General features: G+C 51.4%; 1 protein-coding gene and 1 long non-coding RNA gene across 3 annotated transcripts; one reads left to right on the forward strand and one right to left on the reverse strand.

Moving 5' to 3' along the window:
* Nucleotides 1-6,156: 6,156 nt before the first annotated feature.
* Nucleotides 6,157-11,658, reverse strand: LOC146758090 (hydroxysteroid dehydrogenase-like protein 2). The gene is made up of 4 exons (XM_085518667.1): nt 11,529-11,658; nt 7,530-7,676; nt 6,844-6,972; nt 6,157-6,467 (listed from the first exon to the last, which is right to left on the reverse strand). The coding sequence occupies exons 1-4, from the start codon at nt 11,656-11,658 to the stop codon at nt 6,355-6,357; spliced, it is 519 nt and encodes a 172-aa protein (XP_085374793.1). The 3' UTR covers nt 6,157-6,354.
* A 42,357-nt stretch (nt 11,659-54,015) lies between these two features.
* Nucleotides 54,016-55,976, forward strand: LOC146758091 (uncharacterized). 2 transcript variants are annotated; one of them, XR_014935389.1, is made up of 4 exons: nt 54,016-54,420; nt 55,213-55,284; nt 55,644-55,736; nt 55,870-55,976. It is a non-coding gene; the product is annotated as an uncharacterized LOC146758091 (long non-coding RNA). The 2 variants fall into 2 exon arrangements; XR_014935388.1 differs by lacking the exon at nt 54,016-54,420 and having other exon boundaries at nt 54,811-55,284.
* The last annotated feature ends 16,113 nt before the right edge of the window (nt 55,977-72,089 follow it).

The following is a 72,089-nucleotide window of genomic DNA, read 5'->3' on the forward strand; positions in this document are numbered from 1 at the left end:
GGGGCAGGATCTGCTGTGGGTCATATGTGGGTCAGATCTATGAGTTAGGAGTTGCTGTGGGTCAGATCTATGGGGCAAAAGCTGCTAAGGGGCAAAAGTGGGTCAGATCTCTGAGGCAGGGGCTGAGGTGGGTCATATCTATGGGGCAGGAGCTGCTGTGGGGCTGATGTGGGTCAGATCTGCGGAACAGGTGCTGCTGTGCGGCTTATGTGGGTCAGATCTATAGGGAAGGAGCTGCTGTGGGGCAGGTGTGTGTCATATCTATGGGGCAGGAGCTGCTGTGGGGCTGGTGTGGGTCAGATCAATGGGGCAGGTGCTGGTGTGGGGCTGATGTGGGTCAGATCTATGGGGCAGGAGCTGGTGTGGGGCTGATTTGGGTCAGATCTATGGGGCAGGAGCTGCTGTGGGGTAGTTGTGGGTCAGATCTATGGGGCAGGATCTGCTCTGGGGCACATGTGAGTGAGATCTATGGGGCAGGAGCTGCTGTGGGGTAGATGTTGGTCAGATCTATGGGGCAGGAGTAGCTGTGGGGCATATGTGAGTCAGATGTATGGGGCAGGAGCTGCTGTGGGGCAGATGTGGGTCAGATCTATGGGGCAGGAGCTGCTGTGGGGTAGTTGTGGGTCAGATCTATTGGGCAGTATCTGCTCTGAGGCACATGTGAGTGAGATCTATGGGGCAGGAGCTGCTGTAGTGCAGATGTGGGTCAGATCTATGGGGCAGGAGCTGCTGTGCGGCTGATGTGGGTAAGGTCTATGGGGCAGGAGCTGCTCTGGGGCACATGTTGGTCAGATCTATGGAGCAGGAGCTGCTGTGGGTCAGATCTACTGGGCAGGAGCTGCTGTGGGGCAGATGTGGGTCAGATCTATGGGGCAGGAGCTCCTGTGGGGCACATGTATATCAGATCTTTGGGGCAGGAGCAGTTGTGGGGATGATGTGTGTCAGATCTACGGAACAGGTGCTGCTCTGGGTTTATGTGGGTCAGATCTATAGGGAAGGAGCTGCTGTGGAGCTGGTGGATGTCAGATCTGTGGGACAGGAGCTGCTGTGTGGCTCATGTGGTTGAGATCTATGGGCAGGAACTGCTGTGGGGTAGATGTGGGTCAGATCTATGGGACTGGAGCTGCTGTGGGTCTGATGGGGGCTAGATCTATGGGGCAGGAGCTGCTGTGGGGTAGATGTGGGTTTGATCTATGGGGCAGGAGCTGTTGTGGGTCCGATGTGGGTCAGATCTATGGGGCGGGAGCTGTTGTGGGTCCGATGTGGGTCAGATCTATGTGGCAGGAGCAGCTGTCGGTCAGATCTATGGGGTTCGAGCTCCTAAGGGGCAGATGTGGGTCGGATTTATGGGGCAGGAGATGCTGTGGGGCTGATGTGGGTCAGATCTATGGGGCAGGAGCTGTTGTGTGGCTGATGAGGGTCAGATCTATTGGGCAGGAGATGCTGTGGTGCTGATGTGTTTAAGATCTATGAGACAGGAGCTGCTGTGGGGCAGATGTGGGTCAGATCTATGGGGCAGTTGCTGCTGTGGGGCAGTCGTTGGTCAGATCTATGGGAGAGGTGCTGCTGTCGTGCTGATGTGGGTCAGATCAATTTGGCAGGAGCTGCTGTGTGTCAGATGTGGGTCAGATATATGGGGCAGGAACAGCTGTGGTGCTGATATCGGTCAGATCTATGGGGCTGGAGCTGCTGTGGGGCAGATCTGTGGGACAGGAGCTGCTCTGGGGTAGATGTGGGTCGGATCTATGGGGCTGGATCTGCTGTGGTGCTGATATGGGTCAGATCTATGGGGCTGGAGCTGCTGTGTGGCTGATGGGGATTAGATCACAGAATCACAGAATCGCAGAATCACAGAATGACCCAGGTTGGAAGGGACCTCATGGATCATGAAGAACAAACCCCCCTGCCTGGCAGGGCCACCAAACATACGCCTTTACTAGATCAGGTTGCCCAGGGCCCTGTCCAACCTGGCCCTGAACACCCCCAAGGACGGGGCATCCACAACCTCACTGGGCAGCCTGTTCCAGGGCCTAACCACTCTCCTAGTAAACAACTTTCCCCCTAACATCCAACCTAAATCTTCCCTCCTTCAACTTAAATCAGTTTCCCCTAGTCCTGCTATTATCAGCCCTTTCCAAGAGTTTACTCCCCTCCTGGCAGTAAGTTCCCTTCAGGTACTGAAAGGCTGCAATGAGGTCACCCCGCAACCTTCTCTTCTCCAGGCTGAACAAACCCAACTCCCTCAGCCTGTCCTCATAGGGCAGGTGCTCCAGCCCCCTGATCATCTTCGTGACCCTCCTCTGGGCCCCTTCCAACAGCTCCATGTCTTTTTTGTACTGAGGGCTCCACACCTGGACACGGTACAACAGATGGGGCCTCACAAGAGCAGAGTAGAGAGGGACGATCACCTCCCTATCCCTGCTGACCACCCCTCTCCTGATGGAGCCCAGGATCCCATTTGCTTTCCGGGCTGCCAGAGAGCACTGCTGGCTCATGTTAAGTTTCTCATCCATCAGGACCCCCAGGTCCTTCTCTGCCAAGCTGCTCTCAAGGACCACTCCTCCCAGCCTGTACAGGTGCCTGGGGTTCTTCCAACCTAAGTGCAAAACCTTGCACTTTGCCGTGTTGAACCTCATTAGGTTCACTCAGGCCCACCTTTCAAGCCTGTCAAGGTCCCTCTGAATGGCATTCCTTCAACTGCACCACTCAGCTTAGTGTCATCATGCACACACACCCATGTGGACAAATTCTGTATAATCATCTCCTCACTCTGGTGATAAAATCTCCCCGAAGAAGGATCCTGCAGCTCCACCATGGCACCTTCTAACTGAGGAAGAGGACCTTTGGTGAAGAAAAGAGCACTTGGGCAGTATGAGTCTCCAAGCACATGTGCTTCGTGTCTCCAGGCTGCTGCTGAGACCCAAAGGTGCTGTAAATCCATGTAACTACCTTCACTTTTGCAGTATGACTGAATTAGGCACAGAAATATGGATAAAAGAGGCATTAAAATCAGAGCAGTTGGCCTTCAAGGCACACAGCTTTCAAAATGGCTTGGAGAGCAGAGCAAACTCTTTGCAAGTAACTATTACCACACAGTTCCATTTGGCTAAGTCAAAACATGTGCATTCTATTCGAGTATGATGATCTTTACATGCAGTTTATAACTGTAAAAAGGTATGTTTCAACTTGGGGAGAAGGGAGCTGTGGTGAGAGCCATGGTTTGGAATCCTTCAGGGCCAGCATGCTTATCTGTGAGTCTGAGGGAGACACCTCCAGGCCAAAGCAGGTGCTACAGAGAGAAAGGTTTGACACAAATGGTTTTATTTGACTGCTAGAGACAAATGAGTAGGAAGAAGCTATGATTTCTTTGCTGACTGCTGGTAAATCAGAACTGCAGACTGTAGGAGAGCTTAAAGGAGCAGTAGTAGGAGTGTGAATGAATGCTCTCTGTTCTGCACTAGGATGGATGTGTGACCAGCATGACATACCAATCTTCCACTCCCAAATCATGCTTTCCTGGAGGGCCTTCAAAACACTCTCACTGAGCCAAAAAAGACACTTTCTGGGCAGGGAAGGTCCCCAGAATGCCCATAGCCCCACCTGAGCACCTGACACTGGCACTCTGTGCCTGCCTCACTGAGCCTCTTTGTATTTTCACCTCTGCCCAGCATCATGTAGAAGGACTGCCAAGGGCTGTGTGCCTGCGTGCTCCCCTTGTGACAGCATTGTGTTGTAGGTGCCAACAAAGGGAAAGCACGGACAGTGCAAAGTAGCTGATAATTGCATTAAATGGGACTGTTTTGGCAGCACTTTGATTGTGTGCTGAACATACTTACACGGATCTTCATTAATTTAGGGGCTGAAGAGAGGCTGCAGCTCATTGCACAACATTCAGAGGTTCCCTCCCACATGCAAACGCATCTTTTGAAAAGCCAAGCCTTGATCTCGTTTGAGGTACCTTAGAAAATGTAACTGCAGTGGATCTGCTGAAGCTGAATTACTTGTGGAGAGAACATATTACATGTCTTCCCTTAGATCTAGTCACTAGTTATCTCACATGTGCTGTTGTATTAGACAGAAAAAGCACAAAATGGTGTACTTCCCCTTGTTCCAAAGGAAGTGACAGTCGTTATTCTTTCCAGCAAATGTAATTGCATCAATTGTTTCTCACACAATACTCACAATTAAGGTTTCCAAAAGAACAGCTAAACTATAAAGCAGAGGGGAGCTGTTATTCACAGGTGTTGGATTAGATCTAATTTATGAGTGTAGCAGAAGCTACTTAGATGCGGGTGCTTAAAGCACATTCCTTCCTCCTATATTCTGAAAGAATACTTAGACCACTCAAGGATATTTCAATACCCTGAGCTTTTCCTGGAAATGCTTGAATATGGCGTAGGCAAACGAGAGATAAAGGAGAATCTTATAGCACAGGCAGATGACTAATGATGGTGCAAGCCATAAAAAAACACAGGACTACTAACAAGGGAATGGAGATCAGCTGAGTAACCAAAAGAACAGGGTTTCAAATATTCATTTTTACACAAATGCAATTGTGATAGAGTAGGTGCATTATTCCGAGGGAAGGCAGAAAGTGAGATAGAGTAAAAGCTCTGCACTGTGCTGGTCACAGCACATTCAGCATTTTGCAAGCAGCTCCCAGCTGCATAGAATTGAGCAACACACCCATGAGCAGCCCACAGCACTGGAGGTGCTGCTGCCCTGCTGTCACCTACAGGTTGTGCTTAACAGTACTACTATATGTGAATACTTATGCTGCAGCTCTCTCCAGCTCCTCCAGATCTGAGCAAGACTGGATCAAAGAAGGGTAAGGTGCCCTGTTTTTTGAGGCAGCAAGGTTTTTTATTCACAGGGGAAAAGAGGTGTAGTCCAACATGAACATGTGCCTCTAAAATCTTTGTCAGTCTTCAAGGGAGGGAGCTGGAATTTCATCTGATTAATTTTTCCCCACTCTCAGTTCTCAGGAGGGTCACCGGCTGAGGAACTGGCAAAACTCTTTTCCCATTTTGTTTTCAACCTTTACCTTTTGTCAGCTCACTCTGCATCTTCTAGATCCCAGCCACCCCCAGTTTCCAAACACACCACCTTCTCACCCATCCTCTGCTCATACATGAGGTACCGCCAGCTGATGTTTATTCAGCTCAGAGAACAGCAGCGTATCTAACGGTCTTTAGTTATTAACACAAAAATCTTACCATGTGCTCACACCAAGACAATCTGGTACCATCACCCTTTCAGATCATGCAGCAAAGCACTTGTTTGACTGCTTTTGAAAGATTCTTTTTCTTGCACTATCCCCTCAATACTCTTCATCTTATCTAGATGAGAACAAGCCACATCTGCTTACATCTCCTTCCAGATGTAACAGCCCTGGCAATCCTAAGGCATACTTCCTGATTGCACTGCTGCAACCAGCATTACACATACAGTATTGCATAATGTAGCCAAGTGTGGGAACAACCACACAGCCACAGGCAAGCTGTCACCTCAAAAGGAAAGTTCCTTCATGTTTTTCATGGCGCTGGGACTGCAGAGTGCATAAGTGAATTCAACATTCTCTGTATTATTACCAGAATTCAACAGGGATGGAACCTTTACAGCACAAATAATTTTGTTTGAGCACAGGCTTTGAAGACTATAAACTATTTGACCATTGCACGAGTTAGAAAATAAATTCTAAGTCTTGAAATATTCTCTACATACTTAGGAGTAAAATGCCCTACATTTTGAGCAGTTCTGTTGGCAACACTGTGAGGTTGCTACCTCTGGCTTTGCACGTGCTCTTGAACCAGGAGGAGGATCTGTGCTCTTGTCCACTTAGAGAGCATTTGTGCTTTTTCTCATGAGTTTCCATTCTTTCCATGCTAAAGAGGGAAGGTGATGTGCCTGTAAACATGTTGTAGTTTAAACCTTCTGGTGCTGCACGCAGGTGCTGTGGGAGGGATTACCTTGTTTGTGGCAGTCTGGGCTGGGGGTGTGTTTGTGTGAAGATCTGCAAGGTGATATTTGATCCTCCCAGACTTCTTATGGGACATGCACGCATGCAAGCAAATATGTAAAAGAAAACCCACTTCAGGTGTGTTGCATTGCTCCAAAGGAGTGTAAGAAAGGAAAACACCAGTTACATAATAGAAGTATTCTCAAGAAGGAATTGTTTAATCACAAACACCTTTCAGTCTTAATAAAACTAAATTAGATCTTCTCTAACAGATCAGCATTTTATCCACAGTTGTTATACACACAAAAAAAGAGAAAAAAGTAGATTATCGTTTTAAAATGTAGCATTGCTATTATAAAAGAAAGGCTGGATGTTCTGCTGGTACAGCTTCTCCCTCACAGTTTAGCATTAAACTGTGTCAGCATCTTCTCTAGCTTCAATGCTAGTGCCATGTTACCTTTAATCCTTAATTTTCCTGACATGAAGGCCATGGTTGGCTTTAGTTTACCTAAAAAGAAGACACAGAATCATCAGGAAAAGGAAAGGAACTGGAGATTGCGATATCATATAGTAGTTACTTTGCTACCAAGTTCTACTGTAAAAGCATCAGAAAAGAGGTTCAACAGATTGACTGGATGCTTTCTGAAGCTACGCTCTGAAAAGTTCAATAGCTACTGAACAAAGCAGTAGATATTTTTATTATAAAATCATGGACTCACAGAGTGACTTACATTGGAAGGGAATTTAAAGGCCATGCACTTCCAGCTACAGCTCATCCAATTCCAAGACCACAAAGAGAGGTGAGCCTGTCAGCTCATCCATCAGCAAGATGTTTCCTGCCACCAGTAGCTGCCTCAGTTCTGCCAAACCCGTTTGTTACTCACCAGTGAACATCTTCACAAAGTCGCCACTCGACATGCTCATCACAACATCAGCTGCTGCAGGAGGCTTCCCAAACCCAGCACTCCCACTGCTGGTTTTCAGGTCAAGGTACCAAGTGCCTCCTTCATCACCTGAGTGGAACAGGGAGAACCTGTGGCAGCACCACAAGGACTGATGTGCCCTGCCCTTTGCTACCCCCGCCTGCTTTTCTCTCCCATCTTCGTGCTAGACGTGCTGGAGGTGCTGTGCCAGAAGCTGCCCCGCGCTCTCTGTGCAGACAAGGTCAGCCCCAGCAGATGCCCCACAGTGCCACAGTGTCAGGGGACAAGGCAGTGGCTGCTGGTGGAGCTGGAGGCAGCAGGGGTTTGGAACAGAACTACCATGCTGACCCTGTGCAGCACGGCCAGCAGGGTGACACAGCAGAAATGAAACACCAGGAAAACACACCACAGTCCCCAAAAGAGCAGCACATGCTGCTGATGCAGAAAGCATCTCCCTGTGACAACAGCAGCAGGGTAAATCCCACATGTGCTGAAGTTGGCTCTGAAAGGCAGCATCTTATAGAGCACACCCAAAGATGTCCCTGTTCCTAGACCAGTTATAAAAGACAAGTATTTACATGTGAAAATACAGACTGACTCTTGCTAGAAAAGTGAGCATTTGAGAATTTTACAAGTGATGGTCTTACCTGACAATTCAAACTGAAAGACGCCCTGCGTGGATTTCACTATTTCTTTATTGAGTTCTCCCTGAATAACTCTGAATGTTTCTGCAACAGGCCCCGCTGAAGCTGATTCTTTATTAAGCTTGGCTCCACCTGATGCCTGTGAAGCACCTAAAAGAAACAGATGGATTCTCTGTAAAATGCTGGAACGCTCTATCTCACTTATCTTTCTAAGAATATATATGTTTTCAGCAGTTCTTCTGCAAAAGCTTCTAAGGTGTGAATCAATTCACTACTTTAATCAGCAACTTTCTACACTGCAGTGAATGTGCTCATTTAACATTAAGAAAGAGCATTTGCAATTTATAAGGCATGTAATGCTTAGCAGCCCCTAAAAGCCATGCAGAAGGTCAGTGTATCAGGAAATAATTATTCTACTCAGTGAATTGCTACTGTGTTGGAGATCTGGGCAGTTGGCAGTATCAGTTCCTGGCAGAAAAGTCTAAGTGCGCACTCACAAATAGTATTTTCAAGGGAACTGGGCTCTTTTCAAACTTAGCCTCTTTCTTTCCTATATTTGTTTTGGCACTCCTATAAAACATATCCAGAATTCCTATTTGCCCTCCAATAGAAACATCACTATTCTGAAAAAGTGAACCTGATGCTTTTGTAAAAAAACAACTTCTCTATTTCATCTTGTAGACATTCACATCATGTACGACTGTGAGAACTTCATGTAGGAATAGAAGCTTCTCAAGTTCTCACACTGCAAGAAAGATGTAACACTCCCGCAAAATATGCTGATTGCTTGTGATTTTTTTACAGCAATATTTACTCATAATCTTCATACCACTTAACTCTGGTGGTAAAAAGCAAAAAGGTTGTTCAAAACAAGGTGCTGATTATGAACTGGGAAAGTTGCAGACACTAAAGTCACTTCCATAAATCAAACAGCCCAAATACAAGAGATTTTGCCACATAGATTGAATGTAGTCCAAAAGTAACTTGAAATAGAGGAGGCATTCATTATCATCACAAATAATCGACATGTACATGCAGAGGTTGCCCTTCCACGGCCTTCTGATTATGTGGCTGTCATGTCAGTTTCAGCATCCAAGAAGAAGTCAGGCATCAGGGGGTGACCTAAAGGGGAGTTGAACAATAACAGTAAGCCCAAGTAAGGGTGAACAGCACAAACAGGAATCCATTCTGAAGGCAACAGCACCTCAATTTACCAGTAAATGAACTACAGGTTGAAAGAAGACGAGGTGACATGTTTAGGTTCTGGTACATTTAAAATCAGACCCAGAAGCCTCTTACAAATTCAGTCAGAAACATCTGAAGATGAAGAAACACTATCTCACTATTTGGTAAATAGTAAAACATGCACTTGTGGTGCAGGTCTATTTTCTTTTTGCTAATGGGTTTAAAATATATATATATATATATATATATATATATTTATATAGGCATTGATTATTAGAGCCTCAGTGGACTATTATGTGCTTTCCCAGAATCCACATTCTCAAACGTGAGGCAAAGCATCTTTTGACTGAGTCAAAGGAATATATCCATATTCCCCATATGGCCTTCCTTCCTTCGCAAACTTCTCATTTTAAAGATCTCTTTTACCTGGTGCAATTGCATAGACATCAAAATCCTTAACGCCTTCTTCTCTCAGTAGAACTTCATCAATAATGAAGTTTCCAGTGAAAGTTTTCGGCTTTGTTAAAATGCAATATGCAGCATCTGCGATTATGTCAGTTTTTCTGCACTGCTTCTCTATTCCGGATCCTCCCAGCATATCCATAGCAGCTGTATGTATGGCTGGAAAATTCAGAGGACAGGAAATTACAAGTTTAACACTAATGACATCACATACTCATCTCTTTGGCAAATGCATAAACTTTATTCTCCTCTCACATGAAAGTAATCATGAGAAGACTAAACTGTGAAATACCATCAACCAGCGAAGAATGGTCAACCAGCAAACAATCCTCAAAGTGTAAAGATTCCCTTACTTGAAAAGTATTAAAGGAACCAAAAGAGGAATAAAGGGAAGAACTCCTTGTAATATTCATATTATTCAATGCTTCTATCAATACTTTCCACACAAAGACTTCCTCTGGCTTTATTCAGGACATGAAAAACTAACAGGACAACTATCTTTCTCAAAGTGAACGTGCATCAGCAATTAACATTTTCTGCAGCCATTACCATACTGAAAATCTCAATTTTAGCCCCACAATAACTTGTGAGATAACAAAGTGACTCTAAGTTAAAGATGAGAAACCCAATAGCACAAACTCAAACTTTTCCTGGCTTATGCTCCTCTACTTTCACATTACAGCCAATTATTATTGTTCTAAATATAGCAAAACTATGGGCAAAGACTGATATGAAAAACCATCTACTGTCCTGCAATCTGCACATCCTTCCATCTATTTCATACAAAGTGCTGCTGGTTTTCCATTAATTCATACATACGGCATCTTCCACTTTGACCCTGCAGTACCTCTACTACTCATTCACACTCTTACATCCTTTTGGCAAGCTACCTCTTTCACTTTTAGTTAAATTGAGAGCTCGTAACATCTCACTATCAGCATATTTTCTTGTTTCAAGGAGCTGGATGAACCAATAGAACCATACTAGCACAGTGTCAATCTCCAGCATTGAAGCTGATCACATATATATGATGTTCTTTAAATTAAAAACTTTGTAATTGTAATGTAGATACTACAGAAGTCACCTCTCTCACTCTCTAAAGTAGTTAACTTTTGTTTTGGCAGATAAACCTTTCAAAACAACATTTTTCTTCCTAGACTGAACATTACAAACTTTTATACTTCAGAACATGAACAGTTTTCATCAAGGAAACACTGATACATACATATTTTGAAAGCTCACTTACTGCTTCTAATGCTTTCAAGACACTGGTCTCTTTGTTCAGCAGCTACCAAACCTTCAACAGCAGATTTTCAAAAATGACCATGATTTTCCTTAAGGCTTTCACAGTAAAACTCAGTTTGCAAGTAACTGCATTTAACCCAATAAATCCCCACAAGTCTGTCCAACCAACCAGCAGGCTGACACAGCTGTGCAAACGACTTGTGACTGAGCCCCTGTGTACAAAGGTGTCACACAGAGTGGAAGCACCAGTGAGATAAAAAGGAACTGGGAATATTGCATGAGCATATCAGCACAGTGTGAGGAGAACCAAAGTTCACCTGCAGCTGAGACTTGCAAGGGAAGCCAGTGGCAACTTGTTTATCTGCTATAATGTGGGTAGGAAGAGCATGAACAAGGAAAAGGCGTTGCTGAGTGGCATGGGTGATTCAGTGAGAGCAGACACTGGTAGTGCCTTGCTTAGGAACATGGTTTACCAGGACATGAGAAACTAGCCATAGATGAGAGGTAATCTTAGAACTTGGAAGGTTGGAAAAGACAATATAGTCCAACCTTCAACCCATCCCCACTATGGCCACTAAACCATGTCCTTCAGTGCCACATCTAAACCCTTCCTGAACATCACCAGGGATGGTGACTTCACCACTTCCCTGGGCAGCATGTTCCAATGCATCATCAATCTCAGTAGGTAAAATCAAGCCTGGTGAACCTGATTGACTTCTGTGATAGAATGAAAGGATTTGAGGCCAAATTGATAACAGCTGACGCCATTCACATTAGCAAGGCTTTCATTACCATCTCTCAAAATACTTTTGTATCCAAGTAAATACATAATAGTCTGGATGGTTGAACAGCCTAAGGGGTAAGAGAAATGTTAACTGGACAGGTTCAGGGAGTTAGAATCATGCAGGTGGGCTCCTTTTGCAGCAGGCACGGCCGCAACCAGGGCAGCCCACAGGCTGCACCGTGGGCGCTTTCTGCACTCATACAGGATCTCATGACTACTGCTTGCAACACACGGGAACGAATAAGGTCAACGTATGTCCCCGTTCATTAGCAGCGCAGAAATAACGCCACAGCAGTCACTCAATTCAGATTCCACAGCAAACCCACAGCCGCACTTTGCCCTCCGGACGTGCACACAGCTCGGCCCGTGAGCAAACAGCACCGAGCGGGACTCCGGGTCCGACCCAGCCGCTCCGGGGGCACCGTGCCCAGCCGCGGCCTCCACCCCGCGTCCCATCGCCCTCAAGGGGCTGCGGAGCACGCGTCTGTCCCTCCGCCCGGCCCCGGCCCCGGCCCCAGCTCTGCCCCGGCAGCTCCTGTGGCTCAGAGCTCGTGGCCCCGTCGAAGGAAGGAGGAAAGCCCAGGTCGCCTTACCCAGTGTTGGGCAGCATGGCAGCACGGCTATGGGGCGGCTGTCGGCTCGGCACGGGACGCGCTCCCCGCTCACACTGCCCTCCATGCAGCCGCGGCCCGGGGAGCCGGGCGGAGCCAGGGCCGAGCGGGGCGGGATGAGGGGCGGGTGATGGAAGTATCAGGATGAGTTCCCTGCGGGAGTACACCTCGTTCAACCAAGCCAAAGCCTTGCACGTTTTCACTGGCAAAATTAAAATCGCATCTGAGATCTCGCCCTCAAGGAAAGGAGTGAATGACCAAACTGAAGTGACAACTGAAACGATTTATTATTGAAACAACCTGTCCTTATAACTATCGGTCTATCCACTACCACCTCGGGCCACTATGCGGGCGCCGACATGACCCCACTGCAGGGTGCTCACTCGTCATCTTCATCGGTGCGCAGCCAGCAGCCTTCCTCTACCCAGACAGAGCTGGTGAAAGGTGGGCGCTGCGGGTCCTCCCAAGGCTCCCACTCCTCTGGCATCACCGTGACTTCATGCTGTATGTTCACCGTGAGCGATAAGGAGTGGAAAAGTAGGCCGGCCTCAGGAGCATGCTGCTCTTGCTCTCTTGGGCGCCAGGGACATTCCTGCAGCGCTGGGTTGCGTGGCAAGCTGTCTCCCATGTAAGATGAAGCGGTGAACGACAAGGAAGTACAAATGTCTCCAGGGCTCCAGCCGCTGTTTGGTGGCAGCAGGGACGGGTCCAGAGGCTGGTTCATTCCCCAGACTGCTGCAGCACGCATTGGCCGGCTGTGAGAGGCTCGAGCTCGGCGTCGGCTGCGGTTTCTCCTTCGGCGCTTGGGAGGCCGGGGTCCCCTGGCTGCAGCTGCCTGGGTGCCGGCTGCCGGACCCGCTGCCTGCAGGCAGCCCCTGCGGGAGCAGGAGCAGCAGCAGCAGCAGGAGCAGCAGCAGGGGCCTGTCTCAGCTCTCCTTCTCCGGGCAGATCTCGGCCTGCGCTGCTCGAGGAGCCGAGAGCTCTCTCCTCCGAAGTCTGGGTTCCAGTTGACGAGAGGCTGCAAAAGGCAAAGGAGAAGAGTCAGTTGTTACCACCTTGCGCTTGAAAGACAGCAAGGTACAGGAGATTTTCAATTGCTAAAGACGGACATGGGAGTGAGCAGCATCACGAGCCAATCCTTGACCACCTCTTGCAGGGTGGGAGCGTCTTTGCTCAGTCCAATTGAAGTTTGTCCTTGCAGACATTTCTGCGACAAAGCGGTTTTCGCTGTGCCACTCGGCAAGTGAAATCCTTCTGAACACCCTGGGGGTTCTGATGGGGTGTCATTGTGATGGCACGTGTTTGTGATGGGGGCTTCGGCCACTCCCAACATGGAGTCACAATGATCACCCCAAGGTGATGCCCAGCCCTTTTCACCAGAGCTGTGCTCTGTCCTTTCATCCCCATCTTGTCTCAATGCAGTGCTGCTTATAAATCAGATTATAAATCAGATATAATTCCATGGGCTTTTCTGAACTCTCATGATCTGCAAACAAGAAGAGAGCAAGAGTTTCTACTGCTTTGTCCAGTATTTAATGAAATGTTCATCTCTGATCTGTGGTTTCATCTCAGTTTAAAGCTGGTTCTTTTTTTGCCTGTTTAAATGTACAAAGTATTTGTTGAGCGAGGGTCAAATCGCAGCTTTTACAATGTTGAGTTCTGGCCATGTTTTGGATCTGTGATATCCACATTTACTGCCATTCAAACCATTCCTCAGTTCCCTTCAGCAAAACTTTGGAACAGAGCAATTAAACATGAGGCAAAGTGACAAAAAGCAAAACACATGGCTTCCTAACATTGCATCTGTGTTAGGAAAGCTGGGATTTAAATGTGATGCAGTATTTAAAATGAGGCTGGAAAAGATGCTGCCTTCAAACCTTGGGAGGAAAGCATTACTAACAGAATATTGGCCTCTCATACCACGCATCTACAAAATGCCCGTCCTCATTTTGACTTGACATGGTGTAAGCATGAATAAGATGTGGATCTCTAAGAGAAGACGTAACTAAATCCTGCTGCAATGCCCAGCAAGGAGAACATTTTTTCTGTAATGACTGTGTATAATGACTCAAAGAGAAGACATATAACAGTATTTCTTTATGTTTTGTGGATAATACTTCTTTTGGTTTTCACCTTTTCTGCAGATAGCAAACTGCCCACTGTTACTGTGAGATGTATGCCACCTAACTGAACGTGATTTTGCTGGAGATGCATCCAGAGCAGAACAAAGCTGTCTCTGGCTGCCCCTGTGTTTTTCCCTCTCCATTAAAGCAGTAGTTCATCCTGTGGGATGAAAGCTTACTGTGCTGCCCTGGGGGATAGTGATTGTGAATGGCAACTGTGTCAGGGCTGTGTCTGGCTGCTTGTGTGGTTGTACACATGTTTAGAGGGGAGAGTGGACAGGACTGTCATATCCATATATAAGCCATTATGGATTCGAGCCCAATGGAACAAGAAATTCAGTAGCAATAGACAAGGAAAAACAGAAAGATGGAATCTTTGTTTTCTGATGATGTGTTTATGCTATACTGCTTATCCAGGGATGAGCATGTGTCCTAGAGGCAGCATCATGGGAACATAGACAGGTATCCCACCACCTTCCACTCAGGTCCTCAGTGCTGTGCTGTGGGATATTGTGGGAGCTGATGGTGCTGACTATGAGGTGTACTTGATCCTTGCATTACAAACTTTCATGTGGTGCCATTCTTGGACTTTATGCTCTAAACAGACAAGGCTGAACAATGTGCCAGTCTGCTCTGCACTGTAAGGACAAACCCCACAGTGGGTGCTAAAATTCTTCTGGACATTTGCATTCCACAGGATTTTTACATGAGTGTAGAAATGCTCTGCTTATAAATCCATTCCTCAGGTCACAGCTTTTGTAAAAAAGAAGTGACTAAACAAACTTGTTGCCCTGTTATCAGAAACTGAAGAAAAACTTCAGATTCTTTTAGTGGCCGTTCCAGTTAATAAGTGAAAGAAAACCAGCTCTAAGGCCTGTGTAAAATACAGGCGCTATCTGCATGGTGCTGAAGGTAATGAACGACGCTGATCGCTAACTGTACTAAGAAGAAAAGGTAAGCTCAGCCTTCAAGTCCCCACGGGCTCTGTTTCGATGACCTCTTTCATTTCATCAGCTCCACTGGCACGTTTTTTTCCCAGCCTGAGTAGGGAAAAATCCAGCTATGTGTGTGTGCCAGCAGAGGGAGCGCTCAGCACACGAGATTGAATCACGGAATATCCCGATTTGGAAGGGGCTCTCAAGGATCATAGAACCACAGAATAGTTGGGTTGGAAGGGACCTCAGGGCCCACCCAACCCCTGCCATGGGAGCGCTGCTACCCAGCAGGTCAGGTTAGAACAGGGCCATCCAACCTGGCTGACCCCTTTACTTTAACCCTTTGAGGCTGATCTGTCAGCCCATGGTTCACCTATATTTTGCCTGGATTTTATTTATTGTGGTGGTGGTCCAAATGTGGTTTGACTCCCCACCCCCAGTTTCTTTTAAGGCTAGGGCCCCTACTTGTTCTTAGGCTTGTGGCTGGATTCTCTGACACACACTGAGAGAGCTTGACATGCATTTACTACATATTTCCTACATTTAAAGTCAATGATTGACGGGATTAACAGACTACAAGCTGTGAAAGCTGAAAGGAATGAGGGTTTATTTAAAGCAATCAGTAGATAAAGCTTATCTTTGTTATAGGTAACATTCCTTTTTCATCAGTAACTCAGTGGTGCAAATGTAAGCTGAAAAGTAGAGAAACAAAATCTGTCCCTCTCAAAGAACTAGCATAGATTTCTCACAACTTATAAGCCAATATGATAAACTGAAAAGGCCAGATTTTTTATTTCTCTACTCATTGGTGTTTCTGCACATCTCATTATTTAAAGGGACTCTTCCTTGCTCAAGTATGATGGTCTTCTGAGTTCCCAACCTGAAGTCATGGCTGTGTGGTACCCTCCTGCACCAGCTCTGCTTTGGGGTCTGGCAGTTCCTTCTGTAACTGCCTCCTGCCATTCCCACCTGGAGATTATGCTAAAGAATGGAGAGGGAACTTTGCAAATGAGTGAGGACAGTAGCACAGCACCTCCTGAGAAAGGCTTACTTCCACAGACTTTTATTGGTGGGCTGCACACATCAGCTTGATGTTCCCTTAAGGAAATGAGAAAGTGAAGAGAAGGGACAACTGCACAGTAGACAGCCAAGAAACAAAGCCATGTAGTCCCCAGAGGATTTTCTTCTCCAGTGTCAGCAAGTAGTAAGGATGAGGAAGGTGACAATAACTCTTCTTGTCAGACTTTTCCCTCTGTTAGCAAGGGAAAATGAGGAAGAAAAGTGTATGCATTTCCTCCATAGCAGAATAAAGCTTAAGCAAGGCAACCTCTGTGCAGGAAAACAAAAAAAATCTTCTCTTGTATTTCCTTAATGTGAACAGTACCTTCTAGCTTTCCCCCTTACTTTCTCCCACTGATAGGAACCACATGGCATGAGCACTAGGTTGTGGAACACACCTTTTTCATCAATGGATGAAGTTTTATCAGGGTGGAGGATAACTGCCACATCATTATTTCCAGTTGTAATCTTTGTCCTAAGGGTGTGTTAGCATGTGTGGGATATGGTACTGGGAGACTACAGAGCACAAAGTTCTGGATCTTTTTTCCCTATAAATATGAACTGTACTCCATAAAAACGCTTTGTCCAGAAGGTTGTTGTCAGCTATGTCTTCATAAGCTGAGAGCTTGCTTTTTTATTATTATTAATTTTTGTTTTTATTTATTTATTTATTTATTGGGAGGGGGGAGGGGGAAAGAAAGCATTAATGTGATATGGGGGAATGCAGAGATTCAGACTTTGGAGTAAAAGGAGAATACTGAAGGCCACATCTATTCACCAAAAACCACATCTCTCAGAACTCCAAGTTTACCAGGCCCAAAATGGAGGGAATAAAAGATTAATGCTGTTGCCTCATTCAAAACTGGGAAGAGACAAGCCCAGATGGCTCGTTTTCTTATTTTCTCTGCCTGAGGAATAAGTGTTACACTGCTGTTGACTGTTAAACACATCCTAACTAAGCAATGTCCTATGTTTGTGTTTATCATTTTGATTGCTGTCATTTTCCTTTCTTTGTAGAAAGGGAGAGACCCAAACAGAGTGAGGTTTTCTCCATAGGAAATGAACCCTGCTCCAAGAATTCTGCAGCCTGAACAGATGTGACGCACAAGACAAGTTTGTCAGCCTATTACAAATGGGCAGTTGCCTGAAGGACTGCAAATGGCCCTGGGATTTCTGTGACAGAACTGAAAATCAGCCCCTCAGCAGCCCAGCTTTGTCACCACAGACTTTCAGCCCTTCCCTCTGCCTTTCTGTGGGTGCAGCAACTGGCTAAGCCTGAGCTCTCTAAAGCATCTTATAGAACAGTACATCTGCGCTCACAGGTCAGCAGTAGGAGGGCAGAAGTGGAAGGACTGTGGGTCTGCCATAGCATCTGTGCATCACTCATTGATAGCTAATCCAATTCTGAACAGAGGATCTCACACTTAGCAACGCAAGAGGGCTAAGAGAATGATCCAGTTCCACATTCTTAGTGTTGTGAAGCACACTAGGGAATAACTTGGGGAGACAGCCTGGAGACCCAAGTGTCAGGGTTTCTTAAACATAGAAAACAGCCTATTGTACTTATCTGACACATAAAAATTACACATTGCACATTCTTACTGACGTCAGCCAAATATCCATTCTATAATTAGCATATATTCACACTGCCAGATCCCCTGCTTTCTTTCAAGTGGTTTTCTTGTTGAGCTGTTATTACACAGTTTTTAATCATATTCATTGTACAGGCTCTCGTTTAATTTACCCTGCATTACCTGTGTATGTCTGCCTTGTGACAGCTGACACATACCTGCTGTGACCACAGATATTTCATGTCCCACCAAAACCCAGGGGTCTCTCCCATCATTATTTACCTTCCCAGCACAAAGAGGGAGCTGCCATCAAACTAAGAAGGGAATGATGAACCATACTCCTGCCCTTGTTATGTTACCCATTCCTGTAGGGTAATAAAGAAGATGGTTACCCTAAGGAAACTCTGCCATACTCTTCATGTGCAGCTCATCAGGAACTTTTCTGACTCCTATTTCATATTTTCCAGATTAGTATTTTTTGCCTGTAAGACATTCATGTTATTCATCTAAAGCAGAAGTCATTTTCAGTCCTGAAAGGGGCTCGTTCTTCACACTTTAGAACATTTTTCTATGAGCTTTGTCTTCCAGACAAATACTGAAGAAATCAGAAATATTTTCTGCATAGCAGCAGTTTATATTCTGACTTATGGTGCACTGTCAATCTTATTTGTCCTTCCACAAGAGAAAGCAACTGGAACAGGTTACTTTGTGTGGTAAAAGCGTAAGGAGAGCTGAAAATGAGACTTCTTGGACTTTAAGGAGCCACAAGAAGAGCCTAGAAAGTGAATGACATTCATGTCTCTGAACATTTAGGTGGACACCAGGGGAGCAAAATCCTTCCTACTGTAAGAGAGGAGCAAGTCCAAGACCTCCTCATAAGACTGGATATGTCCAAGTCCATGGGGCAGGATGACGTGCTTCCCAGAGTCATGAGGGAGCTGGTTGATACGCTCACCCAGCCATTCTCCACCGTATTTGAAAAGTCATGGCTGTCAGAAGAAGGCAGGAGAAGTCCCTGGGGTCTGGAAAAGGGAAACATCACTCCCAGTTTTTAGAAAGGCAGGAAGGAAATCACATGGGAAACTACAGGCCAGTGAGCCTTACCTTTGTGCCTGGGAAGATCATGGAGCTGTTCCTCATGGAAGAAATGTGGAGAACGATTTGGAGGTTCTGGTGGACAAAAAGATGGACATGAACCAGCAGTGTGTGCTTGCAGTCTGGAAGACCAACTGTATCCACAGAGAAGTGGCAGCATGGAGAAGTAGGCTCTTGCTCCCCTCCACTCTGCCTTCATGAGTCCCCATCTGCAGTACTGTGTCCATATCTGAAGCCCACAGCACAAGAAAGGTGCAGAGCTTCTGGATTAGCTCCAGAGGAAGGTCAGAATGATAATTAGAGGTCTAGAGCACATCTCCTGTGAATAAAGAGAGGAGAATTAGGCTACATGTTAGGTTAGATACTAGGGGGAAACTTTTTCAGACAGAGGGTGGTGAGGCAATGGCACAGGCTGCCCAGAGAGGCTGTAGATGTGAGTTACCAACAGTGGAGTCTGGGAAGGACAAGAATCTTCCATTAATCAGTGACTGCTGGAAGGCGACAAAAATAGTGCTCTGCATTACAGTAGTTGAATTCCTGTTCCTCAAATTGTCCCACACTGCCTTCTATTTAGGAAACAAGCTCAGGGCACTCCTTGCCTAATTGCTCCTTTTAATTCAGACCTGCTGCTTCCTACAGGACCAGAAAGACGTCTGCTTAAACACTTGCGTAAGCCTGCCCTGCCCCAGTCAGGCAGAGTAGTATTTGCAACGCCAAACCATAGCAACCTTAATGCAGATGGCTGCACCCTCAAGCTTCTCTGCCTGAATCTGGCTTCTTGTGGTCTTGTGTCCTCCATTGCTGTTCCAGCAGGGAAGATGCCTCAGACCCTTGGGGATCCCTTATACTTTCTGTGCCTTGGTTTCTGGCCTGTGTAGGAGGGATGTAGGACAGAGTGTTGAGCAGGAGACAACCTGATGCTGCGGCGATCGACTGGCAGAGAAGGACCAAAGTACTTCAAAGGTGGGTAGATGTGGATCATATCTATGGGGCAGGAGGTGCTGTGGTGCTGAGGGGGGTCAGATCTATGGGGCAGGAGCTGCTGTGGGGCAGATGTGGGTCAGATCTATGGTGCTGGAGCTGCTGTGGGGCTGATGGGGGATAGATTAATTGGGCAGGATCTGCAGTGGGGCAGATGTCGGTCTGATCTATGGGGCAGGATCTGTTGTGGGTCAGATGTGTGGGGCAGGAGATGCAGTGGGGCACATGTGGATCAGATCTTTGGGGCAGGAGCTGCTCTGGTGCACATGTGAGTCAGATCTATGGGGCAGGAGGTTCTGTGGGGCAGATGTGGGTCTGATCTATGGGGCATGAGCAGCTGTGGGGCAGATGTGGGTCAGATCTATGGGGCATGAGCTGCTGTGGGGCACATGTAGATCAGATCTATGGGGCAGGAGCTGCTGTGGAGCTGCTGTGGGTAAGATATATGGGGTAGGAGCTGCTGTAGGGCTGATTGGGGTCAGATCTATTGTGCAGGACCAGCTCTGGGGTATATGTGTGTCAGATCTATGGGGCAGGAGCTGCTGTGGGGCACATGTGGGTCAGATCTATGGGGCCAGAGTTGCTGTGGGGTAGATGTGGGTCAGATCTATGGGGCAGGAAATGCTGTGGGGCTGATTGCGGTAAGATCTATAGGGCAGGAGCTGCTGTGAGGCAGATGTGGGTCAGATCTATTGGGAAGGATCTGCTGTGGGGTAGAGGTGGGACTGATCTATTGCGCAGGAGCTGCTGTGGGGCTGATGAGGGTCAGATCTATGGAGCAGGAGCAGCTGTGGGGTACATGTGGGCCAGGTCTATGGGACAGGTTCTGCTGTGGGGCTAATTGGGGTATGATCTATTGAGGCAGGAGCTGCTGTGGGTCAGATCTACGGGGCAGGAGCTGCTGTGGGGTTGCTGTGGGTCAGATCTATGGGGCAGGAGCTGCTATGGGGCACATATGTATCAGATCTATGGGGCAGGAGCTGTTGTGGGGCACATGTGGGTCAGATCGATGGGGCAGGAGCTGCTGTGGTGCACGTGTGGGTCAGATCTATGGGGCAGGAGCTGCTGTGGGGCAGATATGGTTCATATCTATGGGGCGGGAGCTGCTGTGGCTCAGATCTATGGGGCAGGAGCTGCTGTGGGGCTGATGTGGATCAGATCTGTGGGGCAGGAGCTGCTGTGGGGCAGATCTATGGGACAGGAGATGCTCTGGGGCACATGTGGGTCAGATTAATGGGGAGACGCTGCTGTGGGGATGATGTTGCTCAGATCTATGGGGCAGGAGCTGCTCTGGGTCAGATGTGGGTCAGATATATGGGGCAGGAGCTGCTGTGGGGCTCATGTATGGGACAGGAGCTGCTCTGGTGCACATGTGGGTCAGATCTATAGGGCAGGAGCTGCAGTTGGGCAGATGTGGTTCAGATCTATGGGGCAGGAGCTGCTGTAGGGCTGATTGGGGTCAGATCTATTGAGCAGAAGGTGCTCTGGGGATGATGTGTTTCAGATCTATGGGGCAGGATCTGCTATGGGGCAGATGTTGGTCATATATATGGGGCAGGAGATGCTGTGTGTCTGATGAGGGTCATATCAATGGGGCAGGAGATGCTGTGGGTTAGATCTTTGGGTCAGGATCAGCTGTAAGGCTGTGGGGGGTCAGATCTATGGGGCAGTAGCTTCTCTGGGGCTGATGTGGGTCAGATCTAAGAGGCAAATCAGCTGTGGGGCAGGCATGAGTCAGATCTATGGGGCAGGAGCTTCTTTGGGGCTCTTGTGGGTCAGATCTATGGGGCAGGAGTTGCTGTGGGGCAGATGTGGGTCTGATCTATGGGGCAGGAGCTGCTGTGGGTCAGATCTATGGGGCAGGAGTTGCTGTGGGGCACATGTGGGTCAGATCTATGGGGCATAACCTGCTGAGGGGTATATGTGGGTCATATCTATTGGGCTGGAGAAGCTGTGGGTCTGATGAGGGTCATATCAATGGGGAAGGAGATGCTGTGGGTTAGATCTATTGGGCAGAAGCTGCTGTCGGGCATATGTGAGTCAGATCTATGGGGCAGGAGCTGCTGTTGGTCAGATGTGGTTCAGATCTATGGGGCAGGAGCTGCTGTGGGGCTGATGTTGGTCAGATCTATGGGGCAGGAGCTGCTGTGAGGCTGATGAGGGTCACATCTATGGGCCAGGTATTGCTATACATCTGACTCACATATGCCCGAAAGCAGCTTCTGCCCCATAGATCTAACCCACAGCAACAGCTACCCCATTGATATGACCCACATCTGCCCCACAGCAGCTCCTTCCCAATAGATATGAACCACATGTGCCCACAGAAGCTCCTGCCCCATAGATCTGACCCACAGCTTCTCCTGCCCCATATATCTGACACACAGCAGCTCCTGCCCCATAGATCAGACCCACATCTGCCCCACAGCAGCTCCTGCCCCATAGATCTGACCCACATCAGCCGGACAGCAGCACCTGCCCCATAGATCTTACACACGTCTACCCCACAGCAGCTCCTGCCCTACAGATCTGACCCGCATCAGCCCCACAGCAGCTCCTGCCACATAGATCTGACCCTCATCTGCAACACAACAGCTTCTGCCCCATAGATCTGACCCACATCAGCTCCTGACACATAGATCTGACCCAGATCAGCTCCAGCCTTAGAGGTCTGACCCTCATCAGTCCCACAAGAGCTCCTGCCCCATAGATCTGACCTACATCTGCCCCACAGCAGCTCCTGCCCCATAGATCTGACCCACATCTACCCCACAGCAGCTCCTGCCCCATAGATCGTAACCAGATGTGCCCCAGAGCAGAGCCTGTACCATAGATCTGCCCCACAGCAGCTCCTACCCCATAGATCTGACCCACATCAGCCCCACACCAGCTCCTGCCCCATTGATCTGAACCATATCAGCCACACAGCAGCTCCTGCCCCATAGATCTGACCCACATGAGCCCCACAGCTACACCTACCCATAAATCTGAACCACATGTGTCCCACAGCAGCTCCTGCCCCATAGATCTGACCCACAGCAGCTCGTGCCCCATAGATCTGACCCACCTCTGCCTCACAGCAGCTCCTGCCCCATAGTTCTGACCGACAGCAGCTCCTGCTCAATTGATCTAAACCCCATCAGTCCCACAGCTGCTCCCTCCCCATAGATCTGACCCACATGTGCCACAGAGAAGCTCCTGACAAATAGATCTGACCCACATCAGTCCCACAGCAGCTCCTGCCCCATAGATCTTACACCAATGAGACCAACAGCACCACCTGCCCCATAGATCTGACCCACATCAGCCCCAAAGCAGCACCTTTCCCAAAAAACTGACCCAAATCAGCCCCAGAGCAGCTTCTGCCCCATAGATCTGACCCACAAGATCTCCTGCCCCATAGATCAGACCCACATCTGCCCCACAGCAGCTCCTGCCCCATATATCTGACCCACATCTACCCCACAGCAGCTCCTGCCCCATATATCTGACCCACATCTACCCCACAGCAGATCCTTCTCAATAGATCTGACCCACTACTGCCCCACTGCATCTCCTGCCCCATATATCTGACCCACAGCAGCTCCTACCGAAATGATCTAACCCCCATAAGCCCCAAAGCAGCTCCTGCCCCATAGATCTGACCCACAGCTTCTCCTGCCCCATATATCTGACACACAGCAGCTCCTGCCCCATAGATCAGACCCACATCTGCCCCACAGCAGCTCCTGCCCCATAGATCTGACCCACATCAGCCGGACAGCAGCACCTGCCCCATAGATCTTACACACGTCTACCCCACAGCAGCTCCTGCCCTACAGATCTGACCCGCATCAGCCCCACAGCAGCTCCTGCCACATAGATCTGACCCTCATCTGCAACACAACAGCTTCTGCCCCATAGATCTGACCCACATCAGCTCCTGACACATAGATCTGACCCAGATCAGCTCCAGCCTTAGAGGTCTGACCCTCATCAGTCCCACAAGAGCTCCTGCCCCATAGATCTGACCTACATCTGCCCCACAGCAGCTCCTGCCCCATAGATCTGACCCACATCTACCCCACAGCAGCTCCTGCCCCATAGATCTTAACCAGATGTGCCCCAGAGCAGAGCCTGTCCCATAGATCTGCCCCACAGCAGCTCCTACCCCATAGATCTGACCCAAATCAGCCCCACACCAGCTCCTGCCCCATAGATCTGACCCACATCAGCCCCACACCAGCTCCTGCCCCATTGATCTGAACCATATCAGCCACACAGCAGCTCCTGCCCCATAGATCTGACCCACATGAGCCCCACAGCAGCACCTACCCATAAATCTGAACCACATGTGTCCCACAGCAGCTCCTGCCCCATAGATCTGACCCACAGCAGCTCGTGCCCCATAGATCTGACCCACCTCTGCCTCACAGCAGCTCCTGCCCCATAGTTCTGACCGACAGCAGCTCCTGCTCAATTGATCTAAACCCCATCAGTCCCACAGCTGCTCCCTCCCCATAGATCTGACCCACATGTGCCACAGAGAAGCTCCTGACAAATAGATCTGACCCACATCAGTCCCACAGCAGCTCCTGCCCCATAGATCTTACACCAATGAGACCAACAGCACCACCTGCCCCATAGATCTGACCCACATCAGCCCCAAAGCAGCACCTTTCCCAAAAAACTGACCCAAATCAGCCCCAGAGCAGCTTCTGCCCCATAGATCTGACCCACAAGATCTCCTGCCCCATAGATCAGACCCACATCTGCCCCACAGCAGCTCCTGCCCCATATATCTGACCCACATCTACCCCACAGCAGCTCCTGCCCCATATATCTGACCCACATCTACCCCACAGCAGATCCTTCTCAATAGATCTGACCCACTACTGCCCCACTGCATCTCCTGCCCCATATATCTGACCCACAGCAGCTCCTACCGAAATGATCTAACCCCCATAAGCCCCAAAGCAGCTCCTGCCCCATAGATCTGACCCACATCTACCCCACAGCAGCTCCTGCCCCATAGATGTGACCCACATCAGCCCCAGAGACTCTCCTGTCCCATAGATCTGTCCCACAGCAGCTCCTTCCCCATAGATCTGACAGACAGCAGCATCTGCCCCATAGATCTTACCCACATAATCACCACAGTAGCTACTGCCCCATTGTTAGGACCCACATCTGCCCCACATCAGCTACTGCCCCATATATCTGACCCACGTCAGCCCCACAGCAGCTCCTGCCCCATAGATCTGACCCACATCAGCCCCACAGCAGCTCCTGCCCCATAGATCTGAACCACAGCATCTCCTGCCCCAAATATCTGACCCACATCTGCCCCACAGCAGCTCCTGCCCCATAGATCTGACCTACATCAGCCCCACAGCAGCTCCTGCCCCATAGATCTGACCCACATCATCTCCACAGCATCTCGTGCCCCATAGTTCTGACCCACATCTGACCCACAGCAGCTCCTGCCCCATAGATCTGACCCTCATCAGTCACACAGCAGCTCCTGCCCCATAGATCTGACCCACCTCATCTCCACAGCATCTCGTGCCCCATAGTTCTGACCCACATCTGACCCACAGCAGGTCCTGCCCCATAGATCTGACCCACATCATCTCCACAGCAGCTCCTGCCCCATAGATCTGAACAACATGAGACCCACTGCAGCTCCTGCCCAATAGATCTGCCCCATGGCAGCTCCTGCCCCATAGATCTGACCCATATCAGACACACAGCAGCGCCTGCCCCATAGATCTGATCCACATCTACCCCACTGCATATCCTGCCCCATAGATCTGACCCACAGCAGCTCCTGCCCTAAAGATACGGCCCACATCAGCCCCACAGCAGCTCCTGCCGCATAGATGAGACCCCCATCAGCCCGAAACTATCTTCTCCCACATAGATGTGACGAAAATCTGCCCCACAGTAAATCCTGCCCCATTGTTCTGACCCACATCTGCCCCACAGTCGCTCCTGCCCCATAGAACTGACCCACATCAGTTCCACAGCAGCTCCTGCCCTATATATCTGACCCACATGTGCCCCAGAGCAGCTCCTGAGCAATAGATCTGACCCACATATGCCCCACAGAATTTCCTGCCCCATAGATCTGTCCCTCATCAGCCCCACAGCAACTCCTGCCCCATAGATCTGACCAACATCAGCCCCACAGCAGCTCCTCCCCCATAGATCTGACCCACATCAGCCCCACAGCAGCTCCTGCCCCATAGATCTGACAAACATCATCTCCACAGTAGCTAATGCCCCGTAGATGTGACCCACATGAGCCCCACAGCAGCTCCTGCCCAATTGATCTAATCCCCATCAGCCCCACTGCAGATTCTACCCAGTAGATCTGACCCACATCTGAACCACAGCATCTCCTGCCCCAAATATCTGACCCACATCTGCCCCACAGCAGCTCCTGCCCCATAGATGTGACCCTTAGCAGCCACACAACAGTTCCTGCCCCATAGATCTTACCCACATTGTCCCACATCATCTCCTAACACATAGTTCTGACCCACATCATCTCCACAGCAGCTCCTGCCCCATAGATCTGACCCACAGCAGCTCCTGCCCCATAGATCTGACCCAAATCAGCCCCACAGCAGCTCCTGCCCCATAGATCTGATCCACATCATCTCCACAGCATCTTGTGCCCCATAGTTCTGACCAACATCTGACCCACAGCAGCTCCTGCCCCATAGATCTGACCCACATCATCTCCACAGCATCTCGTGCCCCATAGTTCTGACCCACATCTGACCCACAGCAGCTCCTGCCCCATAGATCTGACCCTCATCAGTCACACAGCAGCTCCTGCCCCATAGATCTGACCCACCTCATCTCCACAGCATCTCGTGCCCCATAGTTCTGACCCACATCTGACCCACAGCAGCTCCTGCCCCATAGATCTGACCCACATCATCTCCACAGCAGCTCCTGCCCCATAGATCTGAACAACATGAGACCCACTGCAGCTCCTGCCCAATAGATCTGCCCCATGGCAGCTCCTGCCCCATAGATCTGACCCATATCAGACACACAGCAGCGCCTGCCCCATAGATCTGATCCACATCTACCCCACTGCATATCCTGACCCATAGATCTGACCCACAGCAGCTCCTGCCCTAAAGATACGGCCCACATCAGCCCCACAGCAGCTCCTGCCGCACAGATGAGACCCCCATCAGCCCGAAACTATCTTCTCCCACATAGATGTGACGAAAATCTGCCCCACAGCAAATCCTGCCCCATTGTTCTGACCCACATCTGCCCCACAGCAGCTCCTGCCCCATAGAACTGACCCACATCAGTTCCACAGCAGCTCCTGCCCTATATATCTGACTACATGTGCCCCAGAGCAGCTCCTGAGCAATAGATCTGACCCACATATGCCCCACAGAAGTTCCTGCCCCATAGATCTGTCCCTCATCAGCCCCACAGCAACTCCTGCCCCATAGATCTGACCAACATCAGCCCCACAGCAGCTCCTGCCCCATAGATCTGACCCACATCAGCCCCACAGCAGCTCCTGCCCCATAGATCTGACAAACATCATCTCCACAGTAGCTAATGCCCCATAGATGTGACCCACATGAGCCCCACAGCAGCTCCTGCCCAATTGATCTAATCCCCATCAGCCCCACTGCAGATTCTACCCAGTAGATCTGACCCACATCAGAACCACAGCATCTCCTGCCCCAAATATCTGACCCACATCTGCCCCACAGCAGCTCCTGCCCCATAGATGTGACCCTTAGCAGCCACACAACAGTTCCTGCCCCATAGATCTTACCCACATTGTCCCACATCATCTCCTAACACATAGTTCTGACCCACATCATCTCCACAGCAGCTCCTGCCCCATAGATCTGAACCACAGCAGCTCCTGACCCATAGATCTGACCCAAATCAGCCCCACAGCAGCTCCTGCCCCATAGATCTGATCCCCATCATCTCCACAGCATCTTGTGCCCCATAGTTCTGACCCACATCTGACCCACAGCAGCTCCTGCACCATAGATCTGACCCACATCATCTCCACAGCATCTCGTGCCCCATAGTTCTGACCCACATCTGACCCACAGCAGCTCCTGCCCCATAGATCTGACCCACATCATCTCCACAGCATCTCGTCCCCATAGTTCTGACCCACATCTGACCCACAGCAGCTCCTGCCCCATAGATCTGACCCACAGCATCACCTGCCCCATAGATCTGACCCACAGCATCTCCAGCCCCATAGATCTGACCCACATCTGCCCCACAGCAGCTACTGCCCCATAGATCTGACCCACATCTGCACCACAGCAGCTCCTGGCCCATCAAGATGACCCATATCTACCCCACAGCAGCTCCTGCCCCATAGATCTTACCAACATCAGCCCCACAGCAGCTACTACCCCATAGATCTGACCCAAATCATCAGCCACACAGCAGCTCCTGCCCCATAGATCTGACCCTCATCAGCCACACAGCAGCTCCTGCCCCATAGAACTGACCCACAGCAGCCCCACAGCAACTCCTGCCCCATAGATCAGACCCACATCTGCCCACAGCAGCTCCTGTCCCATATATCTGACCCACATCTGACCCACAGCAGCTCCTGCCCCATAGATCTGACCCAAATCATCCCCACAGCAGCTCCTGCCCCATATATCTGACCCACATGTGATCCAGAGCAGCTCCTGCCCCATAGATCAGACCCACATCTGCCCCACAGCAACTACTGCCCATAGATCTGACCCACATCTGCCCCACAGCAGCTCCTGCACCATAGATCTGACCCACATCTACCCCACAGCAGCTCCTGCCCCATAGATCTGACCCACATGTGCCCCACAGCAGCTCCTGCTTCATAGATCTGAACAACATGAGACCCAATGCAGCTCCTGCCCCATAGATCTGAACAACATGAGACCCACTGCAGCTCCTGCCCAATAGATCTGCCCCATGGCAGCTCCTGCCCCATAGATCTGACCCATATCAGACACACAGCAGCGCCTGCCCCATAGATCTGATCAACATCTACCCCACTGCATATCCTGCCCCATAGATCTGACCCACAGCAGCTCCTGCCCTAAAGATACGACCCACATCAGCCCCACAGCAGCTCCTGCCGCATAGATGAGACCCCCATCAGCCCGAAACCATCTTCTCCCACATAGATGTGACGAAAATCTGCCCCACAGCAAATCCTGCCCCATTGTTCTGACCCACATCTGCCCCACAGCAGCTCCTGCCACATAGATCTGACCCACAGCATCACCTGCCCCATAGATCTGTCCCACAGCAGCTCCTTCCCCATAGATCTGACAGACAGCAGCATCTGCCCCATAGATCTTACCCACATAATCACCACAGTAGCTACTGCCCCATTGTTAGGACCCACATCTGCCCCACATCAGCTACTGCCCCATATATCTGACCCACGTCAGCCCCACAACAGCTCCTGCCCCATAGATCTGACCCACATCAGCCCCACAGCAGCTCCTGCCCCATAGATCTGACCCACATCATCTCCACAGCATCTCGTGCCCCATAGTTCTGACCCACAGCAGCTCCTGCCCCATAGATCTGACCCTCATCAGTCACACAGCAGCTCCTGCCCCATAGATCTGACCCACCTCATCTCCACAGCATCTCGTGCCCCATAGTTCTGACCCACATCTGACCCACAGCAGCTCCTGCCCCATAGATCTGACCCACATCATCTCCACAGCAGCTCCTGCCCCATAGATCTGAACAACATGAGACCCACTGCAGCTCCTGCCCAATAGATCTGCCCCATGGCAGCTCCTGCCCCATAGATCTGACCCATATCAGACACACAGCAGCGCCTGCCCCATAGATCTGATCCACATCTACCCCACTGCATATCCTGCCCCATAGATCTGACCCACAGCAGCTCCTGCCCTAAAGATACGGCCCACATCAGCCCCACAGCAGCTCCTGCCGCACAGATGAGACCCCCATCAGCCCGAAACCATCTTCTCCCACATAGATGTGACGAAAATCTGCCCCACAGCAGCTCCTGCCCCATAGAACTGACCCACATCTGCCCCACAGCAGCTCCTGCCCCATAGATCTAACCCACATCTGCCCCACAGCAGCTCCTGCCCCATAGATCTGACCCACATCTGCCCCACAGCAGCTCCTGCCCCATAGAACAGACCCACATCAGTTCCACAGCAGCTCCTGCCCTATATATCTGACCCACATGTGCCCCAGAGCAGCTCCTGAGCAATAGATCTGACCCACATATGCCCCACAGAAGTTCCTGCCCCATTGATCTGTCCCTCATCAGCCCCACAGCAGCTCCTCCCCCATAGATCTGACCCACATCAGCCCCACAGCAGCTCCTGCCCCATAGATCTGACAAACATCATCTCCACAGTAGCTAATGCCCCATAGATGTGACCCACATGAGCCCCACAGCAGCTCCTGCCCAATTGATCTAACCCCCATCAGCCCCACTGCAGATTCTACCCAGTAGATCTGACCCACATCTGAACCACAGCATCTCCTGCCCCAAATATCTGACCCACATCTGCCCCACAGCAGCTCCTGCCCCATAGATGTGACCCTTAGCAGCCACACAACAGTTCCTGCCCCATAGATCTTACCCACATTGTCCCACATCATCTCCTAACACATAGTTCTGACCCACATCATCTCCACAGCAGCTCCTGCCCCATAGATCTGACCCAAATCAGCCCCACAGCAGCTCCTGCCCCATAGATCTGACCCACATCATCTCCACAGCATCTCGTCCCCATAGTTCTGACCCACATCTGACCCACAGCAGCTCCTGCCCCATAGATCTGACCCACAGCATCACCTGCCCCATAGATCTGACCCACAGCATCTCCAGCCCCATAGATCTGACCCACATCTGCCCCACAGCCGCTACTGCCCCATAGATCTGACCCACATCTGACCCACAGCAGCTCCTGCCCCATAGATCTGACCCACAGCATCACCTGCCCCATAGATCTGACCCACAGCATCTCCAGCCCCATAGATCTGACCCACATCTGCCCCACAGCAACTCCTGCCCCATAGATCTGACCAACATCAGCCCCACAGCAGCTCCTGCCCCATAGATCTGACCCACATCAGCCCCACAGCAGCTCCTGCCCAATTGATCTAACCCCCATCAGCCCCACTGCAGATTCTACCCAGTAGATCTGACCCACATCTGCGCACAGCATCTCCTGCCCCATAGATCTGACCCACATATGCCCCACAGCAGCTCCTGCCTCATAGATCTGACACACATCAGCCCCACAGCAGCTCCTGTCCCATAGATCTGACCCACATCAGCCCCACAGCAGCTCCTGCCCTATACATCGTACCCACATGTGCCCCACAGCAGCTCCTGCCCCATAGATCTGACCCACAGCATCACCTGCCCCATAGATCTGATCCACAGCATCTCCAGCCCTATAGATCTGACCCACATCTGCCCCACAGCAGCTCCAGCCCCATAGATCTGACGCACATGTGACCCACAGCATCTCCTGCCCCATAGAAATGTCCCACATCAGCCCCATAGAAGCTCCTGCCCCATAGATCTGACCCACATCTGCCCCACAGCAGCTACTGCCTCATAGATCTGACCCACATCAGCCCCACAGCGGATCCTGCCCAATAGATCAGATCCACATCTCCCCCACAGCAGATCCTGCCCCATAGATCTGGCCCACATCAGCCCCATAGAAGCTCCTGCCCCATAGATCTGACCCACAGCATCACCTGCCCCATAGATCTGACCCACAGCATCTCCAGCCCCATAGATCTGACCCACATGTGCCCCACAGCAGCTCCTGCCTCATAGATCTTACCCACATCAGCCCCACAGCAGCTCCTGCCCAATAGATCAGATCCACATCTCCCCCACAGCAGATCCTGCCCCATAGATCTGACCACCATCTTCACCACAGCAGCCTTCTGCCCCATAGATCTGACCCACATGTGCCCCACAGCAGCTCCTGCCCCATTGACCTGACACACATGTGCCCCATAGCAGCACCTGCACCATAGATCTGACCCACCTCTACCCCACAGCAGCTCCTGCCCCATGGATCTGACCCACAGCAGATCCTGTCCCAGAGATCTGCCCCACAGAATTTCCTGCCCCTAAGATCTGACCCACATCTGACCCACAGAATTTCCTGCCCCTAAGATCTGACCCACATCTGACCCACAGAAATTCCTGCCCCTAAGATTTGACCCACAAGTGCCCCACAGCAGTTCCACCCCCATAGATCTGACACACATACGCCCCACAGCAGCTCCTGCCCAACAGATCAGAACCACATCAGCCCCACAGCACCTCCTGCCCCATAGATCTGACCCCCATCAGCCCCACAGCACCTCGTGCCTCATAGATCTGACCCACATCTGCCCCACAGCAGCTACTCCCCATAGATCTGACCCACATCACCCCAACAGCTACTCCTGCCCGTTAAATCTGACCCACTTCTGCCCCACAGCAGCGCCTGCCCCATAGATCTGACCCACATCTACCCCACAGCAGCTTTTGCCCCATAGATCTGACCCACCTCTACCCCACAGCAGATCCTTCCCAATAGATCTGACCCACATCTGCCTCACAGCAGCTCCTGCCCTATAGAACTTACCGCAATCAGCCCCACAGCAGCTCCTGCCCCATAGATCTGACCCACATATACCCCACAGCAGCGCCTCCCCCTTGGATCTGACCCATATGTGCCCCACAGCAACTCCTGCCCCATAGATCTGACCCACAGCAGCTTCTGCCCCATAGATCAGACCCACATCTGCCCACAGCAGCTCCTGCCTCATTGATGTGACCCACCTCTACCCCACAGCAGATCCTTCCCAATAGATCTGACCCACATCTGCCTCACAGCAGCTCCTGCCCTATAGATCTTACCGCAATCATCCCCACTGCAGCTCCTGCCCCATAGATCTGACCCACATCTGCCCCATAGCAGCTCCTGCCCCATAGATCTGAGCCACATCATCCACACAGCAATTCCTGCCCCATAGATCTGACCCACATATACCCCACAGCAGCGCATGCCACATAGATCTGACCCATATCAGCCACACAGCAGCTCCTGCCCCATAGATCTGACCCACATGTGCACCAAAGAAGCTCCTGTCCATAGATCTGACGCCAAGCAGCACCACAGCAGCTCCTGCCCCATAGATCTGACCCACATCAGCTCCACAGCAGTTCCTGACCCATAGATCTGACCTACATCTGCCCCACAGCAGCTCCTGCCCTATTGATCTTAGCGCAATCATCCCCACTGCAGCTCCTGCCCCATATATATCACCCATATATGCCCCACAGCAACTCCTGCCCCGTATATCTGACCCACATGTGCCCCACAGCAGCTCCTGCCCCATAGATCTGACACACATATGCCCCAGTGCACCTCCTGCCCAATAGATCTGACCCCAATCAGCCCTACAGCAGCTGCTGCCCCATAGATCGGACCCGCATCAGCTCCACAGCAGCTCCTGCCACATAGATCTGACCCACATTGTCTCACATCATCTCCTACCACATAGTTCTGACCCACATCATCTCCACAGTTGCTCCTGCCCCATAGATCTGACCCACAGCAGCTACTGCCCCATAGATCTGACTCTCATCTGCACCAAAGCTGCTCCTGCTCCGTAGATCTGACCCATATCAGCCCCACATGAGCTCCTGCCCCATAGATCTGAACCACATCAGCCACACAGCAGCTCCTGCCCCATAGATCTGATGCACATCTGCCCCACTGCATCTTCTGCCCCATAGATCTGTGCCACAGCAGCTCCTTGCCCATAGATATGAACCATATCTGCCCCACAGGAGCTCCTGCCCCATAGATCTAACACACATATGCCGCAGAGCAGCTCCTGCCCCATAGATCTGACGCCAATCAGCCCCACAGAAGCTCATGCCCCATAGATCTGTCCTACATCTGCCCCAGTGCAGCTCCTGACCCATAGATCTGACCCACATGTGCACCACAACAGCTCCTGCCCCATAAATCTGATACACATGTGCCCCACAGCAGCTCCTGCCCCATAGATCTGACCAACATCAGCCCCAAAGCAGCTCCTCCTGCGTAGATCTGACCCACAAGAGCTCCTGCCCCATAGATCTTACCCCAATTAGCCCCACAGCAGCAACTGCCCCATAGATCTGACCAACATTGTCCCACATCATCTCCTACCACATAGTTCTGACCCTCATCATCTCCACAGCTGCTCCTGCTCCATAGATCTGACCCATATCATCCCCACAGCATCTCCTGCCCCATAGATCTGATGCACATCTGCCCCACAGTAGCTCCTGCCTCATAGATCTGACAGGTCTCCCTGGCCATTACACACATGCAAAACACGTATGGCGTGTAGTATTCAATAAAAGTTCATGTTTGTCACATGATGATCTTAGTGGCGATTTAACACGTCATGGACTTTGAGTGTCCTCTGTTTTCACGCACGTCAAGTTCTTTTGTGATTAGTAATTTCTGTCTTTTCTCGCATCCATTTCATTTGTCAAAAGAGTTATTAATCCCATCGGTTCTTCCAGTGGTTATCTTTGATGTCTATGGCGCTCCTTGTGTCATTAGCCCCGTTCTCTCATGAAATTCTTTCATTCCTACGAGCCAACTTCTAATGTTTTGCATGCCATCTGACACTCCAGTACTTCAGGCATTGTTGCCTGTAGGTAATATGAGAAGTAGTGGTTGATGGTTGTTGAATTGTTTCATTTTTGAATGAATTCTGATGGCAAACAAGCAGCGTTCCCTTTGATGAGACTGTACACCAGGCTGTGACAGCTTGTGTTGTGATGTGAGGTGGAATTAGATGGAAGAACATTAGCAGGGGGAAGATTGAGTGAGGGACTGAGTGAGTGTTGGAGCTCAGTATGCTTCCTAGGGAGCATGGGAATGACGGTGGAGTTCTTTATTCCGTAGTGAGGCTGGAGAACTTTCTGTTCACCAGATGTGCAGTAAACCAAGGGTACGTACTACCGTGTTTAAGAACCAGCTGTGTTGTCTTAGGAACGTGGTGTGGATAGGCATGGAAAGATTTTTGTCTGGTTTTGTCTTCTGTAGAGACATTTCAAATGCCTGCAAAGAAGGAAGTGTATAGGTCCCTACTTAAGAGTGGTTGTACAGGGATGGGCTGCGGATCTGGAGTGGTAGAAGCGAATGGTCCACTCGTAATGGGAAGAAGTGTGTTGTTATCCCCTGTGCTGGGTAGCCCAGCTGCGGTCCCAGCGCTCCAGCTGTGACCTCCTCAGGGCTGAGCAGAGGGCGGGATAACCGCCCTTCACCCATGGGTGGCACCTGGCCTCACGCAGCCCAGGACAGCGTTCGGCAAGGCAGCCCGGGTGGGTTCCTTGCAGGTTCAGCCTGGTGTCCAGCAGGACTGGTGGTTCTGCTCCAGCTGGCTGACCCCAGCTGTAGCACGGCCTGTGGATGTTGGTCCCCAGGAGCAGAGATTTGCCATTGCCCTCTCTGAAGCCCGTGGGGTTCGTGTCTGGAATGCAACAGTGGCAGCAGTTGCACGGCAGTAGGAAAAAGGGGAGAGAGCGTCAAGGATGGGGAAGCGTCAACAGCTGTGCTGTTATCAATACCAACACTCAATACCAACACTTTGTTTTTCAGTTTTTTTCAATGTTAATTTATTGTTTGCAGTCTTTCTGTTTTCTATTTGAGGTTGAATTGGACGGTGATGACAAGGGTCCGTTGGGGCCAGTGTGTGTCCTGGGTGCTGCCTGGCCCCAGCCTCCTCAGCTGCCCAATGGGCTCTTCTATTGCTGCCGGCAGGGTGGCCTCTTCTTTGATGGTGCTGAGGCCTGTGAGTCACCGGCCTTCCTCTTCGGGGCTCGCCGGGTCCCCTCAGGTGGGCTGGTGCCGGAGGGCCCTGCCACAGGCTCTCCTGGCTCCTCCTGAGGCGCTGCCTGCTCTGTGGTGACAGTTGCAGGGTTGCCGTGTGGGCGGCTGGGATGCCCACGAACCTCTTGTGTTGCCCTGCCCAGCATTTTGTCCCTGTTGGAGCTGGCAGGGCTGCTGGAGGGTGCTGAGCCAGGGACAGGTGGCTCCTCTGGTGTGGCAGCTCTGGGCTCTGCTGCTGTGGCCTCCTGTGCCCCAGGAGCAGGGGGGATGTTGAGGCCCAGGAAGCGGCCTGCCACCCGGCTGCACCTCCGCACCGCAAAGGCGATGAAGTGCCTCACAAAGGTCACCGTGTGGCCGTGCAGGTCAGGATCCAGCATTTCTATCAGGATCCCCTCTGCCAAGCCTACGAGGAGCAGGGCCCAGATGACACTGTCAACCAGGATATTTGCCTGTGGCCCCTCGGTGCCCAGGATGCGGTGCAGGTTCTGGCGCAGCCAGGACCGCAGGGGCCGCAGCAGGGCCGGCTGCTCCCTGAAGAGGGAAGCCCAGGTGGCAGGGGAGAGGCCGCCCAGAGGAAACGTGGGCACTGCAGGCCCTGACCTCCACCTCCTTGTAGTTGTCGTCCGCTTGCACGGAGTGAATGATGGTCTTCACATCCCGTTTGCACAGCGGACACTGGGGCCTGGTGCTTGTCCACCGCTGGATGCAGCGGAAGCAGAACTGGTGGCAGCAAGGCATGGCGTATGCTGCACTGTCCCAGTTCTCCAGGCACACGGGGCAGCGGGTCTCAAACTCTGCCTCCATCCTTCCACCAGTTGCGGTGGGCCAGTGGAAGCGGGAGATGGTAACGTGCTCCCCAGCACTAACGCTGCAGCAGCAGCAGCAGGTGACACGCTGGAAGAGGACAAGAGACATTAGTCAGACTCCGGCCAGGGAAGGGTCCCTCAAGTTGTGCCCCCCCGCTGCCAGTCTCTGTGCCGCCTACCTGTGCTGCTGCACACGCTTTTTTCTCTAGGATGTCCCGTCTGCCTGCTCCCGGCAGGCTCGGGGAAAGAACAAATGGCTCTGAGAAGGCCGCTGGGAGCTGTGCTAACAGCACCCAGAGCACTTTCCAGCACCAAAGCTCGCCCTGTCCACACTCCAGTCCTCACACACACGCTCGGTCGGAGGCCAGGCACGAACTGCTGGGCTGAGCTGCTGCGCCCGCGTCAAAGCCGGCGCGGCCTATGGGGTCACAATCCGTTGTTGCCTGGTGATGTCTCCAACCATGGCTTGGCCAAGCTGCTGGGCGTCACCTTCGCTTGACCTTCGCTTGGGTACATCACTGCCCATCTCACAGCGATGCCGCAGTCCACTGCTAGCTCATCACAGTGAGCCGTCCTCACCCACAGCACGTGCTCCAGCCCCAGCTCAAGTTTCTGGGCTTTTCCCAGTGCCGCTGCCCTCTCCCTTCCCCACATCTCATGTGCTTGGCATGGGTGTTTCCTACCAGAGTGGGGCCTCAGCCATGTGATCCCATGATCCCCCTCAGGTCTCCCTGGCCATTACACACATGCAAAACACGTATGGCCTGTAGTATTCAATAAAAGTTCATGTTTGTCTCTGATAGATGGACGTGATGATCTTAGTGGCGATTTAACACGTCATGGACTTTGAGTGTCCTCTGTTTTCACGCACGTAATGTTCTTGTGTGATCAGTACTTTCTGTCTTTTGTCGCATCCATTTCATTTGTCAAAAGAATTATTAATCCCTCTGAGCAATCTAAGTGTTGCATGGATATGCTATTTGAATTTTTTGGGTGCAATCATTATATTCCTTGTAGAAGGACCATGTATTGAAAAATTTAACTTGAAAGCCGTTTTTGCAATTACTGTTAATATACACTGTACCAAGTTCTGATTAGATTTAAATGGAACCAATAGTATATGTGGATATTATTTATGAATACTTTAGACATCACATCAATTGACGCTGTGAAGGAAAGCTCATGTATTTGTTGCCCAAGGCATGCATTTGCTGGGTAGTGTTAATATCCATCTTGTACTCCTGAAGAGCTCACTGTTTACAAATGGCACCTGTTCTACTGCTCTTCTGATGGTCTAGAAATGGAATTCAGCTAACTGTAAAGACTGCAAGTACTGCAGTGTTGCAAGGATCGAGTTGCAATGCTTTAATGTAGTAGGTGCCTTCTCTCTGACAGCCTTAAAGTATTTTCTTGTATGTATGTGTCATCTTCTTTCCTGAGAGTTTAAGCTCTAGGGTACAATGTTTTGGAGGTCTTGATGCTCTTTGATACAGATTTGAGAGGGTTTTTGACATTTATTGTTTCTGAAATGGTTTGATCTTGTCTTAGAGAGTCGAATGCCACAAATAGTTAAATACTATCTCCTGTTGCTGAATCATTGCAACATTTATGGCATCCTGCTGGTTTTTTATTTGTTTTTTAATTTCCTGATTGATCTATACATTATTGCTGCATATGAGCTCACAGATGAGTTAACAGGTGATGAGAACTCTAATGCCGGGCAGGGCATGACTGCTCTTCATCTTGTGTAACAAAACAGGGGCTGCTACTGTGACCTGATTTTTAAAGGATATGTTGAGTGAATAAAAAGATGCCTGAAGTTGAACCCAATAATTGTGAGGAAATAGAATGTATTTTTTTTGTTAATCATCTCTTCCTCTTTTTATGAAGGGTATTGGTTTGCCAGATATTTTCAGATTCATTTCAGATAAATGATTTTGTGCTTCTGTCATTTGGTAGGTTGATCGCACAGTTTGTTTTGGGGCAGTGCCTTTGCTGAGGGATGGTGAGAGAAAGCACCTCTGGTAGTAGGTGTTCGTGCCACCTGGTGGCTTTGCTGGGCAGCCTGGGCTTCAGATACACAGTTAAAAACACAGGTGTAAAGTGTCTGTAAAATCCTCTACATTCCAGTACTGTAGTTTTTTTCTACTAACCCAGTGAGAGTTAAACTTTTAGTATATGCAGATCGACTTAAGCTGGTTCTTATCTTTGTTAGCAGTTTTAGCTTGTGGTTCTTTTGATCTGATATCAATGACATAAGTCAGAGCATTTGTAAATACAGATTCTGAGTGGAATGCACAGATGGTTTGTCTCCAGAACAAAACAAGCCTTCAGTAAAAGGATTTTGTAGGTATTATAGATAACTATTATCCCGTTGCTAATTACATACTGTGAATTTAAAGTGGAAAATATTCTTTCTTGTCTCACTTAGAATACAAAGAGGTGCCTAATGTTGTGCTGTTTCCCAGCTTCATTAATTGACTTTTTTTTTTTTTTTTTTTTTTTCCCCAGGCGTCAGTATAGGGGTAGGTCCTGTTTAATATCTTTATTGATGATCTGGATGGGGGGATTGAGTGTATCCTCAATGAGTTTGCAGATGACTCCACGCTGGAAGGAAGTGTTGATTTGCCTGAGAGTAGGAAGGCCTTACAGAGGGATCTGAATTGGCTGGATCAATGAGCTGAAGGCAATTGTATAAGATTCAACAAAGTCAAGTGCCAGCTACTGCACTTTGATCACAATATCATGCCACTCCATTTTGCAGGCTTGTGGCTAGAATCTAGATTCTGGTGGTGTTCGTTGACAGCCAGATGAATGTGAGCCAGCAGTGTGCCTGGTAGCCTAGAAGGCCTGGCTTGTATCAGAAATAGTGTTGCCAGCAGGACCAGGGAGGTGATAATCTCTCAGTACTTGGCACTGGTGAAGCTGTGACTTGAGTACTGTGTTCATTTTTGGGCCCCCTCACTACAAGAAAGACCCTGGCACATGTTCATAGAATGGTAATGAGGCTGGTGTGGGGTCTGGAGCATAAGTCTTGTGAGGAGCAGCTGAGGAAGCTGGGGGTATTTAGTCCGGCGAAGAGGAGGCTTGGGGGGAGACCTCATTGCTCTCTACAACTTCCTGAAGGGGGGTTGTGGTGAGGTGAGGTTCAACCTCTTTTTGTGTGTAACTAGTGACAGGACAAGAGGGAGTGGCTTAGAGTTGTGCCAGGAGAGGTTCTACTGGATGTTCGGAGAAACAACTTCTCAAAAATAGTCATTAGGTATTGGAAAGGTTTGCCCAGGGTGATGGTGGAATCACCATCCCTGCAGACGTCCAAGAAACGTGTAGATGTGGCTCTGAGGGACATAGTGGGCATGCTGGGAGTGGGTTGATGGTTGAACTAGATGACCTTCAGTGGTCTTTTCCAACCTTAAGTCACAGAATCATAGAAGCATAGAGTCATTCGTTCTTCTAAGAACCAGCTACACTCTGAAATGCTATACAGGTTGGTTGGTCCTTCTGATCCTTCTCGTTTATGGCTCTGTATTATCTTATCCTCAGTGATCCTGCCGTCCTTCAAGAAAGGTGCTTTAGATATACTTCTGTTATACTTCAGCTTGATTGCTTTAAGTGTATCTCTCAATACCACAGTCCAAGGAAATGTGTGTGTACATTCTTCCGGCTAGATAAATAAATAAAAACACAAAGCATCTCTGAAGCTCGGACTCACTGTGTTTATTAAATGTTTTATTAACTTCATAATGACTCACAAAGAAACATTTTAATTTTGATTGTGTGTTTCTGTCTATGCTCTGATTTCTGTTAAAATCAGCTTTTGGATATGTAGAGGGAGAATTTTTTCGGTGAATAAGTGTGTGTTTAGGGCAGGAATGGATGATCCTTGATTTCACATGGTAGATGTTCTTTACCTGCTCTGTACTCATTTTACAAATCATTTCATGCTGTAACAGTAAACAAATGGTGAATTCTTCATCAGATACATCTGCTACTGTAAGGTCTTTGTCTGATTTCAAAGTTAAAGTCAGGAGTCAAACTAAAAGAAGAAAAAACTAGTTTGATAAGGACGTATAGAAATTCTGCCTTTCTGTAACACAGCTTTGTTGGAAGTAACCGCGGGAGACAAGTCTCATGCTATCATGGTCAACAAGTCTCGTTTATTAGGTGTTACAGCATCTCATTTATACAATCAGTAATAAGTTCATGCATATTGCAAAAGTTAAGCTCAGGATTGGTGGGTTACACATTACTTCATCTGACCTTTGTGGTTAGTCTTATGGATACTTTTTCTTTGCAGCTCTGTCTACACCTTGCTACACATCTTGCTTTTCCCTCAGGCCGTCCTTGCCTCTAGATACATATTTCGTCTTTAGCTACATACCCTGTCTTTTCACATCCTGATTTCTCCATAGCTGCTTAGCCCGTGATCGGCCCTAGGATAGACCGTCTTTGTCTTTAATCACGTTCATTCTTTTACAATTTAACTAGTGGAATCTCTTCATGTCCTTTCTCATGAAGCCATTCTGCATAAACATTCTCAACGTAGATCTGACCCACATCAGACGCACAGCAGCTCCCGCCCCATAGATCTGACCCACATCAGCCCCAAAGAAGCTCCTGCCCCATAGATCAGACCCACATCAGCCAAACAGCAGCTCCTGTCCCATAGATCGGACCCACATCACCCCCACAGCAGCTCCAGCCCCATAGATCTAGCCCCTTCAGACCCACAGCAGCTCCAGTCCCATAGATCTGACCCACATCTACAACACAGCAGCTCCTGCCCCATAGATATGACCAAAATGTGCCCTAGAGCAGCTCCTGTCCAAGAGATCTGCCCCACAGCATCTCCTGCCACATAGATCTGACCCACATCTGCCCCAAAGAAGCTCCTGCCCCATAGATCAGACCCACATCAGCCACACAGCAGCTCCTGACCCATAGATCTGATCCCAATCAGCCCCACAGCAGCTCCTGCCCCATAGATCTGACCTTCATCAGCCACACAGCAGCTCCTGCCACATAGATCTGAACCACATCTGCCCCAGAACAGCTCCCGCCCCACAGATCTGACCAACACCAGCCCCACAGCAGCTCCGGCCCCATAGATCTGACCCACATCAGCCCCAAAGAAGCTCCTGCCCCATAGATCAGACCCACATCAGCCACACAGCAGCTCCTGACCCATAGATCTGATCCCAATCAGCCCCACAGCAGCTCCTGCCCCATAGATCTGACCCTCATCAGCCACACAGCAGCTCCTGCCCCATAGATCAGACCCACATCTGCCCCACAGCAGCTCCTTCCCTATAGATCTGACCCACATCAGCCCCAAAGAAGCTCCTGCCCCATAGATCAGACCCACATCAGCCACACAGCAGCTCCCGCCCCATAGATCTGACCCACATCGGACCCACAACAGCTCCTGCCCCATAGATCAGACCCACATCTACCCCACTGCAGCTCCTGCCCCATATATCTTACCAACATCAGCGCCATAGCATCTCCTGCCCCATAGATCTGACACACATCACCCCCACAGCAGCTCCTGCCCAATAAATCTGTCACACATATGCCCCACTGCAGCTCCTGCCCCATAGATCTTACCAACATCAGCTCCACAGCAGTACCTACCCCATAGATCTGACCCAAATCTGCCCCAAAGTAGCTCCTGCCCATAGATCTGACCAACATGTGCCCCAGAGCAGCTCCTGCCCCATAGATCTGACCCACATCAGCCACACAGCAGCTCCTGCCCCATAGATCTGACCCACATGTGCCCCACAGCAGCTCCTGCCCCATAGATCTGACCCACTTGCGCCCCACAGCAGCTCCTGCCTTATAGATCAGACCATCATCAGCCTCACAACAGCTCCTGCCCCATAGATCTACCCCACAGCTACTCCTGCCCCATAGATCTGACCCTCATCATCCCCACAGCAGCTCCTGCCCCATTGATCTGACTCACATCTGCCCCACTGCAGCTCCTGCCCCATAGATCTGACACACATCTGCCCCATAGCAGCTCCTGCCCCATATATCTGACCCATATCAGATCCACAGCAACGCCAGCCCCATAGATCTCAACCACGTGAGCCCCACAGCAGCTCCTGTCCCACAGATCTGACCCACATAGGCCCCACAGCAGCTCCTGCCCCATAGATCTGACCCTCAGCAGCAACACAGCAGCTCCTGCCCCATAGATCTGACCAACATCAGCTCCACAGCAGCACATACCCCATAGATCTGACCCACATCTGCCCGACAGCAGCTCCTGCCACATAGATCTACCGACATGTGCCCCACAACAGCTCCTACACCATAGATCTGATACCCATGTGCCCCACAACAGCTCCTGCCCCATAGATCTGACCCACATGTGCCCCACAGCAGCTCCTGTCTCATAGATCTTAAACACATCAGCACCACAGCAGCTCCTGCCCAATAGATCTGACCCTCATCAGCCACACAACAGCTCCTGCCCCATAGATCTGACCCACATCAGCCCCACAGCATCTCCTGCCCCATAGATCCGACCCACATCTGCCCCTTAGGAGCTCCAACCCCATAGATCTGACCAACAGCTGCTCCTGCCACAAAGATCTGAGCCACGTCTGCCCCAGAACAGCTCCCGCCCCATAGATCTGACCCACATCTGCCCCAAAGAAGATCTTGTCCCATAGATCAGACCCACATCAGCCACACAGCAGCTCCTGACCCATAGATCTGATCCCAATCAGCCCCACAGCAGCTCCTGCCCCATAGATCTCACCCTCATCAGCCCCACAGCAGCTCCTGCCCCATAGATCAGACCCACATCTGCCCCACAGCAGCTCCTGCCCCATAGATCTGACCCACATCTGCCCCATACCAGATCCTGCCCAATTGATCTGACCCACATTATCCCCACAGCAGCTCCTGCCCCATAGATCTGACCCACATCAGCCCCAAAGAATCTCCTGCCCCAAAGATCAGACCCATGTCAGCCACACAGCAGCTCCCGCCCCATAGATCTGAACCACATCGGACCCACAACAGCTCCTGCCCCATAGATCAGACCCACATCTACCCCACAGCAGCTCCTGCCCCATATATCTTACCAACATCAGCGCCATAGCATCTCCTGCCCCATAGATCTGACACACATCATCCCCACAGCAGCTCCTGCCCCATAGATCTGACCCACGTCTTCCCCACAGCAGCTCCTGCCCCATAGATCTCAACCACATGAGCCACACAGCAGCTCCTGCCCCATAGATCTCAACCACATGAGCCACACAGCAGCTCCTGTCCCACAGATCTGGCCCACATAGGCCCCACAGCAGCTCCTGCCCCATAGATCTAACCAACATCAGCTCCACAGCAGCTCCTTCCCTATAGATCTGACCCACATCAGCCCCACAGCAGCTCCAGCCAAGTAGATCTGACCCACAGCAGCTCCTGCCCCATTGATCTGACCCACATCTGCCCCACAGCAGCTTCTGCCCAATAAATCTGACCCACATGCGCCCCACAGCAGCTCCTGCCTTATAGATCAGACCCTCATCAGCCTCACAACAGCTCCTGCCCCATAGATCTACCCCACAGTAGCTCCTGCCCCATAGATCTGACCCTCATCATCCCCACAGCATCTTCTGCACCATAGATCTGACCCTCAGCAGCAACACAGCAGCACCTGCCCAACAGATATGACCCACATATCCCCCACAGCAGCTCCTGCCCCATAGATCTTACCAACATCAGCTCCACAGCAGCACCTACCCCATAGATCTGACGCACATCTGCCCCAAAGCAGCTCCTGCCCCATAGATCTGACCCTCATCATCCCCACAGAAGCTTCTGCCACATTGATCTGACTCACATCTGCCCCACTGCAGCTCCTGCCCCATAGATCTGACCCACATCTGCCCCATAGCAGCTCCTGCCCCATATATCTGACCCATATCAGATCCACAGCAACGCCTGCCCCATAGATCTCAACCACATGAGCCCCACAGCAGCTCCTGTCCCACAGATCTGACCCACATAGGCCCCACAGCAGCTCCTACCCCATAGATCTTAAACACATCAGCACCACAGCAGCTCCTGCCCAATAGATCTGACCCTCATCAGCCACACAACAGCTCCTGCCCCATAGATCTGACCCACATCAGCCCCACAGCATCTCCTGCCCCATAGATCCGACCCACATCTGCCCCTTAGGAGCTCCAACCCCATAGATCTGACCAACAGCTGCTCCTGCCACAAAGATCTGACCCACGTCTGCCCCAGAACAGCTCCCGCCCCATAGATCTGACCCACATCTGCCCCAAAGATGATCTTGCCCCATAGATCAGACCCACATCAGCCACACAGCAGCTCCTGACCCATAGATCTGATCCCAATCAGCCCCACAGCAGCTCCTGCCCCATAGATCTCACCCTCATCAGCCCCACAGCAGCTCCTGCCCCATAGATCAGACCCACATCTGCCCCACAGCAGCTCCTGCCCCATAGATCTGACCCACATCTGCCCCATACCAGATCCTGCCCAATTGATCTGACCCACATTATCCCCACAGCAGCTCCTGCCCCATAGATCTGACCCACATCAGCCCCAAAGAATCTCCTGCCCCAAAGATCAGACCCATGTCAGCCACACAGCAGCTCCCGCCCCATAGATCTGAACCACATCGGACCCACAACAGCTCCTGCCCCATAGATCAGACCCACATCTACCCCACAGCAGCTCCTGCCCCATATATCTTACCAACATCAGCGCCATAGCATCTCCTGCCCCATAGATCTGACACACATCACCCCCACAGCAGCTCCTGCCCCATAGATCTGACCCACGTCTTCCCCACAGCAGCTCCTGCCCCATAGATCTCAACCACATGAGCCACACAGCAGCTCCTGCCCCATAGATCTCAACCACATGAGCCACACAGCAGCTCCTGTCCCACAGATCTGGCCCACATAGGCCCCACAGCAGCTCCTGCCCCATAGATCTAACCAACATCAGCTCCACAGCAGCTCCTTCCCTATAGATCTGACCCACATCAGCCCCACAGCAGCTCCAGCCAAGTAGATCTGACCCACAGCAGCTCCTGCCCCATTGATCTGACCCACATCTGCCCCACAGCAGCTTCTGCCCAATAAATCTGACCCACATGCGCCCCACAGCAGCTCCTGCCTTATAGATCAGACCCTCATCAGCCTCACAACAGCTCCTGCCCCATAGATCTACCCCACAGTAGCTCCTGCCCCATAGATCTGACCCTCATCATCCCCACAGCATCTGCTGCACCATAGATCTGACCCTCAGCAGCAACACAGCAGCACCTGCCCAACAGATATGACCCACATATCCCCCACAGCAGCTCCTGCCCCATAGATCTTACCAACATCAGCTCCACAGCAGCACCTACCCCATAGATCTGACGCACATCTGCCCCAAAGCAGCTCCTGCCCCATAGATCTGACCCTCATCATCCCCACAGAAGCTTCTGCCACATTGATCTGACTCACATCTGCCCCACTGCAGCTCCTGCCCCATAGATCTGACCCACATCTGCCCCATAGCAGCTCCTGCCCCATATATCTGACCCATATCAGATCCACAGCAACGCCTGCCCCATAGATCTCAACCACATGAGCCCCACAGCAGCTCCTGTCCCACAGATCTGACCCACATAGGCCCCACAGCAGCTCCTACCCCATAGATCTTAAACACATCAGCACCACAGCAGCACCTGCCCAATAGATCTGACCCTCATCAGCCACACAACAGCTCCTGCCCCATAGATCTGACCCACATCAGCCCCACAGCATCTCCTGCCCCATAGATCCGACCCACATCTGCCCCTTAGGAGCTCCAACCCCATAGATCTGACCAACAGCTGCTCCTGCCACAAAGATCTGACCCACGTCTGCCCCAGAACAGCTCCCGCCCCATAGATCTGACCCACATCTGCCCCAAAGAAGATCTTGCCCCATAGATCAGACCCACATCAGCCACACAGCAGCTCCTGACCCATAGATCTGATCCCAATCAGCCCCACAGCAGCTCCTGCCCCATAGATCTCACCCTCATCAGCCCCACAGCAGCTCCTGCCCCATAGATCAGACCCACATCTGCCCCACAGCAGCTCCTGCCCCATAGATCTGACCCACATCTGCCCCATACCAGATCCTGCCCAATTGATCTGACCCACATTATCCCCACAGCAGCTCCTGCCCCATAGATCTGACCCACATCAGCCCCAAAGAATCTCCTGCCCCAAAGATCAGACCCATGTCAGCCACACAGCAGCTCCCGCCCCATAGATCTGAACCACATCGGACCCACAACAGCTCCTGCCCCATAGATCAGACCCACATCTACCCCACAGCAGCTCCTGCCCCATATATCTTACCAACATCAGCGCCATAGCATCTCCTGCCCCATAGATCTGACACACATCACCCCCACAGCAGCTCCTGCCCCATAGATCTGACCCACGTCTTCCCCACAGCAGCTCCTGCCCCATAGATCTCAACCACATGAGCCACACAGCAGCTCCTGCCCCATAGATCTCAACCACATGAGCCACACAGCAGCTCCTGTCCCACAGATCTGGCCCACATAGGCCCCACAGCAGCTCCTGCCCCATAGATCTAACCAACATCAGCTCCACAGCAGCTCCTTCCCTATAGATCTGACCCACATCAGCCCCACAGCAGCTCCAGCCAAGTAGATCTGACCCACAGCAGCTCCTGCCCCATTGATCTGACCCACATCTGCCCCACAGCAGCTTCTGCCCAATAAATCTGACCCACATGCGCCCCACAGCAGCTCCTGCCTTATAGATCAGACCCTCATCAGCCTCACAACAGCTCCTGCCCCATAGATCTACCCCACAGTAGCTCCTGCCCCATAGATGTGACCCTCATCATCCCCACAGCATCTTCTGCACCATAGATCTGACCCTCAGCAGCAACACAGCAGCACCTGCCCAACAGATATGACCCACATATCCCCCACAGCAGCTCCTGCCCCATAGATCTTACCAACATCAGCTCCACAGCAGCACCTACCCCATAGATCTGACGCACATCTGCCCCAAAGCAGCTCCTGCCCCATAGATCTGACCCTCATCATCCCCACAGAAGCTTCTGCCACATTGATCTGACTCACATCTGCCCCACTGCAGCTCCTGCCCCATAGATCTGACCCACATCTGCCCCATAGCAGCTCCTGCCCCATATATCTGACCCATATCAGATCCACAGCAACGCCTGCCCCATAGATCTCAACCACATGAGCCCCACAGCAGCTCCTGTCCCACAGATCTGACCCACATAGGCCCCACAGCAGCTCCTACCCCATAGATCTGACCCTCAGCAACAACACAGCAGGTCCCGCCCCACAGATCTGACCAACACCAGCCCCACAGCAGCTCCTGCCCCATAGATCTGACCCTCATCATCCCCACAGCAGCTCCTGCCCCATTGATCTGACTCACATGTGCCCCACTGCAGCTCTTGCCCCAAAGATCTGACACACATCTGCCCCATAGCAGCTCCTGCCCCATATATCTGTCCCACATAGGCCCCACAGCAGCTCCTGCCCCATAGATCTAGCCCCCATCAGAACCACAGTAGCTCCAGTCCCATAGATCTGACCCACATCTACCCCACAGCAGCTCCTGCCCCATAGATCTGACACTCAGCACCTCCACAGCAGCTCCTGCCCCATAGATCTGACCAACATAGGCCCCACAGCAGCTCCTGCCCCATAGATCTAACCAACATCAGCTCCACAGCAGCTCCTTCCCTATAGATCTGACCCACATAAACCCACAGCAGCACCTGTTCCGTAGATCTGACACACATCATCCCCACAATTCCTCCTGCCCCAAAGATCTGATATACATGTGCCCCACAAGAGCTCCTGCCCCATAGATCTGACCAACATAAGCTCCACAGCAGCACCTACCCCATAGATCTGACCCACATCTGCCCCACAGCAGCTCCTGCCACATAGATCTACCGACATGTGCCCCACAACAACTCCTGCCCCAAAGATCTGATACCCATGTGTCCCACAACAGCTCCTGCCCCATAGATCTGACCCTCATCAGACCCACAGTAGCTCCTTTCCATAGATCTGATTCACATCTGCCCCACATGAGCTCCTGCCCTATAGATCTGACTCATTGAAGCCCCACAGCAGCTCCTGTTCAAAATCTCTCACCCACATCTGTCACATAGCAGTTCCTGACCCATAGTTCTGAACCAAATCATCTCCACAGCAGCTCCTGACCCATAGATCTGACCCACATCTGCCCCACAGCAGCTCCTGACCCATAGATCTGACACACATCAGCCACACAGCAGCTCCGGCCCCATAGATCAGACCCACATCTACCCCACAGTAGCTCCTGCCCCATAGATCTGACCCACTTCAGCCCCACAGCAGCTCCTGCCCCATAGATCTGACCCACATCTGCCCCACAGCAGCTCCTGCCTCATAGATCTGACCTACACACTACATCCGGATCTCACTACAGCCTCCCTTCAGGAAGTTAGAGAGAGCAATGAGGTCTCCCCTGAGCCTCCTCTTCTCCAGGCTGAACAATCCCAGCTCCCTCAGCCTCAACTCATATGGCCTGTGCTCCAGACCCCTCACCAGCTTTGCTGCCCTCCTCTGAACGCGTTCCGGGGCCTCCATGTCTTCCTTGCACTGAGGGGCCCAAAACTGAACACAGCACTCGAGCTGCGGCCTCATCAGTGCTGAGAACAGGGGGACAATCACCTCTCTGCTCCTGCTGGCAACACTGTTTCTGATGCAGGCCAGGATGCCCTTGGCCTTCTTAATATACAGCAAAGGAATCTCCTGAAAAGGAAACCAGAATATCTGGCAACATGAAACAAAGTTCTGATTCATAAAAGACTGGCAGCAAGGCCTGAATCTCTTGTGTAATCTGCTCTTGATTTATCCCATTAGCACTAGGTGGAATGCAGAAGCTTCCTGAGACGTGATAATCAAAACCTAGTCCAATGCCTTTAAAAAAGCCTTTAAGAGATTACTCCTCCTTGGCTGTTTAAAATAAACTTAGGTAATACAAAAGGTTGGAAAATTTTTGGACAGCTCCCCAGGGCCGGGCTTTGGAAGGCCGTATTGACGAGAGTCAATCAAGCTCCGGCTGCAGGCGTATATGTGTGTGCCAGTTCTTTAACACAGTAGAAATCACAACTTGCTGCGTGATCAAAATTCTGCATGTGCTACTCCTGAACCCCAATTACTTCCAACGGTGTTAAATTACCCCTTGATCTCAAAGCTGAACAAAACAACAAAATGCCACACCAATACTGAATACATAAAAACAAACAACTCCTTGGGCCTCAAGGGGAGGATGATGCACAGGCCACGGCTGCCAGCGTGCAGCTGGGCTTCCCAGGGCAAACAGCAGCACACGGTGCATCAGAAGCTGAAAGAACCCTCAGGGAAGAGAGGCCAACTCAAGGGGCTGAGCACGGGACACCCTTCTTCCTGCCAGGATGCTTCCCCTCCTCTGGTTTCTTTCTGTCAGTCCTCAGAGAGCAAGGAGATGCTCACAGCCTGTCACCAGCACTTACGGGTTGGCTGAAAGGCCACAGGTTGGGAAGACCAACAAGGAAACGGGGGAAAACCTGCACCATGTCAAGGGAGAGACGTGAAGCCGACCGCTTCATCGCCCTGTGATTGCCAGCCCGAGCGAGGGACGTTCTGACCAGCTACTGAAAGAGGCAGCACCAGGTTTAGAAAGTTCGCTTCAATTTTATTGCGTACAAGAAGATTTGGCTTGTATTTATTACCCCGCCCACACCCCAAAATGAAGCCCCAGTGCCCAGGATTGCCGCTTAGCAATCAGTCACTCAGCCTCCAGTCAGACCCAAGGAGAAGCCAAACCCCAGGGCTACGTCACCTCCTCCCTCTCCAGTCCCAGCCAGCCCTATTTCAACCTAACCCTACACTAGGCCTGAACCTCAAGAGACACACCCTGAAGGAACGCAGCGTCTCCAGCTCTTGCCGTACACCAAGTCCTGCACAGGTGAAGCCCTCTTTGCTTCTAACGCAGCACAAGTCCTTCCTGTCCAGCTCACTTCCATCATCTCCACCGTTCATGACAGGGAAAGCACGGCTGTGCCGGTAAACTGGACTGTTGAGTCAGCAGCTTTTGGTGCCACCTCCGAGGAAGCGCTGCAGGTGGTTCTGCTGTCCTTTGTAGCTTCTTGCTCAGGCCATCATCGTTGCTTTCTGCTTTCCTTCTCGGCTTTCTTCCTCAGCTGAGCAGCGCTTGCCTTGCCTCAGCTTTCTTCACTCTCTCCCAAGTCTCAGTCCCCAGACTCTCCGAGTCCTACAAGAATCAATTCGGAAACGCTCAGGGAACCTTCTCAGCTAACAACTGGTTGGCGGCTCGCTTTGGGAGCTCAAGTCACCCTGCTGGGCACGTTGGGCTGCCAGAACTGGGAACCGCCTTCCTGACAGTCGGGCACACAAGAAACTCCACCCCTGTCTCGTTCCCCAAATCCCACACAAACCAGAGCCTAAAGCCCTTTCCTGCAAGGCGGTCCCTGCACGGGCGGGAGGACCCTGTGCCTGGCAGCTCATAGGGAGCAGCAGTAGCCACAGGATAAGACTGAGCTGGCACCTCCAGGCTGCTGGCAACAGTTACAGATGGTTCCCTCCCACCCAGTTGCCCGTGCCTTTCTCCTATCCCATGAGAGCACCACTTACTGCCTTTGGGAACTTGGAAACTTGCAGCATGATGGCCAGCACAGAGAAGCTGCAAAACGGCTCCGTAGAAGAGTCTGTGGCGCAGCATGTTCTTCATTAGCATGGGCTCAGGGATCTCAGGTGGCCAGAAATGCAGTTCAGCAGCCATAGCACAGACAGCCTGCTGCTCTACTGCTCTCTTATGGAGGCTGCCTGCTGTGAGGGGGGAAAAAGAGGCATCATTACTCTCAGGCACTGTGATGGAGTTACTTCCTGCTAGAAACATTTCCAGGCTGACTTAGAGAAGTGCTCTGAAGCTTGGTCACCTTGGGCTACCGACCCAAGAACAAAGAGGGACAACAAACTTGCATTTCAATTGCCCTTTAGCGCCTGCCTCGGAGAAGAGCCCTCAGCCTTCAGTATTGCTGCACTTACAGGTGAGGGGAAGAGAAGCAAGAGGACGGGTGGGTGTCAAAGAAGGGAAAATTTACCAGGCAAGAATAAACTTATCCCTGAGCTCCATCACACACATGTGAATACTGCCTTACTAATATGAACAATAACATCATTCACACAGCTAAATTTACTCACATTCACGTACCTGGTTGTGGACATGTTCGAGGCCTCGCTGCAACCGTCTCACTGTGCTGCGGAGTCACCCGGCCGGCCCCAAAAGCCTGGAGGCAGAGCCTGAGCCGGCCCCGGCCCGGATCGTGTGGTGCGGCTCTGGCCGTGCTGGGCTGTGCAGCACCAAGAGGAAGACGGCCGTTCGTTTGCCGGCCGCTCGCTGGCTGTAAGATCCGGGTGGCGCCGAGGCCCGGTTAAGAAACGGCGTTGATGAAGGTTTGTACGGATGGAGTGGGTCTGGATTGCAGTGAGTGGGACAAGTCCGGGCTGCGGTTTGGCGTGGTTGTGTTGGTTGCTTTGAAGGGCTGCCGTCATAGGGCGGAGGGAGGGAGAGGGAGAGGGAGGGAGCTTTGAACAGTGCGGGCATTCAGGAGCACGTCGCGTTTCTGCCTGCTGTGTTGGCGCTGCCGTAAGTCTTTGGGTCCCCAGGGAGGCTCTCCCTGGGGGTGTCCCGATTGGAAGGCAGGATTCAATCCCGCCGCAGCCCTTCCATGGCAGGCAGACGCTTCTCTCCTCTGCTCATGGGACTCAGCAGTGCCAGGGGTTTCACAGCGCGTGTTGCAGTGGCTGGCAGCCTCCGTGTGTTTTTCTGTTGCAAACAGGATCCCATGGTGGAGCCGAACTAGAAGCAGACGTTGGTGTCTTGTGGCAGGAGCAAGGGCAGTGGAAGTGCTGTCCAATGCCGGGCGGTGGTGACTGCCATGAGAGCAGGGGTCTGATACCATCTGTGAGGGATGGGATTTGCATCCAGTGGCTTTTCCGTTGCAGAATGTCCAGCAGCAGAGCATGAGTGGCCGTGAAATGAAGCTGGGCCTCAGGAGAGCCGCCTGGAGCTGCGTCACGAGCACCTTGTGTGTGTGCTGGCCATCATGCTGCCAGTTTCCAAGTTCCCAGAGGCAGTAAGTGGTGCTCTCATGGGCTGAGAGAAAGACACGGGCAACTGGCTGGGAGGGAACTGTCAAATACAAGATACGAAATACTAAAGTATTGATGCTACAGATAAAGCTCAGTTTGCATTTTTGTTAGAGTCTGTGACAACAAATACAGTGTCCCTGAAGAAATGGCTTTTTTGGCCATTAAAAGACAAAATGCAATCTTTTGATTTGCACAAAGCAGTAAAAACAACACTGGAGCGATTTTCTTTATCCTTTGACAGAGTCTCTGGGTCTTTAATGTCCCTTCCCACCCAAACCATTCCACAATAATATATTTCCACAATGTAAATGTGAAAATATCTGCCATGGTCTCCTGCTGCTCTAGATGACTGGGAATCCTCAGCGTCCATAACAAGCCCAGGGGGAGCCTGGTCCTTGCGGTGGAACAGATCTACCCAGTGGGACACGCTCCCAGTAATTCTTCCCCAGCAGCCTGGCACTCACCCACTAAGGGGTGCCACAAGCACCCACTCTATGCAGCCCTGCGTCACAGGAGGAGCAGCCCGTGGGGAGGCCCAGCCAGCAGCCTGGGGATGTGAGGTCACTATGCCCTGCCACATTGCTGCCTTGTGCCACAAGATCACAATGCCCAGCTGCGTGCTCTAGGTGTTCTGTGCCCCAGTAGCAGCACTCGTTGTGGCTGTAGCAGTGGTGGTAGCAGCATGGCACGAGTACTGGGGGCCACGGCCCCCACCTGCCTTGCCGTCCTCCTACTGATAGCCATGTGTTGTCAGGAGACTTGTGCTGCTCCAGGGCGAGCAGCAGGAGCAGGTGGGTTGGCAGAGATGGGGTAAAAAATAAGCGGAAATGAGAGTGAGAAGCCCAGGTTCTGGTTCCAGTGGCTCTGTGCCTTATAGCCCTAGGGCTGCCTTCGATGGGGGCGGGGGGGTATTGGAAAAGGGGGACAGGCAGCACCACAGGAGCTGGGCAAGGGCATGAGGAAGCCCTGTGCTCCCACGGCTCTGCCGCTGGCTGGGTGGAGCATGCTCTTCATCCTGGGGGTGTCCCAGGGGAGAACGTGGAAGGTGTGTGCTGGGAAAAGCATGAGCATTTCTGCTCCAGCTGCCTGATGCTCCCCATAGAAAAATCCTGGTTCCCAACAGAGACCCCCAGCTGTAGCCCAGTGTGTTTCAGACACCTTTTCTTTGTATGCTCTTCCACGCGGTCCCGGAGGGGTGCTGCATGTGGCCAGGAGGGAGCATTTGTAAAGCTGCCGAGTGCTAGGCTCCAGGTCACCCTGGCCCCTCTATAGCTTTGGCGATCAAGGCCTGAGTCTCCCATCCTGTTACCTGGCCCCTTCCCTGGCCCCTTCCCTGTCACTAAGGGAGAGGAAGATCACAGCATGCAATGGGAACAACCCTCTTCTGTTCTTTCTTCTAGATGATGACATTGGTACTCCTTCCTCAGATGACTGGAAGGAAACTGCTTTTGTGCCTCAGGGGAAACTCCGAGGTAAGTTGTGAGTGTCTGTTTCCTTGGAAGTCGAAAAATTAGTGCTATAATAGCTTATTTGGGTACGTAAGGCTCTCCAAAGGTCTTTCAAGTCTCTTTGTGCTTTGAAGGTCGTACACAGATCAGTCATTAGTATTTCTTTACTTGGAGAATTGTCACATTTCAGTGGGAAGGCGGCCCTTGCCAGTCTTTGCTCCTATTCCTTTGCTGTTTGGGCCATGTCATTCCCTGACCTGCAGCCAGTCCTCACAGGTCACTGCAGGAAAAAAAACAAGGCAGACCCCAGTGCGCAGTGGAAGCTCTCCTCACCTGTGTCTGATCACTCTTGTGCCTGCAGGCCCCTTTGGTGCATTTCAAAAGCAAAGTCGCGTCCCTGAGCCTGGGGTGGATGCCAGACGTAAGTCACCAGTCTTCATCTCATGATCTTTGCTCATATTTGGTTGTGGAAGTTCAGGGGGGGTTCATCTTTTCACTGCCTGGTGATTTCTTCCCCATGAGAAGCTTGGGTAGTCACTGTTTCTTGGGTGCTGCATGCTCCCAGCATCCCGTTGACTTTGTCTCCATACATCAGAGATCTCCCCACTAAAAAAACCTTGAGGGGCCAAATGTTCTTCTATGCCTTCTCTGAAGATTGTTTTACATGGCCTGGAGAGAGCATCTGGAAAGCTGCTGAGTGCCAGCCAACTGCCCACCTGGCTTCTCTGCAGCTTTGCAACTTTTGACCCAGGTCTGAGTGCCATGTCATCACCTGAGCCCCTTCTAGTCACTGCAGGTCCCTAAGGAAGAGAGAAATCACAGCATACCATGGCACCCAAACAGCAGCACCCTGGCACATGAGTGGCAGGCCCAGCTGCCCCCGGGCATCAACACCAGGAGATGTTTCTCGTCGATGCTGTGCCTATAAGCAACGCTTTGCCAAAGCCTCAGCATAATCCAGCCTGTGAGCCTCAGGGCAGTCCCACAGGAAAGGGCCTTTAGATCTTGTCCTTCCTCTTCCACCCCCTTCCCTTCTCCAGGCAGTTCTACACATGGTTCCTTTTTGGACTGTCACGGTGCCACTGCAGGCACCCAACAACTATTTGCCAGATGCTTCTGTGTGGCAGGGAGAGGAGAGTGCTGTGGAGCAGTGCTGTCATTCCAGTGTAAACAGGTGTCTGACAGGAGCTGCTCTGTCTGTGTTTGCTGACAGCTCCTAGTGGAGTTGAATGGCATCCAGTTTCCCAGCTGAGCTCCAGGACAGAAGCCCCAGCGATTCAAATGGGTACGTCATGAGATTTGACTTCCTTTGAGAGATGCCAGCTCACAGTCCTAATGTCAGCCAGGCGCGTCTGCAGGTGTGAGTGAGAATGCACACCTGTGTGTGTGTGCCCTGCCCTCGCACAATGCCCTGGTCCCATTCAGTGATGCCGTTATGCGTTTAGGTAAGCTGCAGTGTGTGGTGAAAAGTTCTCATTCTTTGGTTGCAGAAGTGCCTCCAGGGAAGGCCGTGCTAAATCCTTAGTTGTGCTGGAACCCCACAGGCATCCCAGGGGTGGCTGTTGTCGTTACTGACTTCACTGAAAAGACCGTTCAGTTTAATACCTTGTTTGTCTGAAAGTTATCTTAATGCTTTCTGTTTAGGTCCTGAGAAACAGAAAGAGGCCCTGGAAACAGGAAAATATCTGCAGACACTGCCCCCTCTGCTAATGAAAATCATGAAGGACAAAGCACGTGGTAGGTGTATTTCCGTCTGTTCCCTGAAAGGCTTGTGAAACTGAATTTCTAGAAATACATGTGGAGAAACTGTACCATCTTCCTGATGAGAAGCAGTTACTTACAGTCCCACTCTCTTACCTCCTTTCTAAAGAGACAGGTGGAGCACCTATGCGCTGGCTTGCATTTTGGAACGGCAGAGTTCGCACACTGACTGTCCCGCTGAGAGTAATAGAGGCCATGCACACAACAACTGTCACTCCAGGTAAGGGCCGCTCATAGAGCTCCGTGGCCGTGGTTAGAGGTTGCTCCCCTCCCACTGCAGCCAGTTCCCAGGGACTTAGGAACTTTGTCCTTTTGGGAACTAGGCCACCAGAACCACATTCAGCAGATAAGGAGAGGAAACAGGACCCTCCATAGTACCTCCTGTGCACAGACCCTGCATTCCAGAGCTTGCTGTGCTTCCCCTGAGCCACCAGGCACAACAGCAGCCCGGAGCGGGATCCTTCCTGTGGTTGTTCTTGTCCACGTCCCTCAAAGCAGCAGCTGGTGAAACAGATCCACATTGTTTTTCCAGGTGCGGATGGTGAGGAACATGCAAATGCCGCAGACAATAATTTTATCGAGAAGTACTGCCTGGGATTTGGTGTGGCTATCTTCGTTACCATGCTGATGGCAATGTTTTCATGCTATCGTCTTGTCCGACAACGGAGGCAGATAAACCAGTGAGTTCTTGTTCACCCCCAAACCCATCCTGCCCCCTCTCTTTACTATAGGGATCCTGTGAGCAAGGAGGCATTTCTACTTAAAGCCAGTTAGTTGTTGCCTAACACTGTCTGAGATTGACACTGTCAGACATTTAACTGGCCTCGCCATTCCTGCTCCATGTTCTTACTGCTGGGCCTGAGACAGGCCGGTAGCTGAGGGTGGCTCTATCATGCACTGTGAGGAAGGAGAGCAGGGGGTTCTCCTGTGCCCTCAGCACGTTTCTCTCCCTGCAGGCGCCTTGCTGAAGATGCTGCAGTCCAGCATATTGCCTGCAGCAACCTCACGCTTGGACAAACAGCTTGCTCGCCTCAGTGCGCCGCACAGAAAAGACGTGGCACAAACAACCGGTGCCTGTGCAGTGACAATCTGCCCACCAGCCGCAGAGAACCACCAGAGCGGCCCCTGCCAGGCCTGACGGCTGTTGGGCTCAGCTGCCCCCAGTGCAGCCCCCGTAGCCCACCAGCCCAGGCTCCGTGGCCCCTGGGAAGTACATCATGCCCAGTGGCCCCTATCCACCTTGGGCATCAACACCTCTTTCAGGGGACAGGAGGGACCCACCTGGTTTGGAAGCTTGCAGTCATCGGCTGGCACCCAAACAGCAGCACCCTGGCATCAACACCACCCTCCCGTCCCCCACCACCATCCTTCAGGGGTTGGCAGTGGCTCCCTCAAAGTGTCACCCGCAGGCAGCCACTGCCTCAGGGAAGCTTGAGAGGCCTGTCAGCCTCCAGCACCATCTCTGCCCTCACCCTCCCCTCCACCATCCATCAGGGGATGGAAGCGACCCCAGCAGAGTATAGACCTGGGGACATCATCCAACAGACAGACGACCATTGCCTGGGGGAAGCCAACTGGCCCAGCAGCCCCCTGTCTCCCCCAGGAACTGTCACCAACTTTCCTTCACCATCCTTCAGGAGGTTGGAGCAGCCCCCACAGGGTGGCAGTTTGAGGGCATCATCCGACACCCAGATAACTACAGCCAGGGGAAAGCATACCAGGCCCCACAGCTCCCAGCCCCCCACAGCACCAACTCTGCCCTCCCGCTCCTCTCCTCCATCCTTCAGGATGTGGGAGTGGCCCCCCCCAACAGGGTCGGCATGGGGGCAATACCTGTAAAACCTCTGCCTGGAAAAAGTATGACAGGCCCAGCAGCCCCAAGATCCCCCCAGCACCACCTCTCTCTTCATGCTCCTCTCCACCATTGGTCAGGGCGTGGGAGCATCATCACTGGTCAACACAACAGGGGGTTCTTTCTTTAACATCCTTATTACACCTTCCGAACTGAGTATACCTTTTCTACAAAAATTCTCAGCACCACAGATGATCATATTCAAAACATCTATAACTATATGGAATATAGATATTGTAAATTAATTCAATAAAATTCAACAACAAAACAAAATAACCAAGAAGCTGCTTCCTTCAAAAGGCAGAGTATTCTGACGAGGAGAAAACAGCAATACTAACATCACGTCACAGCGTTGCCATCAGGGCTCAAGCTAAGGCAGCCAGCTGACCAGGGCAGAACTTGTGTTAGATGCTGCTCAGTGACAACACCCAGAATGAAGTAGCAAGGATGTGAAGTGTAGGAGACTACTTGCGCTTATCACATTCTGTCTGCTGTAACAGCACTACTCAAAGATTTCTAATCGGGCCAAGATCTTTGTGAAGCAGCAGTTTGTTCATTACTGCCATCATGGCCGCACACCCCTACTGACTGTTGGGCAGGGCTGCAGTGGAGAACGCCCTCCACACGCAGTCCTGGGCAGGCAAGGGCTGTCGGTGCACAGTGCCACACGCTCCTTGCCATCTGCACACACGTGGGCTGGCTTTGCACTGCCAGGCACATCGTCTCGCCTGGGCACTGCAGGTCCTCGCTTGGTGGTATGCAGAGACAGCGGGGCCAACAGATGAAGTTATCTGTGTTGTGTGCAATACTTGCATGACTTGGGAGCTGACAATCCTTGTGGTTCTCTGTCCTGCTCCAATTTATAGGAAGGAGAGGAGGTCCATACGTGTATGCCTGAGCATGGTTCAAATGTTGGAGGACGGACGCTATTACGATTTAGGGTGATTAGGAAGGGAAGGCGGGCAATAGAAAAGACAGGAAAAAGAATCAAGGAGTCTTTATAGGAAGCAAGAGGGAGAGAGAGTCACCACCATGGATCTGACGTGTTTAGTAGTTCAGTCATTGATCTTCAGTAGTGGTGGGTCATCAGGAGTTGTTGTTCCGCTGACGATGACTGTGACCACGGCAACAGTTTCCAATGATAGTATAAACTTACAAATAAGTCCAACGTGGTTCAGTCAGCTCTCCTTGGTGTGACAGCTCAAATCCAAAATGGTTGAGTCAGCTCTCCTTGGAATTTCAGCTTCTGGCTCTGGGATCTCATCTGGACCTTGCCAGCAGAAAAGAGGGAGCAGGGACGCCCACCTGCTTCTTGTTCTTCACAGGACACGATGGTATCATTCCCCAGTTTTCACATACCAAGCTGGAGCCAGATCTTCTGCCAGTAAACACTTCTGAGCACCCTCTTCTGGAGGTGAACAGCTCTGGAGGAAGGTGCTTTCAAATGTCCACAAAGTGATGTTGATTGTCACACAGTAGCACCCATCACTTGCCTCCTCCATAAATCAGTTACAGTCTTGTTGGTGAACCTGAAGACAAAAGGTCAGCGCGCTGGGACAAGCAGCCACACACCAGTATCACAGAATCACAGAATGACCCAGGTTGGAAGGGACCTCATGGATCATGAAGAACAAACCCCCCTGCCTGGCAGGGCCACCAAACATACACCTTTACTAGATCAGGTTGCCCAGGGCCCTGTCCAACCTGGCCCTGAACACCTCCAAGGACGGGGCATCCACAACCTCCCTGGGCAGCCCGTTCCAGGGCCTAACCACTCTGCTAGTAAACAACTTTCCCCCTAACATCCAACCTAAATCTTCCCTCTTTCAACTTCAATCAGTTTCCCCTTGTCCTGCTATTACCAGCCCCCTCCTCATCCTATGTGGAACACCAGTGCCAGCAGTGCGGCCGCCGTTTTAGAACCCTCTCCACGTCACCTTGGTCACCGCTGCCGCGCGCAACGCACTCGCCTCTGACAGCTGTGGCAGTTAGCAGCCATGTCGGCAGCTAAGAGGGCTAGGGTAGAAGTTTTCCCTGTTTCAGGCGGGAGGATGGAGCTGGGGGCCCTAGGAGTGAGAAGGAGGAGGGGGCCCGCCATGACCACCAGGCAGAGGAGCCCCCCTGCAAAGGGGCACATGTGGGTCAGATCTATGAGGCAGGGGCTGAGGTGGGTCATATCTATGGGGCAGGAGCTGCTGTGGGGCTGATGTGTGTCACATCTATAGGGAAGGAGCTGCTGTGGGGCAGGTGTGTGTCATATCTATGGGGCAGGAGCTGCTGTGGGGCTGGTGTGGGTCAGATCAATGGGGCAGGAGCTGGTGTGGGGCTGATGTGGGTCAGATCTATGGGGCAGGAGCTGCTGTAGGGCTGATTTGGATCAGATCAATGGGGCAGGAGCTGCTGTGGGGTAGTTGTGGGTCAGATCTATGGGGCAGGATCTGCTCTGGGGCACATGTGAGTGAGATCTATGGGGCAGGAGCTGCTGTGGGGTAGATGTTGGTCAGATCTATGGGGCAGGAGTAGCTGTGGGGCATATGTGAGTCAGATGTATGGGGCAGGAGCTGCTGTAGTGCAGATGTGGGTCAGATCTATGGGGCAGGAGCTCTTGTGGGGTAGTTGTGGGTCAGATCTATGGGGCAGTATCTGCTCTGGGGCACATGTGAGTGAGATCTATGGGGCAGGAGCTGCTGTAGTGCAGATGTGCATCAGATCTATGGGGCAGGAGCTGCTGTGGGGCAGATCTATGGGGCAGGAGCTGCTCTGGGGCACATGTTGGTCAGATCTATGGGGCAGGAGCTGCTGTGGGTCAGATCTACTGGGCAGGAGCTGCTGTGGGGCTGATGTGGTTCAGATCTATGGGGCAGGAGCTCCTGTGGGGCACATGTATATCAGATCTTTGGGGCAGGAGCAGTTGTGGGGATGATGTGTTTCAGATCTACGGAACAGGTGCTGCTGTGGGTCTTATGTGGGTCAGATCTATAGGGAAGAAGCTGCTGTGGAGCTGATGTTGGTTAGATCTATGGTGCAGGAGCTGCTGTGGGGCCTATGTGGGTCAGATCTGTGGGACAGGAGCTGCTGTGTGGCTCATGTGGTTGAGATCTATGGGGCAGGAGCTGCTGTGGGGAAGACGTGGGTCAGATCTATGGGGCAGGAGCTGCTGTGGGGGTGCTGTGTGTCAGATCTATGGGGCAGGAGCTTCTGTGGGGTAGATGTGGGTCAGATCTATGGGGCAGGAGATGCTATGGCGCTGATGTTGGTAAGATATATGGGGCAGGAGCTGCAGTGGGGTAGATGTGGGTCTGATCTATGGGGCAGGAGCTGTTGTGGGTCCAATGTGGGTCAGATCTATGGGGCGGGAGCTGCTGTGTGGCTGATGTGGGTCAGATCTATGGGGCAGGAGATGCTATGGCGCTGATGTTGGTAAGATATATGGGGCAGGAGCTGCTGTGGGGTAGATGTGGGTCTGATCTATGGGGCAGGAGCTGTTGTGGGTCCAATGTGGGTCAGATCTATGAGGCGGGAGCTGCTGTGTGGCTGATGTTGGTCAGATCTATGAGGCGGGAGCTGTTCTGGGGAAGATGTGGGTGAGATCTATGTGGCAGGAGCAGCTGTCAGTCAGATCTATGGGTTTGGAGCTCCTAAGAAGCAGATGTGGGTCGGATCTATGGGGCAGGAGCTGCTGTGGGGCTGGTGTTGGTCAGATCTGTGGGGCGGGAGCTGCTGTTTTGCTGCTGAGGGTCAGATCTATGGGGCAGGAGCTGCTGTGGGGCTCATGTCGTTGAGATCTATGGGACAGGCGTTGCTGTGGATCTGATATGGGTCAGATATATGGGGCAAGAGCTGCTATGGGGCAGATGTGGGTCAGATCTATGGGGCAGGAGCTGCAGTGGGGCAGATGTGAGTCAGATCTATGGGACAGGAGCTGCTGTGGGGATGATGAGGCTCAGATCTATGGGGCAGGAGCTGCTGTGGGGTAGATCTATGGGGCAGGAGCTGTTGTGAGGTTGATGATGGTCTGATCTATAAGGCAGGAGCTGCTGTGGGGCGCATGTGGGTCAGATGTATGGGGCAGGAGCTGCTGTGTGGCTGATGTAGGTCAGATCTATGGGGCAGGACCTGCTGTGGGGCACATGTGGGTCAGATGTATGGGGCAGGAGCTGCTGTGTGGCTGATGTGGGTCAGATCTATGAGGCAGGAGCTGCTGTGGGGCACATGTGGGTCAGATCTATGGGGCAGGAGCTGCTTTGGGGCAGATGTGGGTCAGATCTATGGGGTAGGTGCTGGTGTGGAGCTGATGTTGGTAAGATCTATGGGGCAGGAGCTGCTGTGGGGTATATGTGGGTCAGATCGATTGGGCAGGATCTGGTATGGGGCAGATGTGGGTCAGATCTATGGGGCAGGAGCTGCTGTGGGGCTGATGAGGGTGAGATCTATGGGGCAGGAGCTTCTGTGGGGCTGATTGGGATCAGATCTATGGGGCAGGAGCTGCTGTGTGGCTGATGTGGGTCAGATCTATGGGGCAGGAGCTGCTGTGGGGCACATGTGGGTCAGATGTATGGGGCAGGAGCTGCTGTGGTGTAGATGTGGGTCAGATCTATGGGGCAGGAGCTGCTGTGCGGCTGATATTTCAGATCTATGGGGCAGGAGCTGCAGTGGGGTATATGTGGGTCAGATCGATTGGGCAGGATCTGCTGTGGGTCAGATCTATGGGGCAGGAGCTGCTGTGGGGCTGATTGGGATCAGATCTATGGGGCAGGAGCTGCTGTGTGGCTGATGTGGGTCAGATCTATGGGGCAGGACCTGCTGTGGGGCACATGTGGGTCAGATCTATGGGGCAGGACCTGCTGTGGGGCACATGTGGGTCAGATCTATGGGGCAGGACCTGCTGTGGGGCACATGTGGGTCAGATCTATGGGGCAGGAGCTGTAGTGGGGCTGATGTGGGTCAGATCTATGGGGCAGGATCTGCTGTGGGTCAGATCTATGGGGCAGGAGCTGCTGTGGGGCAGGAGCTGCTGTGGGGCACATGTGGGTCAGATGTATGGGGCAGGAGCTGCTGTGTGGCTGATGTGGGTCCGATCTATGGGGCAGGAGCTGCTGTGGGGCTGATGTTTCAGATCTATGGGGCAGGAGCTTCTGTTGTTCAGATCTATGAGGTAGGAGCTGCTGTGGGGCTGATGTGGGTCAGATCTATGGGGCAGGGGCTGCTGTGGGGCAGATGTGGGTCAGATCTATAGGTCAGGAGCTGCTGTGGCTGATGTGGGTCAGATCTATGGGGCAGGAGATGCTGTGGAACAGATGTGGGTCAGATCTATTGGGCAGGAGCTGTTGTGGGGCACATGGGTATCAGATCTTTTGGGCAGGAGCTGTTGTGGGGCACATGTCAGTAGATCTATGTGGCAGGAGCTGCTGTGGGGCTGATGTGGGTCAGATCTATGGGGTAGGTGCTGCTGTGGAGCTGATGTTAGTCAGATCTATGGGGCAGAAGCTGCTGTGGGGCTGGTGTTGGTCAGATGTATGGGGCAGGAGCTGCTGTGGGGGCTATGTGGGTCAGATCTGTGGGACAAGAGCTGCTGTGGGGCTCATGTGGTTGAGATCTATGGGGCAGGCGTTGCTGTGGTGCTGATGTGGGTCAGATATATGGGGCAGAAGCTGCTGTGGGGCAGATGTGGGTCTGATCTATGGGGCAGGAGCTGCAGTGGGGCAGATGTGAGTCAGATCAATGGGGGAGGAGCTGCTGTGGGGATGATGAGGGTCAGATCTATGGGGCAGGAGCTGCTCTGGGGCACATGTGAGTTAGATCTATGGGGCAGGAGCTGCTGTAGTGCAGATGTGGGTCAGATCTGTGGGGCAGGAGCTGCTGTGGGGCAGATCTATGGGACAGGAGGTGCTGTGGTGCACATGTGGGTCAGGTCTATAGACCAGGAGCTGCTGTGCGGCTGATGTGGGTAAGGTCTATGGGGCAGGAGCTGCTCTGGGGCACATGTTGGTCAGATCTATGGGGCAGGAGCTGCTGTGGGTCAGATCTACTGGGCAGGAGCTGCTGTGGGGCTGATGTGGGTCAGATCTATGGGGCAGGAGCTCCTGTGGGGCACATGTATATCAGATCTTTGGGGCAGGAGCAGTTGTGGGGATGATGTGTGTCAGATCTACGGAACAGGTGCTGCTGTGGGTCTTATGTGGGTCAGATCTATAGGGAAGGAGCTGCTGTGGAGCTGATGTTGGTTAGATCTATGGGGCAGGAGCTGCTGTGGGGCTCATGTGGTTGAGATCTATGGGGCAGGAGCTGCTGTGGGGAAGACGTGGGTCAGATCTATGGGGCAGGAGCTGCTGTGGAGAAGACGTGGGTCAGATCAATGGGGCAGGAGCTGCTGTGGGGGTGCTGTGTGTCAGATCTATGGGGCAGGAGCTTCTGTGGGGTAGATGTGGGTCAGATCTATGGGACTGGAACTGCTGTGGGTCTGATGGGGGCTTGATCTATGGGGCAGGAGCTGCTGTGGGGGTGATGTGTGTCAGATCTATGGGGCAGGAGATGCTATGGCGCTGATGTTGGTAAGATATATGGGGCAGGAGCTGCTGTGGGGTAGATGTGGATCTGATCTATGGGGCAGGAGCTGTTGTGGGTTCGATGTGGGTCAGATCTATGGGGCGGGAGCTGTTCTGGGGCAGATGTGGGTCAGATCTATGTGGCAGGAGCTGCTGTCGGTCAGATCTATGGGGTTTGAGCTCCTAAGGGGCAGATGTGGGTCGGATCTATGGGGCAGGAGATGCTGTGGGGCAGATGTGGGTCTGATCTATGGGGCAGGAGCTGCTGTGGGGCTGATGAGGGTGAGATCTATGGGGCAGGAGCTGCTGTGGGGTATATGTGGGTCAGATCTATGGGGCAGGAGCTGCTGTGGGGATAATGTGGGTCAGATCGATTGGGCAGGATCTGGTATGGGGCAGATGTGGGTCAGATCTATGGGGCAGGAGCTGCTGTGGGGCAGATGTGGGTCTGATCTGTGGGACCGGAGCTGCTGTGTGGCTCATGTGGTTGAGATCTATGGGGCAGGAGCTGCTGTGGGGAAGACGTGGGTCAAATCTATGGGGCAAAAGCTGCTGTGGGGAAGACGTGGGTCAGATCTATGGGGCAGGAGCTGCTGTGGGGGTGCTGTGTGTCAGATCTATGTGGCAGGAGCTTCTGTGGGGTAGATGTGGGTCAGATCTATGGGACTGGAGTTGCTGTGGGTCTGATGGGGGCTAGATCTATGGGGCAGGAGCTGCTGTGGGGGTGATGTGTGTCAGATCTATGGGGCAGGAGATGCTATGGCGCTGATGTTGGTAAGATATATGGGGCAGGAGCTGCTGTGGGGTAGATGTGGATCTGATCTATGGGGCAGGAGCTGTTGTGGGTCCGATGTGGGTCAGATCTATGGGGCGGGAGCTGTTCTGGGGCAGATGTGGGTCAGATCTATGTGGCAGGAGCAGCTTTCGGTCAGATCTATGGGGTTTGAGCTCCTAAGGGGCAGATGTGGGTCGGATCTATGGGGCAGGAGATGCTGTGGGGCAGATGTGGGTCTGATCTATGGGGCAGGAGCTGCTGTGCGGCTGATGAAGGTGAGATCTATGGGGCAGGAGCTGCTGTGGGGTATATGTGGGTCAGATCTATGGGGCAGGAGCTGCTGTGGGGATAATGTGGGTCAGATCGATTGGGCAGGATCTGGTATGGGGCAGATGTGGGTCAGATCTATGGGGCAGGAGCTGCTGTGGGGCAGATGTGGGTCTGATCTATGGGGCAGGAGCTGCTGTGGGGCTGATGAGGGTGAGATCTATGGGGCAGGAGCTGCTGTGGGGCTGATTGGGATCAGATCTATGGGGCAGGAGCTGCGGTGTGGCTGATGTGGGTCGGATCAATGGGGCAGGAGATGCTGTGGGGCTGATGTGGGTCAGATCTATCTGGCAGGAGCTGTTGTGTGGCTGATGAGGGTCAGATCTATTGGGCAGGAGCTGCTGTGGTGCTGATGTGTTTAAGATCTATGAGATAGGAGCTGCTGTGGGGCAGATGTGGGTCAGATCTATTGGGCAGGAGCTGTTGTGGGGCACATGGGTATCAGATCTTTTGGGCAGGAGCTGCTGTGGGGCACATGTCAGTAGATCTATGTGGCAGGAGCTGCTGTGGGGCTGATGTGGGTCAGATCTATGGGGTAGGTTCTGCTGTGGAGCTGATGTTGGTCAGATCTATGGGGCAGGAGCTGCTGTGGGGGCTATGTGGGTCAGATCTGTGGGACAGGAGCTGCTGTAGGGCTCATGTGGTTGAGATCTATGGGGCAGGCGTTGCTGTGGTGCTGATGTGGGTCAGATATATGGGGCAGGAACTGCTGTGGTGCTGATGTGGGTCAGATATATGGGGCAGAAGCTGCTGTGGGGCAGATGTGGGTCTGATCTATGGGGCAGGAGCTGCAGTGGGGCAGATGTGAGTCAGATCAATGAGGCAGGAGCTGCTGTGGGGATGATGAGGGTCAGATCTATGGGGCAGGAGCTGCTGTGGGGTAGATCTATGGGGCAGGAGCTGTTGTGAGGCTGATGATGGTCTGATCTATAAGGCAGGAGCTGCTGTGGGGCGCATGTGGGTCAGATGTATGGGGCAGGAGCTGCTGTGGGGCTGATGCGGGTCAGATCTATGGGGCAGGAGCTGCTGTGGGTCTGGCGTGGGTCAGATCAATGGGGCAGGAGCTCCTCTGGGGCACATGTTGGTCAGATCTATGGGGCAGGAGCTGCTGTGGGTCAGATCTACTGGGCAGGAGATGCTGTGGGGCAGATTTGGGTCAGATCTATGGGGCAGGAGCTCCTGTGGGGCACATGTATATCAAATCTTTGGGGCAGGAGCAGTTGTGGGGATGATGTGTGTCAGATCTACGGAACAGGTGCTGTTGTGGGTTTATGTGGGTCAGATCAATGGGGCAGGAGCTGCTCTGTGGCTGATGAGGTTCAAATATACGGGACAGGAGCTGCTGTGGGGCTCAGGGGGGACAGATCTATGAGGCAGGAGCTGCTGTGGGTCTGATCAATGGGTCAGAGCTGCTGTGGGGCTGATGAGGGTCAGATCTATGGGGCAGGATCTGCGGTGGGGCTGATGTGGTTCTGATCTATGGGCAGGAGCTGCTGTGGGTCAGATGTGGGTCAGATCTATGGGCAGGAGCTGCTTTGGGGCAGGTCTGGGTCAGATCTATGGGGTAGGTGCTGCTGTGGAGCTGATGTTGATAAGATCTATGGGGCAGGAGCTGCTGTGGGGTATATGTGGGTCATATCTGTGGGGCAGGTGCTGCTGTGTTGCTGCTGAGGGTCAGATCTATGGGGCAGAAGATGCTGTGGGGATGATGAGGGTCTGATCTATGGGGCAGGAGCTGCTGTGGGGTAGATCTATGGGGTAGGAGCTGTTGTGAGGCTGATGAGGGTCTGATCTGTAAGGCATTAGCTGCAGTGGGGCATATGTGTGTCAGATTTATTGGGCAGGAGCTGCTGTAGGGCGCATGTGGGTCAGATCTATGGGGCAGGAGATGCTGTGGAGCACATGTGGGTAAGATCTATCGGGCAGGAGCTGCTGTGAGGCTGAAGTGGGTCAGATCTATGGGGCAGGAGCTGCTGTGGGGCAGATGTGGGTCTGATCTATGGGGCAGGAGCTGCTGTGGGGCTGATGAGGGTCAGACCTATGGGGCAGGAGCTGCTGTCGGCCTGATGTGTGTCAGATCTACGTGGAGAATGTTTATGCAGAATGGCTTCATGAGAAAGGACATGAAGAGATTCCACTAGTTAAATTGTAAAAGAATGAACGTGATTAAAGACAAAGACGGTCTATCCTAGGGCCGATCACGGGCTAAGCAGCTATGGAGAAATCAGGATGTGAAAAGACAGGGTATGTAGCTAAAGACGAAATATGTATCTAGAGGCAAGGACGGCCTGAGGGAAAAGCAAGATGTGTAGCAAGGTGTAGACAGAGCTGCAAAGAAAAAGTATCCATAAGACTAACCACAAAGGTCAGATGAAGTAATGTGTAACCCACCAATCCTGAGCTTAACTTTTGCAATATGCATGAACTTATTACTGATTGTATAAATGAGATGCTGTAACACCTAATAAACGAGACTTGTTGACCATGATAGCATGAGACTTGTCTCCCGCGGTTACTTCCAACAAGCTGTGTTACAGAAAGGCAGAATTTCTATACGTCCTTATCAAACTAGTTTTTTCTTCTTTTAGTTTGACTCCTGACTTTAACTTTGAAATCAGACAAAGACCTTACAGTAGCAGACGTATCTGATGAAGAATTCACCATTTGTTTACTGTTACAGCATGAAATGATTTGTAAAATGAGTACAGAGCAGGTAAAGAACATCTACCATGTGAAATCAAGGATCATCCATTCCTGCCCTAAACACACACTTATTCACCGAAAAAATTCTCCCTCTACATATCCAAAAGCTGATTTTAACAGAAATCAGAGCATAGACAGAAACACACAATCAAAATTAAAATGTTTCTTTGTGAGTCATTATGAAGTTAGTAAAACATTTAATAAACACAGTGAGTCCGAGCTTCAGAGATGCTTTGTGTTTTTATTTATTTATCTAGCCGGAAGAATGTACACACACATTTCCTTGGACTGTGGTATTGAGAGATACACTTAAAGCAATCAAGCTGAAGTATAACAGAAGTATATCTAAAGCACCTTTCTTGAAGGACGGCAGGATCACTGAGGATAAGATAATACAGAGCCATAAATGAGAAGGATCAGAAGGACCAACCAACCTGTATAGCATTTCAGAGTGTAGCTGGTTCTTAGAAGAACGAATGACTCTATGGTTCTATGATTCTGTGACTTAAGGTTGGAAAAGACCACTGAAGGTCATCTAGTTCAACCATCAACCCACTCCCAGCATGCCCACTATGTCCCTCAGAGCCACATCTACACGTTTCTTGGACGTCTGCAGGGATGGTGATTCCACCATCACCCTGGGCAAACCTTTCCAATACCTAATGACTATTTTTGAGAAGTTGTTTCTCCGAACATCCAGTAGAACCTCTCCTGGCACAACTCTAAGACACTCCCTCTTGTCCTGTCACTAGTTACACACAAAAAGAGGTTGAACCTCACCTCACCACAACCCCCCTTCAGGAAGTTGTAGAGAGCAATGAGGTCTCCCCCCAAGCCTCCTCTTCGCCGGACTAAATACCCCCAGCTTCCTCAGCTGCTCCTCACAAGACTTATGCTCCAGACCCCACACCAGCCTCATTACCATTCTATGAACATGTGCCAGGGTCTTTCTTGTAGTGAGGGGGCCCAAAAATGAACACAGTACTCAAGTCACAGCTTCACCAGTGCCAAGTACTGAGAGATTATCACCTCCCTGGTCCTGCTGGCAACACTATTTCTGATACAAGCCAGGCCTTCTAGGCTACCAGGCACACTGCTGGCTCACATTCATCTGGCTGTCAACGAACACCACCAGAATCTAGATTCTAGCCACAAGCCTGCAAAATGGAGTGGCATGATATTGTGATCAAAGTGCAGTAGCTGGCACTTGACTTTGTTGAAGCTTATACAATTGCCTTCAGCCCATTGATCCAGCCAATTCAGATCCCTCTGTAAGGCCTTCCTACTCTCAGGCAAATCAACACTTCCTTCCAGCGAGGAGTCATCTGCAAACTCACTGAGGATACACTCAATCCCCCCATCCAGATCATCAATAAAGATATTAAACAGAACCTACCCCTATACTGACGCCTGGGGAAAAAAAAAAAAAAAAAAAAGTCAATTAATGAAGCTGGGAAACAGCACAACATTAGGCACCTCTTTGTATTCTAAGTGAGACAAGAAAGAATATTTTCCACTTTAAATTCACAGTATGTAATTAGCAACAGGATAATAGTTATCTATAAATACCTACAAAATCCTTTTACTGAAGGCTTGTTTTGTTCTGGAGACAAACCATCTGTGCATTCCACTCAGAATCTGTATTTACAAATGCTCTGACTTATGTCATTGATATCAGATCAAAAGAACCACAAGCTAAAACTGCTAACAAAGATAAGAACCAGCTTAAGTCGATCTGCATATACTAAAAGTTTAACTCTCACTGGGTTAGTAGAAAAAAACTACAGTACTGGAATGTAGAGGATTTTACAGACACTTTACACCTGTGTTTTTAACTGTGTATCTGAAGCCCAGGCTGCCCAGCAATGCCACCAGGTGGCACGAACACATAGTACCAGAGGTGCTTTCTCTCACCATCCCTCAGCAAAGGCACTGCCCCAAAACAAACTGTGCGATCAACCTACCAAATGACAGAAGCACAAAATCATTTATCTGAAATGAATCTGAAAATATCTGGCAAACCAATACCCTTCATAAAAAGAGGAAGAGATGATTAACAAAAAAAATACATTCTATTTCCTCACAATTATTGGGTTCAACTTCAGGCATCTTTTTATTCACTCAACATATCCTTTAAATATCAGGTCACAGTAGCAGCCCCTGTTTTGTTACACAAGATGAAGAGCAGTCATGCCCTGCCCGGCATTAGAGTTCTCATCACCTGTTAACTCATCTGCGAGCTCATATGCAGCAATAATGTATAGATCAATCAGGAAATTAAAAAACAAATAAAAAACCAGCAGGATGCCATAAATGTTGCACTGATTCAGCAACAGGAGATAGTATTTAACTATTTGTGGCATTCGACTCTCTAAGACAAGATCAAACCATTTCAGAAACAATAAATGTCAAAAACCCTCTCAAATCTGTATCAAAGAGCATCAAGACCTCCAAAACATTGTACCCTAGAGCTTAAACTCTCAGGAAAGAAGATGACACATACATACAAGAAAATACTTTAAGGCTGTCAGAGAGAAGGCACCTACTACATTAAAGCATTGCAACTCGATCCTTGCAACACTGCAGTACTTACAGTCTTTACAGTTAGCTGAATTCCATTTCTAGACCATCAGAAGAGCAGTAGAACAGGTGCCATTTGTAAACAGTGAGCTCTTCAGGAGTACAAGATGGATATTAACACTACCCAGCAAATGCATGCCTTGGGCAACAAATACATGAGCTCTACTTCACAGCGTCAATTGATGTGATATCTAAAGTATTCATAAATAATATCCACATATACTATTGGTTCCATTTAAATCTAATGAGAACTTGGTACAGTGTATATTAACAGTAATTGCAAAAACGGATTTCAAGTTAAATTTTTCAATACATGGTCCTTCTGCAAGGAATATAATTATTGCACCCAAACAATTCAAATAGCATATCCATGCAACACTTAGATTGCTCAGAGGGATTAATAATTCTTTTGACAAATGAAATGGATGCGACAAAAGACAGAAAGTACTGATCACACAAGAACATTACGTGCGTGAAAACAGGACACTCAAAGTCCATGACGTGTTAAATCACCACTAAGATCATCACGTCCATCTATCAGAGACAAACATGAACTTTTATTGAATACTACACGCCATACGTGTTTTGCATGTGTGTAATGGCCAGGGAGACCTGAGGGGGATCATGGGATCACATGGCTGAGGCCCCACTCTGGTAGGAAACACCCATGCCAAGCACATGAGATATGGGGAAGGGAGAGGGCAGCGGCACTGGGAAAAGCCCATAAACTTGAGCTGGGGCTGGAGCACGTGCTGTGGGTGAGGACGGCTCACTGTGATGACCCAGCAGTGGACTGCAGCATCGCTGTGAGACGGGCAGTGATGTACCCAAGCGAAGGTCAAGCGAAGGTGACGCCCAGCAGCTTGGCCAAGCCATGGTTGGAGACATCACCAGGCAACGGATTGTGACCCCATAGGCCGCGCCGGCTTTGACGCGGGCGCAGCAGCTCAGCCCAGCAGTTTGTGCTTGGCCTCCGACCAAGCGTGTGTGTGAGGACTGGAGTGTGGACAGGGCGAGCTTTGGTGCTGGAAAGTGCTCTGGGTGCTGTTAGCACAGCTCCCAGCGGCCTTCTCAGAGCCATTTGTTCTTTCCCCGAGCCTGCCGGGAGCAGGCAGACGGGACATCCTAGAGAAAAAAGCGTGTGCAGCAGCACAGGTAGGCGGCACAGAGACTGGCAGCGGGGGGGCACAACTTGCGGGACCCTTCCCAGGCCGGAGTCTGACTAATGTCTCTTGTCCTCTTCCAGCGTGTCACCTGCTGCTGCTGCTGCAGCGTTAGTGCTGGGGAGCACGTTACCATCTCCCGCTCCCACTGGCCCACCGCAACTGGTGGAAGGATGGAGGCAGAGTTTGAGACCCGCTGCCCCGTGTGCCTGGAGAACTGGGACAGCGCAGCATACGCCATGCCTTGCTGCCACCAGTTCTGCTTCCGCTGCATCCAGCGGTGGACAAGCACCAGGCCCCAGTGTCCGCTGTGCAAACGGGATGTGAAGACCATCATTCACTCCGTGCAAGCGGACAACAACTACAAGGAGGTGGAGGTCAGAC

This window comes from Coturnix japonica, chromosome 17 (assembly GCF_054131305.1).
Source record: "Coturnix japonica strain WE chromosome 17, WE-NBRP24, whole genome shotgun sequence".
Lineage (NCBI taxonomy): Eukaryota > Metazoa > Chordata > Aves > Galliformes > Phasianidae > Coturnix > Coturnix japonica.

What these genes read in the sequence shown, in the direction of transcription:
- LOC146758090 (XM_085518667.1), bottom strand. Translation starts at nt 11,658, where the DNA reads ATGGGACGCGGGGTGGAGGCCGCGGCTGGGCACGGTGCCCCCGGAGCG. An exon ending in CTTTCAGTTTGAATTGTCAG is followed by an intron (nt 6,973 to 7,529) that starts GTAAGACCATCA and finishes TGTTCCACTCAG; the next exon opens with GTGATGAAGGAGGCACTTGG. An exon ending in CTTTGTGAAGATGTTCACTG is followed by an intron (nt 6,468 to 6,843) that starts GTGAGTAACAAA and finishes TCTTCTTTTTAG; the next exon opens with GTAAACTAAAGCCAACCATG.